General features: G+C 37.9%; 2 protein-coding genes and 1 pseudogene across 2 annotated transcripts; 1 reads left to right on the plus strand and 2 right to left on the minus strand.

Moving 5' to 3' along the window:
- Nucleotides 1-12,379: 12,379 nt before the first annotated feature.
- On the minus strand, nucleotides 12,380-27,503 carry LOC139719274 (2-Hydroxyacid oxidase 1-like). Its single transcript, XM_071630699.1, has 8 exons — nucleotides 27,336-27,503; nucleotides 26,736-26,887; nucleotides 23,497-23,758; nucleotides 20,859-21,031; nucleotides 18,097-18,188; nucleotides 15,843-16,004; nucleotides 14,529-14,598; nucleotides 12,380-12,772 (listed from the first exon to the last, which is right to left on the minus strand). The coding sequence occupies exons 1-8, from the start codon at nucleotides 27,473-27,475 to the stop codon at nucleotides 12,699-12,701; spliced, it is 1,125 nt and encodes a 374-aa protein (XP_071486800.1). The 5' UTR covers nucleotides 27,476-27,503; the 3' UTR covers nucleotides 12,380-12,698.
- A 6,429-nt stretch (nucleotides 27,504-33,932) lies between these two features.
- Nucleotides 33,933-45,558, minus strand: LOC139719276 (2-Hydroxyacid oxidase 1-like; annotated as a pseudogene).
- A 21,245-nt stretch (nucleotides 45,559-66,803) lies between these two features.
- LOC139719301 (uncharacterized) lies at nucleotides 66,804-70,461 on the plus strand. Its single transcript, XM_071630724.1, has 3 exons — nucleotides 66,804-66,842; nucleotides 66,990-67,205; nucleotides 68,187-70,461. Exons 1-3 carry the CDS (start codon nucleotides 66,804-66,806, stop codon nucleotides 68,313-68,315), a joined length of 384 nt encoding a protein of 127 aa, XP_071486825.1. The 3' UTR covers nucleotides 68,316-70,461.
- Nucleotides 70,462-72,089: the final 1,628 nt, after the last annotated feature.

The raw sequence follows: 72,089 nt of genomic DNA on the forward strand, positions 1-72,089 counted from the left end.
TGTTAAAACGTGGAACATATGAAACAATAAAAAAAAAAAACAGTATGCGCTGATATTGTCAACGACTTTATCATGCGTTTAACGCTGATCGCCGGATTTCCCTGCCAGATATCATTATGGTGATGAACCTAACGGGAACTTTAGATTCAGCGACCCCGAAGCAACTGTTATGATTTTGTGTAATTATTCATGGTTTAGTTTGGCATATTGATATAAATCATATATGATTGATTGCCACTCTGCGTCACGCAACGAAACATCATCGCATGCATGTACATTGTTATATGTACTTTGCGTTGTGCCGTAAGAGGAATCCTCGATTGGACACTGTGTTGTATAAATACTGAAATCTGATTGGTTGAAAGTATATAGTTACTAAAAGTTGCTGTGTTTTTCAGGTCGATTTTTAGCTATCTTACCTATAGCGCTGAGGAAGGGGTCTATGACTTATCAAGAACTGAATAAAGACGTGAATACGACTGATCATATAACAAGATTGTGAATACAGTGTATCTTATACATTTTATTTGAAAATAAGAGAAAGAAATTATTTCAGCACTCCGGGCATGCTCACAGATCTTCGGGGCCACAATTACATCAATGCAAGCTTCCAACTGTGCATATAGGCTATATGTACCTATGTGATTATAAAATGGCAGGAGCTTCTTCTTCAAGCCCCGACAAAACTTATTTCACCCATTGTTTTCTATAAGCGAAACTTTTTTATTATCAGAAACAATATTTGAGAACAAAATACAGATTAAAACAATAAATCTGCTGGTGTATCTACTGGACTACAGTCTATTTCTCAAGTAAAATCACGAAAGAACGTTCCGATCACTTGGTAGTAGTTTAGGACAGCTATAATATCTCATCTCACAGACACACGACAGATATAATATCTCACAACTTCGATGCAATTAGGACGACCAGCCTTCAACGAGTCTATCATCTCCGGCAAAGCGAGTTTCGTTCTGATCTCGTCACGCTTCACGCCACAGTCGGGGGACGGCTCACAAAAAGGAATATTAGTGGACTTTGCGCCAATGCTGGTGTCTGTCAATTCTGTAGCATATTATATGTTTTCTCAGCCGGTATGCAAAATCATAACGCATTTCAGTTACTTCTCTTGCCCTTATACGATAAAAATTTTCCTTCGGTGTGTCCTGGAATTTAGACAGCCACAGAAATTTCTCTAAGTTACAGCAGGGGATTGTCAATTGAAACTGAATTTCAACTTTGCCTATTACCGTACGTACCAAAAAAAAAAAAAAAAATGCAATGGGACTTTCTGCCGCGATACTTTTAATAAGTGAACCAATCAAAATGCAATTTCAAAGTATGAAAATATAGATAACCGACATCTTATAGAGAAAACTCCATCCGATTTGCTTCAGTTGTCACAGTGAAATATAGAGATCCTTTTCGAGCATGTCAGGAATCCCTTTCCTCCAAGTTTAGTCCATTGTGTATACGTGTACCAAGAGCATCCGAGTGCTAAACTAAGAGACGGATCCATGACATGCTTTACAACGATCTACATTTCTCTGTGACCACTTAACCAAATCGAGTGGGGTTTTCTGCAAGACGTACGCAAGAAATCATATTTTCATACCTTGAAATAACATAGATTGCTCAATCATTCTGAAAGTTATGAATGCGAAATCCGATTGTATTTTTTTTTTACTTATCTGAGGAACATACAAATGTACATGTATTTTGTTATTCTGTAAAATTCGATGCGTTGATTTCCTATACCCGACACTGAGTAATTTCTACCGTGTACGCAATAGCTACCCGTATGTCACGTAGGCCTGTACTCCCGTTCACTACTTATGTTCACCATTCTGAATGTTCATATCGCTTCATGAAAACATGACCTAAGACTGTGTCTTCACGAAATGTGTATTATGAATATGCAGAAAATGGACAGCAACAACGAATTGACCATTGTTCATCAGTTGCAGCAGCCTGGCCAACCATGGACCTAATACACATGGACATTCATCGTATCGTTAATTAATTCATGCACCCGTACATCTCAAAAGCGCCACAAAGACATTTTTAGCATGTTGGCTTCACTGCTTTGATCCCATGATCGTCACCGCCAGCAAGCCGGGAGAAGAACAAGACGGAGATTCGAGAAATCTAAAACTATATATGCGCAGAAGAAAATAACTCACAAAAATCAAGTAAAGTGAATGTGCAGTTGTGGTGTATGTTAGGAAATCATACCTCAAACAATTTCGCTTGGGAGAAGCAGGCAGTTTTTAAAAGAAAGCTAACATTTTGGCAGAATGATTGTCATTTGTGATCTCAATATTTCACTCTTCTCCAGCTTATTCCAGAGCAAAAAGGGACGGTAATGGTAGAGAACAGATAAATCTTGCCATTAGGCAAGGTCTTATGCGTGTGTGAAAATGTGCGAATCAGCAATTACCCATCTTTTGACACAAAATTTGTAATGATGTCAGGTTTGCTGCTCCTCATCATCGGTATTTATTCGAAGACATTCCGTCTGAAAAAAGGCACATCAGCGAAACGGGTGCTGTTCGTTATTCCGAAGGTTCGTTGTTCCGAAGGGTCGTTAATCCGAAACACGCAAATTCCCTATACCTAGAGGTTCGTTAATCCGAAAATGAAAAAAGGTTCGTTAATCCGAAAATTTGTGGCGTTATTCCGAAGGTTCGTTATTCCGAAGATCGGTTAATCCGAAAATGAAATTCGGAACAATGAACCTTCGGAATAACGAATCTTAGGAATAAAGAGCCTTCGGAATAACGAACCTTGGGAATAACGAACCTTCGAAATAACGAACTGTAACCCAGCGAAACAAGACTGAAATGAGGGAAACGATTCTTTTGTTAGTGACGATACATGATTACACAATCGTTATTGTCAAGACACCTGGGTCTCGTTGCATAAAACTTTTTTAGCAACCTTAAAAAATTCAGGTTGGTATTTGCCCAATCTGAATTTTTTAAGGTTGCTAACCTAAGAAGGTAAAATCCGTTGCATAAAAACTCTGGTTGGGAGCTTCCAACCGGAATTTTGTGATTTCAACCGGAAAAAAATCCGGTTGGAGTTTTATGCAACGGGCCCCAGAATGTACTCATTAAAGGACAAGTTCACCTTCATAGACATGTGGGTTGAGAGAATGCAGCAATATGAGTAGAACATAATATCAGTGAGAGTTTGAGGAAAATTGGACAATCCGTTCAAAAGTTATGAATTTTTGAAATTTCTGTCCAGTCACGACAGGATGAAAAGACTAAGTAAGCTTGTGATGTCACATGAGTACAACGATATAAAGAAAGAATGAAGAAAATTCAACATATTTCCATTTTTCTCGCATAACAAAAGAACACTCGACTTCTCTCTTTCAGCAGGCAGGGGGAATAATATTACCCTTAACATACGTCAGTAGCAAGTCGAAGATATGATGGTGGACTTGTCCTTTAAGATGTACATAATCAGGTGTCGGTGACGATCATTACATCAAAGAAAGACTGCCGTGAATAGTCCATGTTATATTAGGTCCATATGGGCCAACGAAACATGTTGACGAAACCTTCTTTATAGCACATGTAGGTCGAACTTGCAGGATGAGATACAAAATGTATTATAGACCAGCCATAAATTACAAAACTGAAATAATAAAACTTCCAGGGCCAGGTACCAAATACTGCCAGTTAAGTTACCTGGTAATCTCAAAAGAAAAGGTAAACTTTTAGTATCAAGACAAGCACAACTTGCCATTTATACATGTAATAATTGTGTGTATACAAATTTGAATTTCCCGTTTTCGTTTGTAGTTCTTTTTTTTTTTTGCATTTTTGTTAGTTTTGTTTTGGTTTTTGTTCAACCGCAATTATGACCAACTCTCAAATCCTGATATATCTAACTGATTATTATTTCAAGTTATCCGGCTGGGAACAACATAGGTCATTCAAGTTTTATAACAGAAAATGACCATGACCATTGAACAATGATGGTGAAGGTGAGGACATCAGCTAACTCACTGAACTAGAAAGGTTTTCTTTTTTGTGTGTGTGGCTGTTATGAGAATAGTTTGTTATTGTGTTTATAAAACTTTATTCTTTGTTTTGATATCAGACTATAACTTTTAATTGGTGTAGAATTTTCTAACCATGCCATGGCAAACAAAACAAAAACAAAAACAAAGGATATACAATAATGAAAGTATGTACTTTACCATCAGAAACCCAACTTGATGACACTAATTGCCTATATAGCACAACAATGGCATACCATGATTCTTAAAATATTTCTTCATATGCTTTATTTACAGAGCCCATACATGCATATGATGGTAAGTGGGGCCACTACAGTTTATATGGTACATGCTTATCATGGTTAGTATACATGCTCTTTATAAGACAATCATCCTTTGAGAATTTCTGTTGTGCAGTTTTATTCATCTTTATCAAGACCTATATGGTTTTGATAAAGATAAATGTAGAGCATTTGAGAAATGTTGAAGTTACAGATGTGTATTATGATGTTGGTACAGGTACAATACATACTAAAGTCATAAGCACATAGATATTCAAGTAAAAAATGAAGAATTTCTTTTGGTTGTTGTTTTTTTTTAATCAATCATGACATGCTCCTCAGGAGTCACAAAGTAAACATGTATTATCATGTGCATATAGTATGACACACTTTTAATACTGTATATCATATACGCATCCAATGCAGTAAATAATCCATCTCTCCATGTGTACGGTAACTACAGCATAAAAGATATATGTGATGCTTCTATGAAGTTTTCCTGGTTTCAAAAAATCCTTTTACCAAGCCATTTGATACATTTATTCCTCTACATGACATAAGCTCACTGGGCACTTTGCAAAATGTCCATCTTTGTACACGTAATACATAATTATCTTGATAATCTAACAATACACATTGATACACTGTATCATTATAGTTCTGAAGGCTTTCTCAATTCTTACAAAATGTAATCTCTGCAAGTTACCCGTGTGCCAAAACCTGTATCAAAACATACCCTTGCTCGTCCATGAAAAGACCAAAATGGACATTTCTGAAAGACGATTGTTGTTTGAATTTGAGGAAGCACAACCAGCTGTATGACCATGCCCGCTGGGGGCGCTATATTGATCATGTCATGATAGCAGAGACTTCAACTCTCCCGTTTTCGACGGGAGATCTCCCGCCGAAAACCAATTTTTGCAAAATCTCCTGTTCTCCCTCTTGAGATTTAATTTCTCCCGCCCTGGCTCTGTGTCTCCCGTTGGAAAGGATTTTTTACTTATTGCTATTGTATGTTGAAAAAAATAAGCCTTAGATAGCACCAGAGAGCATCCAGAACCCTAGGAACTTCGCGCTTCGCACACATCAACTTGGAGTCTCCCGTTTGCTAGGGGTTTCAGGCGGGAGAATCTCCAGATCAGAAGGTGCTTTGGGTTGGGGTCTCTGTGATAGTGACTCCAAACTCTCGGTCTCCCGATGTACAATGCATGCCCCCTCTCTGCACATGTAGTGTGAAGTTGAAAAAATGTAGTCATGCTTATGAGATGTGCCGTTATGACTGATGAAATACAAAAGACTGTACGTGCCATTTATTTGCAGCATTTTTATTTTCACAAATTTCTGAGGTAGACAGATATTCGTGAAAACTTGCAACTCATGAAAACATTGCCTCTCGTCGTAGAAATGTAGCCTATCAGTAATGCATTACATCTTCAAGGTGGAAAGGGGCAAAGTTTTCCCTTGAAAGGGGATAATACAGGTGAACCCCATTACAAGAGCACATGCAATGAGATTTTATAGTACTAGAGGATTTCACTCGTAAAACTGTCATTAATTACCAGAGTCACTTTGTCCATTTTTATGAAATTGTGTTCAAACAACAAAATTCTTGAGGGTCCTGACTATCTTGTCAAAGTGGGATTTGCCAGTACTTATTCCTCATTCTGTAACTATGGTTCTGGCTTGCCAATTCAAGCCATTTGCAAAACTGTGCTACAAGTCGAGATTAAAAAATCCTCATGAAATACATGCCATGTACACTAGATTCCATGGGAGAAACAGAAATGGACATACCCTTTCTATGCACAGGACTTCAGACATTGTGTTCAATGCATGGGGTTTTCTGTGCCAATCAGCATTCAAGGCACACAAATGATTTACTGAAGTTACCGACTTGTTTATTCGGGATCAATATACAAACTGTACTGTCATCCAGCAGTATAGTAGCATTAGCTTTTCTGGATGTCTGCTTAGGTGTCAAAGCAGAAGGAATGATAACATGTGATCTTCAGTAAATAAGCCAATCACAAGAAGGAATTTTTCAAGCGCCCCCTTGAGGTGACACGTGTGCACATGTTCATCCAGTTGTAACTGCCTCAAGTCAAAGCTAATTATGAAGCTTGGATCATTAGGCCTAAATATATCTGAGTGCATTGACCAAAATATAATTTGATCTGATAATCCTACTCTTTGATGCAACCATCTTTTTTTTTTTCTGTTTCTGGGAACCACCATGATTTTGCTCAAATCAGGATTACTGGCTTTTAATGTGACACACAGTATTGGAATGGCAAGCAAATATCTCTGTCAGTACATATATGCAAAAAGACCACAAATCACGGAGTCATCCACATAAATACAGACCTTCTTAAAAATCTGAACAAAAACCACAGATCAATCAACACTAATTAAACAAAATTTCACAATATCAACATGACAGATGAAACTTTATCCTTAAAGAGAAGGTAAAAACAACAAAACAAAAAAAAAACCAAAACAAACTAGAGATTGTAATTTGTCATCACTGACAAATTAAGGTGATCCGATCTTTTTTTTAATCAATGATTCAAGTCCTGATCGCAATAGGCATGACCATGCAGGTTTCATCTGTGGTCAGAGACATTGGCCGTGTGATGTTTGGATTCTCATTTAGAAAAGGGAGTCATATCTGCTATCTTTGGTACCAAATCTGTATACACTATAACGAAGATACAACAACAAGTACATATGACCTTTGACCCCACTTTGCACAACCTAGATGGCATCTGAGCAAAAAGTGGTTATTTTGTGAAATGATTCTTGTAACATGATCTTTGCGTGTGCAAAATATGGGAAAGATAAGACATGTATTCACCAAGATACAGGATGAAACATTTGTGACCTTTGACCCTAATTTACATACCCAAGATGTTGTCCGATCAAGTAGTTGTTATTTTATGAAATAATGTACGTGACATGAACTAAACATGTGCAAAATATGGGAGTGATAGGGGCTGTTTTTCTTGAGTTATTGCAAAGAAAGTTGCAGAAACATAGAAATATCTCAATACATCGAAGATAAGCTTTAATTTCAACCAAGTTTTTTAACATGATTCCGACATTGTATGAAGAAAGGAAGGCACACATTCGATAGCGCACAGTCTCAGCTACAACATATTAAAATCGAGGAGAAATTCACCGAAGGGTAAGTGAGCTAGTGCTCGATAAAGACAATCATGTCAATTTTCACATTTAAAAAAAAATTCCCTCCCATAGAGATACCACGTCATAACGAAGATAAAGAAAGAAGTACATATGACCTTTGACACAACTTTACATAGACAAGATGACATCTGAGCAAGAAGTAGTTAATTTGTGAAATGATCCTTGTAACATGGTCTTTACGTGTGCAAAATATGGGAAAGATAGGATATGTATTCACCAAGATACAGGATGAAACATTTATGACCTTTGACCCTAATTTACATACCCAAGATGGCGTCTGATCAAGTAGTTGTTATTTTATGAAATAATGTTCGTGACATGAACTAAACATGTGCAAAATATGGTGGTGATAGGGTATGTTTTTCTTGAGTTATTGCATATAAAGTTGCAAAAAGAAAGAAATATTTCAATACATCGAAGATAAACTTTAATTTCAACCAAGTTTTTTGACGTGATCCCGACATCGTATGAAAAAACGAAGGGCACACTTACGATAGCCCAAAGTCTCCGCTACAACATATCAAAATCTTGTAGAAATTCACCGAAGCATAAGTGAGCTAGTGCTCGATAAAGATAGTAAAGTCAATTTTCATTTCCAGAAAAACTGCACTGCCATAGAGATTACACGTAAACTGGTCAAATTTGACAAGGTTACTTTCAATCCATTTTTACGAGGTGATGCCGTCATTAAATCAAAATTGTGTTTTTACATTTATGAAAGAACATTTCATAAGCTTCAACATATTGAAATTTGGGTGAAAAATGGCAAAGGATAAGTGAGATATGCTCGAGTAAACTTGGAATTTGATGACGTCATTTTGAAAATTTACTTTTTTGACTTTATTAAGAGATTTGATATCTTTTAATCATTTTGTCAGCATAGCCAACCCATGAAATAACATGTACAACTCATCAGCTTTCAGAATATGTCAAGAAAATGGGGGGTCACCGTCCATCCTGACGAGTAAAATCCGATTTAAAATTGGCGGTTGTTTGGCATAGTTGCACTGTGTATCCCCATTGACGCACGCGCGGAATTTTGAGTTTGACGGGCCCGTATGACGTCATATTGAGTCGGATCGACTTGAAACTTGGTAGAAATATTCCTTGACATTTTGGACATCCCATCCGTGTAAAAAAACTGAAAATTTCTATTGCATACTAGCTGTGCGTGCGAATATGTGCGCGCGCGTACGCGTCCGTCCAATTTTTTCAATTTTTCAAAAAATGCTCCAAATGATCTGAAACGTGTGCAAAAAAATTTTGAGCTCGATTTGAGCATACAAATATTTCAACGCGCGCGTACGCGCGCGTTTTAAGATAAATATGAATTTTTGAGAAAATGAGTAGAACCCGCTTGACTTGAAATATATGTGACGTAATTTACATTAAAAAATTCCATTCCATTTATGAGATATGCATGAAAATGTGTTTTCATATAATGACGTCATAGTGACGTCACGGTCGACTGATCACTATGATTTTACTTGCGCTGTCGTCTTTGCGACATGATACATATATGGTATAAGTTTGACATTGATAGGCAATGCACTTTCTGAGCTAACTCTTGCACAACTTTTGCGGAGAAATAAAGAAATAAAGAAAGAAGAATAAAGAATCAGTACAGATACAGAAGGTGATCCGAGAGGATACTCGGATCACCTAACTAGAAATGTCGCTATGGCGACTGGTATGCCTCCGCCATAATGCATGATTCTCCTAATAGGTCTATAGTAGATGTGGACAATGTGTGATTACATTTTCACAAAATTGGCAAAATATTAAAATGACATGATTGTCACAAATGTATTGAATGTTTACCTTCCTTGACCTATGTTTAATTGGATGAATAGGAGAGCATGTATTTGGGGATTTAAGAACTTTAACTTGACATTGACCACTTCATAAGTTTATGCACTGAGTAATTTTCAAGGTATGGAGAAAAAGCGCAATTTCTGTATTGAACAGTAAATTGTTATCATTTTCATCTGGCCTTTGATTTATAAGAGAATCACTGTCAGGCAGAACATACATAAATTCAGCATGTACTAGGTTTCAAGATAACTTGAGCCACTTCCGAGATATGGAGAAAGACGTAAGTTCAGCACTTTCACTTGATCTTTGACCTTTTGACCTTTGACGTTCTTGGCAAAAAAAACAAGGAAAAGTAGAAATTACGCGGTGCGTAACATATGTCCCCGCCGGAAGTAGCATTTTGTAACAAAATGTGCAATATAGGTAAAAAATCAAGGTCAAAGGTCAAAGAAGTCAAAGGTCAAAATTCTGTGTAGAAGTTTTGAAGCCCTCACCTAGTGCCATCACATAAAGCAAATGGAATCGAAATTGGGTTAGAAATGGCGAAGGAGTAGCATTTTGTAGCCAATGTACAATATAGGTCAAAAATCAAGGTCAAAGGTCAAAGAAGACAAAGGTCAAAATTCTGTGTTGAAGTTTTGAAGCCCTCACCTAGTGCTATCACATAAAGCAAACGGAATCGAAATCAGGTTAGAAATGGCGAAGGAGTAGCATTCTGTAGCAAAATGCACAATATAGGTCAAAAATCAAGGTCAAAGGTCAAAGAAGTCAAAGGTCAAAATTCTGTGTAGAAGTTTTGAAGCCCTCAACTAGTGCCATCATATAAAGCAAACGGAATCGAAATCGGGTTAAAAATGGCGAAGGAGTAGCATTTCGTAGCAAAATGTACAATATAGGTCAAAAATCAAGGTCAAAGGTCAAAGAAGTCAAAGGTCAAAATTCTGTGTAGAAGTTTTGAAGCCCTCACCTAGTGCCATCACATAAAGCAAACGGAATCGAAATCGGGTTAGAAATGGCGAAGGAGTAGCATTTTGTAGCAAAATGTACAATATAGGTCAAAAAATCAAGGTCAAAGGTCAAAGAAGTCAAAGGTCAAAATTCTGTGTAGAAGTTTTGAAGCCCTCACCTAGTGCCATCACATAAAGCAAACGGAATCGAAATCGGGTTAGAAATGGCGAAGGAGTAGCATTTTGTAGCAAAATGTACAATACAGGTCAAAAATCAAGGTCAAAGGTCAAAGAAGTCAAAGGTCAAAATTCTGTGTAGAAGTTTTGAAGCCCTCACCTAGTGCCATCACATAAAGCAAACGGAATCGAAATCGGGTTAGAAATGGCGAAGGAGTAGCATTTTGTAGCAAAATGTACAATATAGGTCAAAGGTCAAGGTCAAAGGTCACGACTGAAATTCTGTGTAGAAGTTTCAAAGCTCCCATGTAGTGCTATCATATAAAGCAAACAGAATCAAAATTGGCTCATAAATGACAGAGAAGTAGCAAATTGAAGATTTTGATCACACACGGACGCACACACGGACACACAGACGGACGGACGGACGGACACACGGACGGACACACGGACACACACACGTACGGAGCCCGTTTCATAGTCCCCTGCTCGAACTCGTTCGGCGGGGACAAAAAATCCCAGAGAATCTCTATTGGGTTATACATGCATACATTGAGTTAAAAAAAAAAATCCTGCAGGCATTGCATAAATATAAGGAAAATAGTAAAATTTTGAAGTATTGCCCTTGACCTTTGACCCCATGAACCCTAAATTCCCTAGATAACCACTGCCAGTCAGTAGATGCATATATACTATGTTCCATGAAGATACCTTGAACAATTTCCAAGATACAGAGAAAAAAGTGAAATTTTAACATTTTGCTTGACCTTTTGACCTCTGACCTTTTGACCTCATGACCCCAAACTTTCACCAGAGAATCTTAATTGGGTAGTACATGTATACACTAAGTTTCAAGAAAATATCTTCAGGCATTGCATAGATATGGGGGAAATAGTAAAATTTTAAGCATTTGACCTTGACCTTTTGACCTTTGACCTTGAGCATGTGCACCCAAAAGTTGATAGGCACAACTTCACCCCCTAATACACATACATGCCAAGTTTCATTAGGATACCTCAAAAGGTTTTGGTAGTTACCCTGTCCACAAAATTCATTACGGATGGACGGAAGGAGGGACGGACGGACGGACAGAAGGACGGACGGACGGACGGACGGACGGAAAGACGGACGGACGGATGGACGGACGGACGGACAACTCGAAAACATAATGCCTCCGGCACCACTTCATGGCGGAGGCATAAAAACATGTACTGTAAAAGTGGAAATTTTCGCGGTGTTCAAATTTTCGCGCATTTCGCGCAACCAGAAACTAGCGCGAAAATAAAAGCACGCGAATATTTTTGCTTACCATATGTGCCGGTGCGTGATGTCTTGATTCCGTGGAATTGAAAACACGCGAAACTCTTCCGACCCGGCCAAGCGCGAAAATTAGTCACGCAAAAATATCCACTTTTACAGTAACACAGTAACATTTTGATGCCTGTGATATTCATAATTTTCATATTTCATTTTTCTGTATCCTCACATACAACATTAATATAAAATAGTAAATTTTACTTGCCCTGAGCATTTCAAGCATGCTACATGATCACTGCACAACATAATGTGGCATATTATGAAAGACCCAGATTTGCATGATAAAATGGATATGTAACAACTCCATGGAAAAAAGGAATGTAAACATTGATATTGTTGGAAATATTGTTAGACAAGGCAGCACATAAAGGACATACACACACAATTTTCCCATAACATATCATACATAAGAGTTCTATGACACCAAAATAAAAATGAAAAATAATACTGAATTTCACATATATAATCTTAAAATATATAAATTTCCATAATGCAAATACATGTACTGTATTATCAAATACAAACTTTCTTTATGATTAGAGGTAGCTTATCAAGTTCAGTACAAACTCAAACATAGCATGATCTTAAAAACTTGATTCTCAATCAAATATCACACACTCCTGTAACATCTTGGATTGTCAGAACATTGTCACACATAAAAATTCTTGTTTACCTATTGTTCAGAGCATATTCAGTTACCTCATTATCATAGTGATGAAAAGCAGTAACGAATGACATACACATATGTGCTTTTCAAGACAAAAACCATCTTTGTTCTGTTTTATCATTTGAAATTTGAACATGCATTTTACTCTGCACCCAGTATTTGGTTTGTTTGTTTGTTTGTTTTTTTATACTACGGGGTAGAAATTATAATTTCTTAAATCTTTCTCCACGTTGTCCCTGCTCCTTGGCTAACATGGGTGCGATTGCTTTGAATATTCAGAGTTTGGCGCTGTGATAGTAGGACTCGTGCACCACCATGGATGGCTGAATGTCACTGAGCTTGGCACAACCTGCAAGACAAACAAAGAGATGAATATGACAAAAGCCTGACAGAGACAGACATACAAGGATGGAAGATATGGCCAAAAAACGGAATTTCGGTACACGTATAGCATCTACCGGTATACAGTGCACTCCCATTATAACGAACAAGGTTATAACGAAATTTGGTTTACAAAAAAAGTAAAAAGTCAGGTTGCATCATTATCCACTCTATGTATCTTTTACTGTTCATTTGTTCGGTCATGACAAAATTTTGATATAACGAAAGAAAACTGCTGGTCCCAAGGACTTTGTTATGACGGGAGTCCACTGTACTTGTTTTCTCCAACTGCCATACAGAGCCTTTAAGCCCCAAATCGCAGAGAATCACTAAAATCTCAACTATACTCTTATCAACAAAATAAGACAGGATAATTTTCTCTTGTTTTCAATCATACACAAATATAATGCATCCTCTTATCAACATCTTTGGGTAAAAGGCTGCAAGTAGCATTGCACTTCAAATGGAAGTAGGTGTAACTGGTTCAAGTAAAGACTAATACTTTGTGAGTGCATGTTGAACAGTTTGTCACATTGCAAAAATGCCTCTCACGCATTAGATTTTGGGATTTCTTCATGGCATTCTGCATTTTCCACACAAAATATATCGTCGCTGGAGTAACAAGACCTTGTACTGTAGTATCTGCAATTTTGGTGAAAATGACTTTTTTGGTTTAACGGTCAGATATCAGTTATGTGATGTCCTGTCCAAATCCTAGATGTCTTACCCCAAAACTGAAGCCACCACGGCATGTCAAAAGGAATGTTCATCCCATTGGATACAGTGCTTTGGCTGCCATGTTTTTTTGCTCTCCTGAACATTTGACATTTTGTAGATACGAGGTCTTGTCGCCCCAGCGACGATATTTGATTACAGCTCTATTATTATTATTATTATTATTACTATTATTTATATTGCGCTTTTCCCACAAGGCCCAAAGCGCTTACAATCAATTCAAAACATGTACGACAGTATGTATAATTGGATAAATGTTACAGCTACGAACTAGTTGCTACTGAAAAGATGTGTTTTCAAAGCTTTTTGAACACACTAACTGATGGAGACTGTCTAACGGTAAGTGGTAAATTGTTCCAGTGCTTTGAAGCAGACACAGTAAATGTCCTATCACCGGCTAAGGTGCGAGTAACAGAGTATGTGAGACGAAGCGGATCACTAGATGACCTCAAATTTCTAGTAGGTGTATATAAAGTCAAACAGGCGTCTAGATATTTCGGAGCTTGATCGTTAAGGATTTTATAAACAAACAAAACTAATTTGAAAATTATCCGTTGCTTCAAAGGAAGCCAGTGCAACGACTTCAGAAGTGGCTGAGATGGGTAGTCCCTAGAAACCTGAAACACTAATCGGGCTGTCCAATTTTGAAGTCGCTGCACACGATCCAGTGAGTTGTGCAAAAGGTTTTGATAAAAGATTGATCATATTATGATATTCACCTTTATGTGCTCATGAAGGATTTGATTTTGTTGATAGTGTCATTAAAGATTCAGTCACACGGTGATTCATTCTTATCTTGCTGCATTATCCACATACAAATTTTAGTTTGCTAAAGGCAACTGAAAACTTAGCTTTTAACCCATTGAGGACGAGTCCCAAGTATACTCGGGCAGGTGTCTATGGAAATGCGTGTTGCAGCAAACTCAGTCCGTCCTCAAAGGGTTAAGAATGTGTGGTCATAAAGTAATAAGTACACAGAGATTTCTCACCACTTAAAGCCATTGCAAGACTGAACTCCTCTCTTAGTATTTCTAGCACTTGCTTGACTCCATCTTCTCCCTGCACATCACATACAAAAAGAAATGAAAATGAAAAGGTGTGATTTTTCAGTGCTGGAAAACTGTCCAGATCCAGGCAAAAATTTAGTACAGTGGTTAATATTCTTTTCATTATACATTGTATCATTCAATATCCTGTACCCTGTGTTTAATGCACAGAAAGTTTGAGAATAAAGACACAGCCCTCTTTATTTTCACAAGATAATTGAAAAAAAAAGAAAAAGAAGAGGAGGTGTCTTACTTGTTCATCTGCTCGGGTTAAAGGCATGTTTCTGTCTGGTATTACTTATATGCCAAAATATGGGCAAAGCAGCATGAGGATTTCAAGCAAATGTACCTGCAACAGCCAACTACATTATAACCAGCTAAACACTAACCAGTGGCGGATCCAAAGGGGAAGCACCGGGCCAGCGCCCCCTCTCTTTTTTTGTTTGTTTGTTAAAACAAAAGGGGAAAAAAAACGGGAGGGGGGGGGGGGGCTTTAATTTTGTAGAAGCGCCTCCCCTTTACAGAATTCCTGGATCCGCCCCTGCTAACCTAATCTCAAGATGTCAATTTCTTGATTTACAACTTTGTGAGATCTTGCCAGAGATGTTTTATCTGTTAATAACATTCTGTCATTTCAACTTATTCTAGGCTGTAACTAGTCAGAACTTTTTATTTTCATAGGTGAAAGGAGAGACATACAGCTATTTGAACTAAAAAGTGAATGAGAATGATGACATGTTACTGCACTACTGTACTCTTAAAGGGACTGTGCAGTACTGGCTGAGATGGGGATTCAAGTTTATAACATTCCTTGTGAGATAATGACAAACCTCATATGAATATGAAAAATCAACATTTATTTGATGAAGATTGTTTTTAAATAGCTGAGATATCCCAAAAAGTGATAATAATATAAGGTGACAGGCCACACCTTTCATTGGGATATCTCTTTGTTTGACCTTGTTTTTGGTTATCTCAGCCATATCAAAACCGATTTTCATCAAATAAACTTTTGATACCCCTTAGAAGCGCATGCTCTTTGACATCTCATAAGAGTGGTTTCTGAATATCTCACAAAACGTTAAAAGCTAAATCCTGACCTCAACCAGAACTGTGCACACCCTTAAATGTGCACTACTCTTAATTATAATAATAATACAATATTTGTTTTGTTTTTCCCCTCTCTCCAACTCTGCATCTTTTTGTCATAAAAAACAAAACAAAACAAAACAAAAAACATTGTTGAAACAAACTTACTTCACAAGCCAGGCCCCAAATTATAGGCCTCCCAATAAAGACCGCCCTCGCCCCACGAGCCAAGGCCTTGAAGACATCAGTCCCCGTCCTCACTCCACCGTCCATGTAAACTTCAACAGGAAAGCCACTGACTGCCTCCACCACCTCGGGTAAAGCATCCAGCTGAAAAAAGCATGGAACGATGCAATTGTACAGTCAGCGTAATACTTTGTAGTTTTCTCCTACTTTTGGGGTAATTTGTCATCTATGACGTAGAACCACCAATGAGCAACTTAGCTTGCAGAACAAGACATAATTCTTTGTTTTATGCTAAAAAGGTTTTGAGCACAGTGGAATCTCGTTCAAAAGAGGGCTTACGTAACAAGACCCCCTTGTAACAAGTAGATTCTAACTTTCTATCTATGAATATCTATATCTACATTGTATATAGGCCATAGATCTATATATGAAATACATATCTATCTATCTCTCTCTCTATCTATATACAGTCAAACCTGCCTTAGCGGCCACCTGTCTATAGCAGCCACTGAAAAATCCCCCCCCCCCCCCCCCCCCCCGGGAGGAAGCCCTGTTAAAGACCCTGTGTATAGCGGCCACCTGTCTAACGCGGCCAGCGGCCACAAATTTGGTTTCCCGCGGTAGATTTTAACCTGCAGCCAAAAACCCAATGGAACCGTAGCCAAGCCGATAATTCAGCGTGTTTTTCTGCTTTGTAGTCGTGCGGGCAACGTTCAGTGACAGCCATCACTGCATTCATCCCTCATTCAGTCATAATAATGCACTAGTGTTAAGCTTTCTTCACGACAATACACATACTACTGTGTAACAATTTCATATACACTGGCATGGTTAAATGCACGAAACACACGGTGTGTGCATACGTACACACACATATACATGAACATGTAATGATACACCGATGATACATGTATATGTAAGCAATGCACACAAAGTTGGATTACCTGTCTATAGCGGCCACCTGTCTATAACAGCCACTTTTTCCGTTTCCCTTGGGTGGCCGCTATAGACAGGTTTGACTGTATATGATATATATTTTTACCCTGATACAGTGAGAAACCTGTTTAAACAAGATAATTGTCATGTTTTTTATGTCCTTGTTACAATAAGGTTCCCCTGCACTAAGCTCACATAAAAGTACAGTTATTCAACAACACACAATGCAGTAAGGATTCATATCTTTTAGCTTTGATCTTTTTTTTTCTCTCATTCAGAGTCTATAGAAGTATCTACATTGAAAAAATATTCAAATGTGTTGAATGTTCACCTTCCTTGACCTAGGTTTTAATTGGATGAATAGGAGAGCATGTATTTGGGGATTTAAGGACTTGAACTTGACTTTATCCCATTCATAAGTTTATGCATTGAGTAATTTTCAAGGTATGGAGAAAAAATGCAATTTCTGCATTGAAAAGTACATTGTTACCATGTTCATCTGGCCTTTGACCCTAAAATTCATAGGATAATCACTGTCAGGCAGAACATGCATAATATGTAGAAAGAGTCAAGATAACTTGAGCCACTTCCGAGATATGGAGAAAAAGTTTGTTCAGCACTTTCCCTTGATCTTTGACCTTTGACCTTTGAGGAAAAAAAAAAAAAGTTTCCAGAGAATCTCTATTAGGTTATACATGCATACACCAAGTGTAAAAAAAAATAATCCTGCTGGCATTGCATAAAGATGAGGGAAATAGTAAAATTTTGAAGTGTTGCCCTTAACCTTTGAACCCTGACCTTTGACCCCATGAACCCTAAATTCTCTAGATAATCACTGCCAGTCAGTACATGTTCCATGAACAATTTCCAAGTTATGGAGAAAAAAGTGAAGTTTTAATATTTTTACTTGACCTTTTGACCTTTGACCTCACGACCCCAAACTTTCACCAGAAAATCTAAATTGGGTAATACATGTATACACCAAGTTTCAAGAAAATATCTTCAGGCATTACATAGATATGGTGGAAATGGTGAAATTTTACGTATTTGACCTCGACCTTTTGACCTTTGACCTTGAGCATGTGCACCCAAAAGTTGATAGGCACAACTTCACCCCCTAATAAACATACATGCCAAGTTTCATTAGGATACCTCAAAAGGTTTTTTAGTTACGCTGTCCACAAAATTCATTACGGACGGACGGAAGGACGGACGGACGGACAACCCGAAAACATAATGCCTCCTGCACCACTTCGTGGCGGAGGCATAAAAAAGGTACAAGAACAAACATCCAATTTACCGGAGCTGGGACGTAATCCAACTGCCGTCCCCCATGCGCTGATACAATGATTCCATCTACATCAGCTTCAGCCAGTTCTCGAGCAGTTTCACCTGACAAAGTTTGAATAAAAGAAAACAGACATTTTGATATATTCACAAATGTGATACAAATGATACTAAAAGCTCTTTTCACAGTGTGTGACTCTGTGTGTGTGTGCGTGTGTGTGTGTGTGTAACAAGTGCTTTTTCTATACGTCACGCCACCATTCTAGAATGTAAATACAGTTTTAACATAACACGCATAATTGCAGCATAGTACTAGTTAGCATCATTATTTGGTGTTACTGGTATAGTTTGAGACAAGACTTGATTTTATTACAGCTCTGTCAAATATATGACACATCTTGTACTGGCAGTTTGCTCTTATTCATGTACATGTACTAGGTGTTACAAAAAACACTTTCCACTTTTGATCCTAGCCCGACAAAAACTACATATCACATACCACTGACATTGGTGTGAGCAATGGCTGAATAGTGTACAATTTTGTTAGAGGTAACTTAAGAATGAGAGCATATCAGTTTTATGAAATTGAAGTTATAGGGTTCAGATTTTGCTCCATTTTCAACCCTCTGTAAAGAACTTTAACTTTGCACAGGGGTCAATTGGTGTGTATGGGAGTGTTTGGTTGACACCAAGACAATGGTCCTGAACAATGGCCATGGTTTTAATGCTCTATTCCATATTCATGAGAAATTTCACTCTCACAGCTACCCTTTATTCATCCTGAAATGTAGTGTATGTAAGCACATAAAAATATGTGCTTACTTTTTTCATGCACATGCATTTTACACTATACCATGGATTCAGACTAGCAGTGCCCAGGGCAATCCATCATGACTTATCAATCCATTAAGGATGGGCTGATTTTTCTACAACACGCATTTCCCATAGACACTTGCCCACGTATACTTGGGACTCATCCTCAACGGGTATAAATAAAGCATTCATGTGCCTTAGAGCGAGCCACCAGAAGCCCATTCAGCAGAGCTCTGAAAAGGTGGTATTCGTGGTATTCATACCTATATTGTTCAGGGTCATTGTAAGCACACACTCACATACTCATCATTGGTTCCTGTAGGCCCTACAGAATTCAATTTTGCACAGAGGGTTCAAATTTGACCAAAATCTGGAACTTAACTTTAACCCTAAAAGGGGGGGGGGGCGGAATCCACCCCCCTCGACGTTTCGCGCTATAAATCTGTAACGCGAGAAGGCCTCGTCGCGAGGCTTCTTGACTTTCTTTGTTCAAGTCTCGCGCATCTGTTGATACCAAATTTGCAACGTCCGCACATACTTTTGCGAAGCCACGCCCATTTTTGTAACGGAATGTCGCCCCAAAACGGGCACTATTTTGTGATTTTGTGTACATTTCCTATGGAAAACAGTGTTCTGTCATGAAAGTCATAAAAACCAGATTATTTTTACAATTAATCACTTTCATTGATTAATTTTGTGCTAATTATGGTAGAAAAGTGGTCAGTGACAATTTCCAATGAAAAAACAAAGAAAAAACAAAAGTTGAAAAACAAAGAAATACATAAGAAATTCTGAAAACAATAAAATACATAAGAATTGAAATGAGTTTTGGAAGTTTTTGTGATGTACAATTGTTGAATATGCTAAAACAGATTTACGGATCAAAAATTAGACTCTCGATGCTTTTAATTAGGCTAAAATATCATCTTGAGCTTAATTTGCATAATTAATTAATTAAAATTAGAAATTGATTGTTTCAAAAAATCTTATGACACAATCTTGTAGATTATGACGTGGGTCTCATGCATGCAAAATTTCATCGCGATCGCACCACCGATGGCCGAGATCTCAGGGGGGCGGAATCCATCCCCACCCCCCCGGTCTGAGCATAGCCAAAAAAGCCCGGACCCTTTAGGGTTAAAATTAATCATGGATTCAATGAAACTGATTCATGCTTTCATATTCAAATCACCCCCAACTAAATTGTACACCATTCAGCTATTACTCATATCAATGACAGTGTAACATCTGATAAATACATGTAGTTTTCAAACTATTAAGAATCAAAGTGGGAAATGTTTTTTGTTACACCTAGTACATGCCTTCATTCTGATAGTCAGAACTCAGTGAATCAAGTGCATGTAGATCACATCATGGAAACTAAGAGGATTGGCCAAAACATTCATATGAGTACGCTTGATTGATATTCAGTATTAGTGACTAGATGAAGCCTTGGTTTGACTACAAAGAGAAAATGAATTCATTGTGGCCACGTAAAACCATGAAAACTGAAACTTCACAAGTACACAGTGCCATACGTTCAACAAACATTGATTAATTGTGGCTGCATATGTGTAGCCTGAGCATGAGTTATGACAAATAGTTTGACAGGCATAGTCACACTATGCTACCATTTTTCTCAAATAAAACTAAAGCAGAATGATAGAATGGTGGAGTAATTCCTCAAAAAGGGTGCTTATTTGGCAGTGTAGTAGTTCTCTTCTTTTTTAATGGTCCATATGGTCATTTTTGAAGAACTGATAGCAGTCGTTGGTTTTTAAAGTGATGGACGACGCATTCTTCATCAATTTTCCAGGGTCCTTGCACTCTTTCATGGAAAAACTTGTGGTATATATAATGCGGATGTTTACTTCATGGTTGCAAGAATGACTGAGCAGCGTTCACTGATGAGATCACACAACGCCAAATTGTACAGGTTACATTTACAGGCCATTTCCTTACCTGTTAAGACTCCCTTGCAAATGATCGGTAGCTTTGTGATGCTCTTCAGCCATCGTATCTCCTTTGTCGTCACGGATGCCGAGATCCGGGGTGGGAAGAAACCAAGCATTGTGGGCTGGAGCTTCTTGTGTTCCTGAGTCTCTTGAATTTCAGGGATGTCAAAATTGGCTAACCTGAGAAAAAAGATCATGAGACACAGACAGATTAGACAGAAAAATATCAAAAACTGGAGCTGCCACTGAACATGATTAACATCCCCACCTAAATCTGAAGGATTTAGCTCAATCCCCAATATATTTGTATGCTTTTGATTAAATAAAAAAAAAATGCTTTTACCATTGCAAAACATTGTTTAAAATGAACGACAGAAGCACTTAGCTCTGTAACAAATTACACTGGTCACATATATGTATATGCCAAATCTTGAGAGTTATTCAAATAAAACCCCATACACACTATGTTTGGGTAGGGGTATAAAAAGGTCGTCCCTGTGCAACTAATTATGCTGTCTAACACTGGTAGCTCGTTAAAGAACTGTTGAGCTTTACTAACTGGGCAGTATGGTGCATGCTAAAATGCATGAAATAACACCGTGGCATTTTAAGTTGTCAGAACTACGATGCTGCTATGAAGAGATCTATGAACAACCATCACCATCAGGGACGGATCCAGGGAGGACCGCAACCGGCGCACGCCCCCCCCCCTTATTTTTTGTTGAAACAAAAGAAATAAAAAGAAAAAATGGGGGGAGGGGTGCATGCGCCCCCCCCCCCCCTTTAATTTTGTAAACGCGCCCCCTCTTTACGGAATTCCTGGATCCGCCCCTGACCATGATAACACTGGTGAAGCTTGCTACAGCGCGGACCTAAAAACCATGACAAGTAGCATGACATTTACCTTGTCATATCAGTTTTACTCACAATATGAGAGTACAAAAACAAAGAAATATGCAGAGTTGGGACTGCCAAATCACCTTGCTAAAAGAGGATGTTGTTAAATCCAGCCTCTTTCTGATGGGCTATGGTTCCACTGTATACCATTTACTCAGTAGTTCTTCTACCTCTACTGTCTATGGGAAATATTGAGTATGCTCACACCAGTCACTCAAAATGTCTTTTTTTGATAATAATAATTAATACTATGTAGAATTATTTCTTAACCCTGACTTTGGATAAAATCTTTATCACAAAAGAGACTCCGGAAGCAAGTAGGACCAAGCAGATTAGATTTTACAAACTTGAAACACTGCAAAATTAGTGCCTTTTAATTGTAAATTGTGTGAAGTCATAATAATCTGCAGAAAACCTCCATCACCGAAGCCTCATAACACAAATTCATTTTTTAAAACCATGAACACTGTTATTGTATGCACATAGACTGAAAAAAAAGGAAAAAATCCCAGTGAGGTGCACATCAGATAAGCATTGAGAACACCAAGTATTCAATATGTCACAAGTAATCACAGTAAAGTATCAAAAATATCTGCTAGCAGCTTAAAGGACAAGTTCACCTTCATAAACATAAGGATTGAGAGAATGTAGCAATATTAGTAGAACGCATCATTGAAAGTTTTAGGAAAATCAGACAATCCATTCAAAAGTTATGAATTTTTGAAGTTTTTGTGCAGTACCCGCTGGATGAGAAGACTACTGCAGTGTATGAACAACTTAGATGTCACATGCGTACAACAATATAAGGAAAATATAAAGAGAATTTCACAAAATTCCATCTTTTGAAAAAAGTACACATCCCCCTGAATCGTTACCGACAAATGTTATGGGTAATATTATTCCCCCTGCCTTTAGAAAGAGGCAAGTCAAGTGCTCTTTTATTATGCGAAAAAGTGAAAATATGTTGAATTTTCTTTTACATTTTCTTTATACTGTTGTACGCATATGACTCAAAAGCTGTAGTAGTCTCCTCATCCAGCCGTTCCAACACAAAAATTTAAAAAATTCATAACTTTTGCATTGATTGTCCAATTTTCCTCAAACTTTCACTGATGTGTTCTACTAATATTGTTGCATTTTCTCAATCCTTATGTTCATGAAGGTGAACTTGTCCTTTAAGGTGCTCACATTATGTGGAGCCATGAGATATTAATTATGGGTTCAGTATAGGCGCAGTCAGACTGGCAAAAGATCGCGGAGTTTAAGATCGCGATCTTTAAGATCTCGAAGTTTTGCCAGTGTGACCGCAAACTTCCCGCGAAACTTCTCGGGGAAACTTCTCAATCTGTTTGCGAGCGGTGTCTCCGAAGCGCGAGGCCATTGTCACGTACAGATGTGCATTGTTACATCACAATCACTAGCCATCGGATGGTACACTCTTTCTTGCACGCGTACAAATGGCCCAAACTTCTCGATCTTTTGCCAGTCTGACTGCGCCTTATGTCTTATGTATGAAGACAAGGGACAAATCTTTGTTTTGGAATTCAATGGTGAAGCCTATTCAGTAGTCTATTTACAAGCTACACTAAAAAGAGCATGGCTCGTACAGATTACTTATGAAAAAAAAAAATCCTATGATGCAAACTGTCTAACAAGAAGACAATACTGTAAAGCAAAATTTTGAACAATTGATGTAAATCATGAATATCACCACAAAGCAAGCCCAGCTGAGGTAGCAACAAACATACTTGATGGTCATGTCGTCGTATCTGTTGAGCCGGTTGTTTGCAGTTTTAATGTGGTTGCCCAGTCTTGCAGAGTCCAGGGTCAAAACTAAGCCCTGGTAGCCGCACCGCTCCGCTTCTCTCGCAAAGTAAGCCGTGATCTCACGATTCTTCATCATGTAGATGTTCATCCACAGGGGAGTGCCGGGGACTGCCGCGGCAACGTCGGCCATGGTGGTGTTGGAGATCATACTCTGGACCATCAGCGTGCCACAATCGCGAGCGGCTAGAGGAATTGATGCACAGAGTGCTGTTAATTTTCATTACACACTTTTTACTCTCTGAGAAAGAGATTCTTTTCCTATCACTTTTCTCTTCAGCATGTGATCAGCTAACTAGGAAAGTTGCTTCCGGTTAAAAAACACAAACTTAGTACAGTTTCGTATATAAAATGTTTCATGCATCACTGTTGAATAGAATTTATTTCCCTTGAATTCCCCACATAAACAGTATTTTCAAAGCTTTGCAATAAAGGGTGTTTTTTCTGTCAAAGCAATTCCCTTCCTCCCCCCCCCCCAACCCATTAAAAACAAGAGACCCAGGGGTCACGCACTCACCTGAGTATCGCAAGTTCACCGTCCATGCATTCTTGCAGACTCTTACCTGAGAACATTGTAAACTTATGGTGGGGTAGCTTTGAGAGTGGGGGCATGGTGTCCATTTACATATTCCCAGAGACTCCAACTCTCCCGTTTTCGACGGGAGATCTCCCGCCGAAACCCCATATTTGCACAATCTCCCGTTCTCCCGTTTGAGATTTGATTTCTCCCGCCCTGGCTCTGTGTCTCCCGGTGGAAAGGATTTTTTACTTATTTCTATCGTATGTTGAAAAATAAGCCTTAGATAGCACCAGAGAACATCTAGAATCCTAGGAACACACATCAACTTAGAGTCTCCCGTTTGCTAGGGGTTTCGGGCGGGAGAATCTCCAGATCAGAAGGTCCTTGGGGTTGGAGTCTCTGTATTCCATCACACTGGTAAAAATACCTGCCAAGTACACTGAACTTTATAGAATGTTGGATTATGCAGCTTGGGAAAAAAGACTTACAGCCCTATCACTTTTGATTAGAACTAGAGAAAAATATTATTGATTATTACCTATACGAGGTAGTTTTGCGAGGCAATTACAGTTGGTATTTTGCAGGGTCGTGGAGTTCAGCAGGCGACATTAGAGCATATCATGAGCATCTAGGTTTTTACATGTACAGTGGACTCCCGTTATAACGAAGTCCACGGGACCAGCAATTTTCTTTCGTTATATCGGAATTTTGTTTTAACCGAACAAATAAACAATAGAAATACATAGAGTGGATGACATTGCAGCCCAAATTTTTACTTCGTTATAACCGGAATTTCGTTATAACCGTGTTCGCTATAACGGGAGTGCACTGTAAACATTGCTTCTTCCGGGTTTCGCCATTCACTTTACACAGGGAGGTGGGAAGAGAAGGAGTGAAATCTCTCTTCCCACCTCCCTGCTTTACATGTAAACATTCCGATCAACCATGAAGAGAAAACATTCAAGGACGTCGCTGAGTGTCGGTTACACGCACCGCAGGAGAACGCCGATAAATCAACTCATACAAGGTCTACCACTTCCAGCAGCACTATGCATCAAATAATGACTAGCCCATAACTGCACAGTAACCATCAGTTGTTACAACTCTCCAAATTGAAACAGAAGCAACAATAAAGTGTAAAAGCGTTCAGATGTTTGAAGTTCGCCTGTTACAACCACATATCCTTGAAGTTGGAGTTGAATGATATACATTGATTTTTTCAATTATTAGACATGTTGGTGATGATCTACAGGTAGTCAAATGTGGCCTGATCTATATCATAGTGTATAGCCGTATTCACATATTTTCCTAATTTACCTTGGGGATAGGTAATAATTATGATATTGACTGGCCTTGAGGGAGATACCAGATAAATATTGCCTGCACTGAAAGAATATTGCCCTATTCACTTCATCTGTTACAACTACACATGTATTGTTTGGGCAATATTTTCTGGTATCTCCCTTGAGGCCAGTTAATATTATATATTATATAGATATTCATTAATTTAGGCGGTTTGGACCCCCTGGGGCCCCCAAGGAAAGCATGGTGCCCATTCAAACACTTTGAAATCTTATCCCCATGGGAATGCCACTTGCCAAGTTTGTTGAAAATCCATTATGTTGTTAATTTCAGCAAACAGATTAAAATTTAGGCTGGCATTTGGACCCCCCCCCCCCACTGTCCCATCCCGCTACCTTGGGTCCCAAGGGGGTGGGGGGGGGGGGGGAGGGCACCCCTGATTTTCCCACATCCCATGAACAAACTTGAAACAACAGTCATCAATATACTGACTCATTGTATCAACTTAGCTCAATCACTTTTGGTTCCAGAGAAAATCTGTACAGATTCCTCACGGGGGGGGGGGGGGGGGGGGGACCCCTGGGGCCCCCAGGTGGGGCATGGTGCCTATTTGATGGAATTGAGATTTTATCCCCCTAGGGATGCTACCTGCCAAGTTTGGTGAAAATTTGTGATAGGGTTTTCAAGAAAAAGATGAAAATTTACAACTTCGGTCCAAATTTAGGCCCCCTGGGGCCCCCCAGGTGGGGCATGGTGCCCATTTGATGGGAATGAGATTTTTTCTCCCTAGGGATGCTACCTGCCAACTTTAACGAAAATTCATAGTAGCATTTTCAAGAAAAAAGGATGAAAATGTACAATTTGGGCCCCATTAGAACCCCTCCCCACCCCCTTCCCCTGGGTCCCAAGGGGGCCATCCCTGATTCCACCATGAACAAACTTGAAAATACAGTCATCAATGGACTAATTCATAGTATCAACTTAGCTCATCACTTATGGTTCTAGAGAAGAAGATTTTTAAAGATTCCTTAAGTTTGGGGGGTTTGGGCGCCTCTGGGGGCCCCCAGGAGGGGTATGGTATCCACTTGAACAAATTGAGATCCTATCCCCCTAGGGATGCTACCTGCCAAGTTTGGTGAAAACTAGTTAAGGGGTTCTCAAGAAGAAGATGAAAATGTAAAAAGTTTATGCACGACGGACGATGGACGACGCACAACGGACGCCGGACGAAGAGCGATCGCAATAGCTCACTTGAGCCTTCGGCTCAGGTGAGCTAAAAACTGTCAAAAATCAACATTAATAGAATAAAATAAGAGGCAAGTAGTTTCCTTGAGATCACACCTCTTGCAGTCGCCTTTTCACCTTCCAGATCAGCAGCACAATGGAAGGCCGTCGGTGATATAGCAATGGGCATGGTGACACGAGTGCCTAGGATGGTGGTTGAAAGGTCCCTCTTGGATACGTCTCGTAAAATCCTGGGTCGCAGGCGATACCTTGATAGAAGCAACATGTAAAGGAGGAGATTGGAGATTGGAGATTGTTTCAAATTGAATCCACTGTAACCATCAACCATGGTCAGCATCTTTTTCTGTTTCTTTTTTTTCTCCATCTTCGTGTATTTTGACGATGCTGACACACAGAAAACCAGCTGAATACTGCATTTGAAATTCTTGTTGAATACCTTTTTAATCTCTGCATCTTCTCTATTAATGAAATAAGAGTACTGGTGAGTATTTCTACTACTAAAAGCTCCAGTGATCTTCACTTGCTTGCAATTTTGGAAATAAAAGTATTTTTGCTCAATGATATGTATGCCTACTTTAATAATTTCAATTAATCTACTTTGTACATTTGTTCAGTAGAGCCTGACATTCATCAAAATTTTCACACTTTAAAGTGCTCCAGTTATTCTAAAGTATTTTATTTTCTGGAAGACTGTACCTCTTGAATGCGAGCCTGCTATCTCTCAGTGTACTCTCTTCATCACACCCTGTCTGGTAGTAGAGCTTAAACCATCCCGACACCACTCCAAGTCCTTCCTCCTCAAAATCTTCTACACAGGCATACTTGTGGGTCGCCATGACAATTGGTTGGTTCAGGACACCTTTCCAGAATCTGTTACAACAGATAAAAGAGATCTGGCATCAGGATAAAACTTGATCCAAGAAAGCTCTTTGAAGCACAACACCATTAAGAATGTAGGGCCTATTAACATGCAAGAGCCTACAATTTTGCCTTTCAATATTGTGCAGAAATTTGCCACAGCAGTTGAGGAATGTCACATTTAACAGTTTTCTGATATGCAACTGAAACACAATTGCCATTATCATTACATGTTTTCTAAAGTGGGGGGGGGGGGGACCACTTCAGACTTCTGATGCTACTTCCGAGTTTCATCAGCAAAGAAAAAAGAGAAGAAGAATGTTTTAAAAAGGCTTCACCATTTAGTGCAAAAACAAAGCCTTAGCACGCTCACACTTCAAGGTTTCTATCTATTTCTTTCCAGTGCCACTTACGCACTGGCATCTCCGGGGGTTAAAAAAAGTGAGGGCTAAAGTGGTGACACATATTTATTCCTTTGTATGGTGCAAAAAAAGTAGGGGCAATCAAATTTATTGATCTGGAAACAGTTACAGGTCCAAGCTCTATCACAAAAAAAAAGGAAAAAGAAACATCTGATAGACAAATGCAGCATGCAGTAATCCTCATTTTCAGTGAAGTGCAGCTACGTAATTTTCATAGCTCTACATGTATCTTGACCAACAAGTATGTCTAATTCCGCGAAAAACTTCTCATTTACAGTAATGGCATTTGCTGGGTCAGTTTTTAAACTGACCCATCAAATGTCATTACTATAAATGAGAAGTTTTTCGCGGAATTAGACATAAATAGTTTTTTGCGGAATTAGACATACTTGTCGGTCAAAGCACTATCATGTTTTCTTAACTTTTTTAAATACAAATCTAATACAAATAATCTTTTTTTTTTAATCAAAAGGGGGAGGGGGAGGATAACCATTTATAAATCAGGGTCAATGGTACCCACTTCCCCCTTTTAGTTGGAGGGATTTTAGTTTTTATGCCTGAATCGTAACAGTGAATTTAAGCCTTGACTTTAAGGATAATTGTGATTTTTCTTTTTTTCTGAATCTTTTGCTTTTTTCAGGAGTCAAAAATGGATTATTTAAAAAAGTCCTCTAATACCATATCTTACAGGACACAATTAAAAGTTGGATTAAAAAGAATAAACTATAGTGTCTAGGCCTATTAAACTAGGTTAGACTTTATTTTAAGGTTCTATCACAGCATAAAATCATGCAATCATACAGTGACAGTGTCTGTGGCCTGGCTGGGGTTGAGCTGAACACTGACAATGAGTTACATGCATCATGTTTCGAAATAATATATAACACAGTTATGACAATTTCTATCTGAATTCCTAGATCATATACCTCACCTGTCTAATATATGAACCTGTAGAACCTATATGTGCCTGTTTATCTCAGAGTTGAGACTGTCAGTGATGCAATGATGCTGATGAGATGAAGCAAGCAAGTTGGCTTTGTTCGGTCGATAACGATTACACACTTCAGTGAGTCTCCATACACGCCCGTTCCGTCACGTCAGTGGTCAGCTGTGCCAAATTAACCTTGTAAGTTACAGTTTTCGTAGACCAGAGATTGATCACAATCGTATTAAATACAATCAAGCATCTCCTGTCGATATGCACCACTGAATAAACTCACCAATATGAGGCATTGCGTGCGTTTTTCATTCTTGATTTTGACTTTGAGTCCCCAGTATTGTCCTCTCCTCACCTCCACGACCGCTCCGCTCCCGGCGCAAACTTAAGGCTCTTCCGGATCCGACTGGGCCGCTTGGGCCTGTTCGCCTGCGCCTCCCGAGCTAGCTGGGTATGGTACGGTGTTTACGGCTCGACTACATCCACCACCTGTTGACCTGCAAAGTCGTTGTGTTACCGAGTATCTGCTCCTGCGCCATCAACGACGAACTGCCGACACGGCAACTGAAAGTTTGACAAGACTAAAAAGTTCATGACGTCATGTATGGACATTAATCATTAAATGAAAATGATTTGAACAAATCAGTCAATTTAATACATGTACATATTCTCACTTTTCTGGCACGATGAAAGACCACTTGACTTACCTCCTTCAGTAAGTAGGGGAATAATATTTCCCTTAACGATCGCCGCCAATAACAAATCGTTCGGATGTGCATATTTTTTTCCTGACAAAAAAAAAATTATTTTGAGGGATCCTCCTTTAATTATTAGACCTTGGTTTCTCTTTGTTGCTCATAGGGCCTCCACGACGCTATGAAATGTAGCCGTCTTGTTGCCCTGTAATGATGGATGAAAGTTCATGATTGACAGGATAAGTTAACTTGAGTTACCATGGCAAAAGAATAATAAAAGCAATGGAGTATGCGTGGCCTGCACCACGTTTTCAAAAGTGGATGGGGGGGGGGGGGGGCAGTTTTTTTGCTGTCACTTCCGGATATCATCAGCTGACAAGCAAACAAAAACACAAACAACAAATCTAAACAAAACAAAACAAAACCACAAACAAAACAAACAAACAAAAAACTACTAAGATTTTACATTTAAACTGTTAACTCTTAGTTAATATGTTTATATAAATTTAGTCACCATTTTTGCAGTTTATACTGCAAAATGAGAAGTATTTTCAATGTATTTTACTTCCAAAAAAATAATTCCTTACCATGGCCACATATGTTCCAGAATAACTAGGACTTTAATTGCAATTGAGTAATTCTGAATCTTTACAGTAATTTTTATTACAAACAATTTATTCTAAGCGTATAACTCGTTATAACAATAGAAAAAGACTTTAAAGAATAGCGACGTTATTTATGAATAATTCCACATCTATAAATTTGACAATTTTGCTATATTTTGGTATGTTGTTAACTGTAAATATTTCCCCTTCAAAAAAAAAAAAAAATCCTTACATTGCAATGGAAGAAGATGTCTTAGAATATGTTAGTCTACAGGTGTGCCAAATTCAGTGATTTTAGACAAATTTGAAAAAAAAAAACAACCACTATGCTACTGGACTAACAGACTACAGCTATTACCCGATTTGACCCTTCAATAGCTGCGGTTTGATTTTCTTTTTTTCGATCCTTTTTAAGTACTAAGATAATTGTTGCTTATAAAGTGAACACTCGAGCAGTCATGTTGCACTGTAGACTTTACTTCCCGGGAAGACAATGTTGGATAAATCAAGAAAAGAAGTTAAATGTGAAATCTTGTAAACTCCTTCAAGCTTTCAAAAAATAGTGGCAGATATAGAATGAAGAGTTTGGTCGCAAAAACCGAGAAGTCCATATTTGCCAAATGGAGATATTTGTGATTAAAAGTCAAGAAAAATAAAGAGAATAATAAGAAATTTTTTACTTCTTTTGACCATAACTTCAAAAATGTACCTTTATATGTAGTGACCAATATATCATTTAAAAGGTATTATTTTGTACTTTATGACAGAGACCGTACTTCAAAATCTTCAAAAATTGACTTATCAGTTTTTGCGAACAAACTCTTCATATATATATATATATATATATATATATATATATATATATATATAATACTCATCTAATAGCAGATGATGCACTGATGTTGGCAGTGATGCATTGCTTACAACTTTGTAGGTTTTCCCGGCAAATTTCGTTCAAGTGGTATTTACGATTGTGTTTTCATTTACGTGCATTCAAATTCATATGTTTGAAGCGGTACAGTGACTTTGGTCAAACAATTTAACATTTAATGCTTTTAAATGTGTTTTAGGCACCCAAAGTGATTGTCACAAGTTCAAATTCGGATGTGATCATTCAATTTCATGTTTGGGCATGGATTTCCAAGTTTGTGCATTCCAATGATAAAATTCATAACCAGAATGTGCCACAGAAATGCAGAAATTGTTATATTGTATTTCAAGCTGGGTGACAAAAAGATGAACATATCGCACCGTAACTAACACTCAGAATGATAGGCCCTACACATATGAAAATGCACGTTTAGGAGCACTTGGGAAAGTGAAAGGGAAAGAGGACTGCTCAAAGTGGGAATACAGGCTGAACATTTTTCCTACTTTCAAATAAGTAAAAGCTAAAATATATATATATAATTCAACAAAACATTAAAAAAAATATAAATGACAGCTCAGCAAGTTATACATTGTATATCAGGTTTTTTTTTTAATGTCTCATACAGAAGTGAAACAATACAAAGGGTTATCATGCAAACACACACACAGAGGCAGTCAAATTACTAACAAAGAGCATATAAACACTAGTTTATACCAGGTACTATCTTTAATTACGAATCATAAATATATCATATCACATGTGACCAATCTGCAATCATCACATAAGAAAATGCAAAAAAAAAAACACCTACAAAAACATGAACACAATTCAGTTTAGCAGACATAATACAGTAGCTGTTTACAATCCAAATATTCATACACAAAAAGCTGTATATATAACACACTGATATTAAGTCCTTTTTTTCTTCCAGTAAACATGGCAATGCTTGCATACCCATCACCATTGCTTGGCATTTCATTTTGTTCAAGAGCATGCCACATAAGGCCACATTTATATTGCATATTTCCAGTAAAGACAAGAGATGACAGAAAATCAGGGGGATAAATGAGTGAAATGGGAACATTTGTTATCCATTTGAGGAAGACTGTGACATTAAATTGCCACTGAAAACTTCTCAATTATTTCTTTCATTAAAAAAAATGAAATCTTCTACACCTTTGTGTTATTTAATTTTTCTGTTTGCAATTATTCTGAGAAGACTATAAAGTGCTATACACATGTAGTAACAACTCCCAAAATGTCTGATCAACTGCTGTACACAAAAATATCTTCACATAAAAAACAGTCAATTCCAGCCAATGCCATATACAACCGTGTATACATCACATACTACGGGAAAGAGAGAAGTGAACCCTGAGATTTGTTTGAATTAGGATTACACTGTACTGGCGTTCAATGAGACACATAAGTATTGGATAGCCCAGCAAATATCTTGTAAGTTAGTACACTAATTATGCATAAAGAGTACAAATTGATAAGTACATAAAAAAAAGACCATCTTACAAACCCGAGCATGAAAAATACAAACATAATTCAAGTAAAATTACATGAATAAAATTTGGCAATATCAAAGCCATAAACGATTTTCTTATAGAGAAGATGAATTAAACAAACAACCTTCACACATTTACATTCTGATGCTATCATATACTCATTATTTTCATATGTAATGCATTTTTTTTTATTTTGGCATTCTCTGCAAAATACAATATTGATAGAAAATAGATAATGAATATCACTTGCCCTGAAGAATTCAAGCATGCAATGATAACATGATCATCACATGGACATATGATAGCATATTATGAAAGACCCAGACTTTCTTCAATCAATGGATGTAAAATGACTCTATGAAAAATAAAAATGGAATGGGACAATTCTGGAAATATTGCTATAAATTACAAGACAACACATTGAAAAGGGACACACACACACAATTTCCCTGAAACATATCATACCTAATGATTGCGCGTATTTGTGTATAAGCATACATAAGAACTATACATAACAGTAAAGTTCACAAAAAGTATAATTTTGAAACATTTGGATTTCAGTGATGATATATGTACAAATAAACTCCCTTGACAATAAGAAAAATTCGATTTTCTCTTAAAATTGAAGTCATTGTGTTGTGAGAAAGTAAGTTATTTGAAAGTCTGTTCATGACAGATCTTGTGGGGGTATCAAGTAGAAGCCCAATTTTCACTTTCCATCTTCTCCTTGAAGAGACAAGTCAACTTTGTCATCAAAATTTGCATGCATTATCGCTATGATAATAGGATATACAATGCACTCCTGGTATATCAAACATGAGTCCAATGAAATTCCGGTTACAGCGTAGTAGATATTCAGGCTGCAGTATCATCAGCTCTATGTATTTTTATTGTTTATTTGTTTGTTTGTTATGAAATTTGGATATAACGAAAGAAAACTGCCGATCCCGAGGACTTCATTATAATGGGAGTCCACTGTATATCTGCACAAATGAGCAACATGTGCCCGAACTTATAATAGAGACCCCAAATTTGACAATCTGGAAAAAAAAAGGAGGAAAAAAAAATCAAATAAATACCCTCAGTTGATACATGAGTGAATGTACTTCAAGTTTGTACATAGCAGATCTACGGGTGGCATGTGTGATAAATTTTACACAAATGGACAAATTGGACAAACTTCAGAGACCCCCCTCCCCAGTTTACAATGTTCTTAGGTATCAAAAAAGAATGTGAGATTGCGTGGAAGGTGAACTTGCAACACTCAGATGAGCACTAGTTCCCTGGGTCTGTTGAAATTCTTGAAGGTAAAAGGGAACAATTTCTTTGCTCTACACTGTTGCTGCTCCCTGGCTAAGATGGTGCAATATATCTAAATCTGTTTTGAATATTCAGAGTTTGGCGCTGTGATAGTAAGACTCGTGTACCACCATGGATGGCTGAATGTCACTGAGCTTGGCACAACCTGCAAGACAAATAAAGAGATCAATATGACAAAAGCCTGACAGAGGCAGACATAAAGGGGAGAAGGTATGGTATGAGAAGCAGAAAAAAAACAATAACAAAAGAAAGAAAGACAAACACATCCAGCCCCCCCCCCCCTCCCAACCAAAAAAAAAAAAAAAAAAAAAAAAAAGACAGTAAAACAGGAGAAGCATAAAGAGCAAAAGGGTGTACGGTATGTGAAATCAGTGGGAAGAAGACAGCAAAGCATGCATGGTGATGGGTGGCCTATCCACATAAACTTCATATATGCCATGACAAAGATGTCAAAATAGGGTCAACAGGTTTGCTGTACGTGTACATCATCCAACTGTAATACAGGAACTTGTATTCTGTAACAGTCACACAGAGATTTCAAGCCCTAAATTACATATAATCACTGAAAACTCAGCAATATTCTGTCAATAAAAGAGGAGAAAGATAATTTTCTCTTGTTTTCAATCATAAATGAGTAATAATAGGCTTTCTCCTTCATCTTAGGGGATGAGTCTGCAAGTAGTATCGCACTTCAAAATGCAGTAATTAGTTTGATATTAAAGACTGATGTTTTGATGCTTTTGGGAGTGTATGCTCAACAGCTTGTCTCATGGCATAAATACCTCTCACGCATTACAATCTGATGTTTTTTTCATCCATGGCATTCTGCATTTTCCACACAAAATATTTTTGATTTGATATTTCTGTCACACAGAAGGTTCTGATACATGATTGTGCGTATATAACAATGATAATCTATTACTGGTACGCTAAAAGCTCATGGAGGATTTGATTTTGCTGACAGTGTCATTATTTGACGATTCATTCACATATATCTCACCACAAACATCCACATACTGTAAAACAAGGAATGTTCACGTGCATTTTCAGCCAAGATACGCGAAATTCAAATGCACACAAAAGTTTTTACCTACACTACACTACAGTGGCAACTCGCGGAAATTTCATGCCGCGAATATATCATGTTTTACAGTACATGATTTAGTTTGCTGTTATAAGTGACTAAAAACTACGCTTCTACAATAATGTGTGGTCAACCAGAGCATACTCACCACTTAAAGCCATTGCAAGACTGAACTCTTCTCTTAGTATTTCTAACACTTGCTTGACGCCTTCTTCTCCCTGCACAACACAAACAAAAAGAAAATGAAAATGAAGAGGTGCAATTCTTAAGCATTGGAAAAATGAACATATCAAGGCCAAAATTCACTATAGTGGTTAATATTTTTTTGCTGTTATCATGTAATTCACCTGTCCCCTGTGTGCAATGAACAGAAAGTGTACGAATGAAGATACAGTGCTCAATCTTTGTTTTTACAAGATAATTCCAAATTTGAGATAGCTAATGACTGTTTCTCTGCTATAGTTAGAGGCATGTTTCAGGGTGATATTAAGCCTATTGAAAGGTCAAAATACCAGCATAAACATTTCAAGCAAAAGTATCTGCAATTCCCATTACATTACAACCAGTTAAACATTCACCTCGTAATGAGGTCAATATTTTTCATTTACTTATTACATTGTGCGATCTTGTCAGATATGTTCACATTTTTCTCCCAAGTGAAAGAAGGCACTATTGAATTCAAAAGTAAATGGGATTCACAACACATGTTTGCACAACTCCTAATTCTGGATGAACAATATTATGTTTTTGTATATTTTCCTCTTTGTATTTACCGCTTTTTGTTAAAAAAAAAACAACAACAAACAACTAGAAATGTCGCTATGGCGACTCGTATGCCTCCGCCATAATGCATGATTCTCCTAATAGGTCTATAGTACATGAGGACAATGTGTGAATACATTTTCACAAAATTGGCAAAATATTTAGAAATGACACGTTTGCCACAAATGTGTTGAATGTTCACCTTCCTTGACCTAGGTTTAATTAGATGAATGAGAGAGCATGTATTATTGGGGATTTTAGATCTTTTACTTGACTTGACCCCTTCATAAGTTTATGCATTGAGTAATTTTCAAGGTACGGATAAAACGTGCAATTTCTGTATTGAATAATAAATTGTTACCGTTTTCATCTGGCCTTTGACCCTTGACGTTTGACCCTAAGATTCATGAGAGAATCATTGTCAGGCAGAACATGCATAAATATATACTAAGTTTCAAGATAACTTGAGCCACTTCCGAGATATGGAGGGAGTAAAGTTCAGTACTTTCACTTGATCTTTGACCTTTGACCTTTGACCTTTTTGACAAAAAACAACAACAACAACACGAACTTCCCAGAGAATCTCTATTAGGTTAAATATGCATACACCAAGTTCAAAAAGAAAATAATCCTGCAGGCATTGCATAAATATGAGGGATATACACGTAGTAAAATTTGGAAGTGTTACCCTTGACCTTTAACCCTGACCTTTGACCCCATGAACCCCAAATTCCCTAGATAATAATTGCCAGTCAGTAAATGCATATGCTATGTTTCATGTAGACCAGTACCTCGAACCATTTCCAAGTTATGAAGATAAAAGTGAAATTTTGATATTTTTACTTGACCTTTTGACATTTAACCTTTGACCCCAAACTTTCACCAGAGAATCTTAATTGGGTAATACATGTATACACTAAGTTTCAAGAAAATATCTTTAGGCATTGCATAGATATGGAGGAAATAGTTAAATTTGGAACATTTGACCTTGACCTTTTTCAGTTTCAGCAAGCTTTATTTCTCCACTTGTACATAACAGAAGATATAAGTGTGACAATATCAAACATATTATTCAGAAGTCATGAAAATATAAACAAAATGTCGCATCACAAATATAGTTATAATCATGTGAAATTATACATTAATATCATTTCAGATCTTTAAGACTACTGGTGGAGGAGACCGTTATCAATCAGCAAAACGCTTGACTTGGACAACGGCCTCTGAACATAACACGCCTTGTAACATTTTTTTTATATATAAAGGAAGGAACGGAACAATTATACACACGTAGAACAAATAATGTAAATTTTTAAAGTATTTTAAAAGTCATTTTACGAAAAAAGGACAACAGAAGGTGGAATGTATAAAGACGAAAGAAGGACAAAACAAAACAAAACAAGGCTGAGAATAAGGTACCCGAATACGAAGAGTAGAGGAAAGAAAGAAGAAAAGAAAAACGATGAGATACAGTGTTCAGGAGTTGGGAATAATGAAACAAAAGCGTAATTTCTAATTCGAGTGGTACATTGCGAGAAGAACATTTTTATAAGATGATTTAAAACATTGTAAAGAAGAACTGCGTTTGAGGTCATCGTTCAATGAGTTCCCTACAAACATCTGGACCATGATATCTTATGGAATTTTGAGCTACAATGACTTTAGGGTTTTCCAAATGATAATCTGTTGCATGACGTGTAGGATATGAATGAATACTATAATTTGAAATATACATACATGTGATTGTTAGTATATCTATACATAAATATTGTTGTTTGCCTTTGACCTTTGACCTTGAGCATGTGCACCCAAAAGTTCACCCCCTATAATACACATACATGCCAAGTTTCACGAGGATATCCCAAAAGATTTTTTAGTTACGCTGTCCACAAAATTCATTACAGACGGACGGAAGGATGGACGGAAGGAAGGACTGACGGACGGACAGACGGAAGGACGGACAACCCAAAAACATAATGCCTCCGGCACCACTTCGTGGCGGAGGCATAAGAACAAAAATAAACAAAAATCTCTTGAGTTGAAACAAAGTTACCTCACAAGCCAGGCTCCAAATTATAGGCCTCCCAATAAACACTGCCCTCGCCCCACGAGCCAAGGCCTTGAAGACATCAGTCCCCGTCCTCACTCCACCGTCCATGTAAACCTCAACAGGAAAGCCTCTGACTGCCTCCACCACCTCAGGTAAAGCATCCAGCTGAAAGAAGCACAGAACAATCCAACTGTACAGTCAGCATATAGTACTTTGTAGTTTTCACCCACTTTCGCGGTAATTTGTAATTTACGATGTAGTACTCCCAATGAGCAACTTGGCATACAGAAAAAGACAGAATTCTCTGATTTATGCCAAAAAGGTTTTGAGTATGGCCCGGTGGCCCGGCGCCACCAAAAAAGTCGGATCTTTGCCTTTACTTTTGGAAATGAATAACTGTAATTTTTGACTCCGATGATACTAAAATAAATGTCGGATGTTTGCTTATACTTTTGAAAATGAATAACGATAAGATTCAGCTCTGTATGGTGCTAAAATTAATGTAAGATATTTGATTTTGCTTTGAAAATGAATAAGGATAACACTTGGCTCTGGAAGATGCTAAAAATAATGGTTGAATGTTTGCTTTGACGTTCGTAAATGAATAATAATAATATTCAACTCCGTACGATGATACAAAAAAAAAATGTCGGATGTTTGCTTTTACATTCGAAAGTAAATAGTAATAACATTCAGCTCCGGAAAATGCTAAAGTAAATGTCGAATTATCCCTTTGACGGGCGGAAATGAATAACAATAATATTCAACTCTGTACGATGATTGAATAAATGTCGGAGGTTTGTTTTTACTTTCGAAAGTAAATAGCAATAACATTTGGCTCCAGAAGATGGTAAAATAAATTTACAGATGATTGCTTTTACATTCGGAAGTGAGTAGCAGTAATAGTCTGCTCCATAATGATGCTGAAATAACTGTTGGATGCTTGCTTTTAAATTTCAAATGAATAACAGTAATACTCAGCTGCGTTCGATGCTAAAATTGATGTCTGATGTTAGCTTTGATGTTCGGAAATGAGGACAATAATATTAATCTCTGTACGATGATAAATAAATACCTGATGTTTGTTTTTATGTTCGAAAGTAAATAGCGATAACATTCAGCTCCGGAAGATGCTAAAATCAATGTCAAATGTTTGCTTTGGCGTTCGGAAATGAATGTCAATGATATTGATCTCCGTAGGACGATAAAATAAATGACGGGTGTTTGCTTTTACATTTGAAAATGATTAATGGTCACATTTGACTCCGTATAAAGGTGCTGAAATACTGGTAAAACCAATGTTGGACGATTGCTTTTACAATCAGAAATCGGTAACTTTCGGCTCTTTACAAAGCTAAAACAAACGACAGATGTTTATAAATGTCTGCGAATGCTTCCACTTTCTCATTTCAAACGTAAGTTTTTACCACCTAAATAGGCATCAACTTTTATAATAATCTATAGCCTATTTGCTGAATCTTAGAACTTAGAATACTGGTAAGATGATTGAATTTTCTATTTATTCATTTTAGACATTGGTACCTGCATCACTTCAGTAATGCTTAATATTTAGTTTTCTATGTTTAGTAGGACCGATTTGTTTTTTTCTTATGCTTTTCTTGATTTTTTTTTTTTTTTTTTACTTTCGGGCCACCAAAAATAAAAGTTAGTGTGGAGCCCTGCATATCAGGTATTCAACAATTACACACAATGCAGTAAGCATTCATATCTTTCAGCTTTAATATTTTTTTCTTCTTATTCAGAGTCTATAGAAGCATCTATACATTGAAAAATGTCTAAGAAATGTCGTAACAGTATTATAGTGACATTTTGGGTAATGGAGTCAGATACTACCCTGATACAGAGACTCCAACTCTCCCGCTTTCGACGGGAGATCTCCCGCCGAAAGCCCATTTTTTCAGAATCTCCCGTTCTCCCGCTTGAGATTTAATTCCTCCCGCTTGAATGATGTCACTCTTGTAACTTACAACTATACCTATACACTATAAAATGCAGATCATATCTTTCATGAAACAGTCCAGTCTATAATTATACGTCTGGTCTTCATGCATAAGACTAGTGATGAAGCACATCGTGTATGATCAAAAAGGTATTATACAAACAAACAACCAATTTACCGGAGCTGGGACATAATCCAGCTGCCGTCCACCATGCGCTGATACAATGATTCCCTCTACACCAGCTTCAGCCAGTTCCCGAGCAGTTTCACCTGACAAAATTTGAATAAAAGAAAAGAGACATTTGATATATTATCATACAAATGATACTGTAAAGCTCTTTTCACGTGCAGCCTCTGCATGAATTATGATGAATAGTTTGACAGGCAAAGTTACACTATGCTAACCTTCTTCTCCGAACATAAAACTGAAGCAGAATGACAACATGGTGGAGTAATTCCTCAAACAAGAGACCCGCAGGTCTAGCGCTCACCTGAGTATTGCAGGTTCACCTTTCACGCAGTCACTAATCTAAATTACACACGGCTCTACCAAATTTGACCAGGCATTCTCAAGTAGAAGATGAAAATGTACAATAAGGGCCCAAATTCCACCCCATATAGTATCAATTTAGCTCTGTTGTTTCTGGTTTTAGAGAAGAGCATTTTTTAAAGATTCCTTAATTCGGGGTGATTAGGGGCCCCTGGGCTACCCTGGGTGGAGCATGGTGCCCATTTTAACAAATTGAGATTGTAACCCCCTAGGGATGCTACCTGCCAAGTTTGGTGAACATCCATCATAATGTTTTCACGACGAAGATGAAAATGTACAATTTAGGCCCACTCTTTGGACCTCCCCACCCCTGGATCTGCTATGAACAAACTTGAAACTTGAAACTACGAAACTACAATCATTAATGTACTAACTCATAGTATTAATTTAATTAGCTCTATCACTTCTGATTCTATAGAAGATTTTTGAAGATTCCTTAATTTTGGGAGGTTTGTCTCCCTTTGGACCCTCCAAGTGGGACACAGTGCCCATTTGAACAAATTGAGATCCTATGCCCCTAGGGAGGCTACCTGCCTAAGTTTGGTGAAAATGAGTCAAGGGGTTCTCAAGAAGAAGATGAAAACGTACAATTTAGGCCCCAATTTGGACCCCATAACCCCTATTCCTGGTCCCAAGGGGGGGGGGGGCACCCCTGATTCCACATGAACAAATTTGAAACTACAGACATCAATGCACTAACTCATAGTATTAACTTAGGTCTATCATTTCCGGTTCTAGACATGCTAGAGAAGAAGATTTTTAAAGATTTTTTTTTTGGGGGGGTGGGGGTTGGGCCCCCTGGGGGACCCACTGGGTTGGGCGTGGTGCCCATTTTAGAAAATGAGATCGTAACCGCCCAGGGATGCTACCTGCCAAGTTTGGTGAAAATCCATGACGGGGTTTTCAAGAAGAAGATGAAAATGTACAATTTAAGCTCCATTTGGACATAGGATCCCCGCCCCTCCCCAAGGGGGCACCCCTTGATCTGCCATGAACAAACTTGAAACTAAAGTCATTAAAGGGATCATATAGTTTTGGTTGAGACCTAATTTAAGGTTTCTAACATTTTTGGGTGAGATGATAAGAAACCTCTTATGAAATATGAAAGAGCATGTTATTCCATGAGGAATTAAACAATTATTTGACGAAATTGGTTTTGAAATGGCCGAGATATCCAAAACAGAGCGATTCTAGAAAGTGTGTGACCCACACTTTTTTTACAATCGCTTTGATTTACTTTGTTTTTTGATGTTTCAGGCATTTCAACCCAATTTTCATCAAATAAACTTTGAATTCCTCTTAGAATGGTATGCTCTGTATGAGTGTTCTCTTGGTATCTTGCAAAAAGTTAAAAGCCCAATTCTCGTCTCCACCAATACTGTATCGTCCCTTTAATGTACTAACCCATAGTACTTAGCTCTATCACTTCTGGTTCTAGAGAAGAATTTTTTATGCCTCCGCCAACGAAGTGGCCGGAGGCATTATGTTTTCGGGTCGTCCGTCCGTCCGTCCGTCCCGTTTTGTCTTTGTCGATATCTCAAGAACCGTGTGGTGGTTTTACATCAAACTTGGTATGAGGGTATATCCTTGGGGGATAATACTTTGTTTGGATTGTAGGGTCACGGGGTCAAAGGTCAAAGATCAAAGGTCACAGGTTATTTTGTGAAAAAAGGTTGAAATTTCATGTTTTTCTCCATATCTCGCAAATGGTTCAAGGTATCTTCATGGAACTTAGTATGCTTGTTCCAATGGGCAGTGATTATCTAGGGAAGTTGGGGGTCATGGTTCAAAGGTCAAGGTCAACTTTCCTTATATTTATGCAATGCCTGAAGGTTTTTTTTTTAACTTGATGTATACATGATTGTATTACCCAATATAAATTCTGTGGGAAGTTTCCTGCCAAAAGGTCAAAGGTCAAAAGGTTAAAGGTCAAGTGAAAGTGCTGAATTGCACTTTTTCCTCCATATTCTCAAAAGTTACTCAAGGTATCATCATGAAACTTACATATTCATGCATGTTCAACCTAACAGTGATTCTCTTTGGAACTGTGAGGTCAAAGGTCAAAGATCAGGTTTAGATAATGCTATTTCCCATTTGGTACTGAAATTATACTTTTTCTCAATACCTTGAAAATTACTCAATGCATAAACTTATAAAAGGGTCAAAAGCCAAGTAAAAATCATCAGTTCCCCAAATACCTGCACTCTGACATTTAATCATTCATCCAATTGAACCTAGTTCTAGAAAGTGAACATTCAGCACATTTGTGTCAAACCTGTCATTTTAATATTTTGCCAATTGTGTGAAACTGTCATCACACATTGTCAAGACATTGTACTATAGACCTATTTGGAGAACCATGCATTATGGCGGAGGCATATCAGGCGCCGTAGCAATATACCTAGTTTAAAGATTCTTTAATTTTGGATAGTTTGTGCCCCCCCCCCCGGACCCCTGGGTGGGGTATGGTGCCCATTTTAACGAAATTGAGATCCTAACCCCCTAGGGATGCTACCTGTTGAGTTTGGTGAAAATCGGTCTTGGTGTTTTCAAGAAGAAGATGAAAATGTAAAAAGTTTACGCACAACGTAAGACGCACGATGGACGCCGGACGAAGAACGATCGCAATAGGTCACTTGAGCATTTGGCTCAGGTGAGCTAAAAAGGGTGCTTGTTTGGCAGTGAAGTATAGTTCTCTTCTTTTCATTGCTCCATATGGTAAGTTTTTTAAAACACTGTTAGCAATAAGGTTTGTTTTTAAAGTGATGGATGACACATTTTTCATAAATTTTCCTGGGTCCGTGCAATCTTTCATGGAAAAACTTGTGGTACATGTGGATGTTTACTTCAAGATGACAAGAATGACTGAGCAGTGTTCACTGATGAGATCACACAACACCAAACTGTACAGGTTACATTTACAGGCCATTTCCTTACCTGTTAAGACTCCCTTGCAAATGATCGGTAGCTTTGTGATGCTCTTTAGCCATCGTATATCCTTTGTAGTCACGGACGCCGAGACCCGGGGTGTGAAGAAACAAAGCATTGGTGGGATGGAGCTTCTTGTGTTCCTGAGTCTCTTGAATTTCAGGGATGTCAAAATTGGCTAACCTGAGAAAAAAAGATCATGAGACACAGATAGACAGAAAAATATCAAAAAATGGAGCTGCCACTGAACATGATTAACACCCCCACCTAAATCTGGAGGAGTGAACAGATAAATTTTAGGATTTGATCTTGACCTTTGACCTGTGGCCGATTTCACTCAAAAACCAATCAAGTGTCAAAAACCAAATCAAGTATTCCCATCATGTCCAGTCTTGAGTAATTGCATAAACAAATACAATTTTATGATTTGACTTTGACCTTTGATCTCTGGCCTATTTTACCCAAAATCTGGACCAAGTTTGGTAAAATTTCAATCAATATTACTCAAGTTATCGTGTAAACAAATGGGGACAGACGTACGGACGGACGGACGGACAACCCGAAAAAATAATGCCTTCGGCACCCTTCGGGCGGAGGCAAAAACAAGGGGGGAAAGATCTTTGTTTTGGAATTCAATCGTGAAGCTTATTCGGTTGTCCATTTACCAGCTACACTAAAATAGAGCAAGGCTTGTACAGATTGTACTTTATATGACAAAATTCCCATTACGTAAACTGTTTCACGAGAGGACAATCCTGTATTAAAGCAAAATCTAAACAATATTTATATCGATGTAAATCATATCGCCACTAGTAAGGAAGCTAAGCTGAGCTAGGTATAGCAACAAATATACTTGATAGTCATGTCATCATATCTGTTGAGTCGTTTGCGTGCAGTTTTAATGTGGTTGCCGATTTTTTGCAGAGTCCACAGTCAAAACTATGCCTTGGTAGCCGCACCGCTCCGCTTCTCTCACAAAGTAAGCCGTGATCTCACGATTCTTCATCATGTAGACGTTCATCCACAGGGGAGTGCCAGGGACTGCCGCGGCAACGTCGGCCATGTGGTGTTGGAGTTCATACTCTGGACCATCAGAGTGCCACAATCGCGAGCGGCTAGAGGAATTAATGCACAGAGTGCTGGTTATTTTCATTACTCATTTCATACTCTTTGAGAAAGAGATTCTTCTATATCACTTTTCTCTTCAGCAAGAAATCAGCCAAATAGGAAAGTTACAAACTAAGCACATAGAATGTTTTATTCATCCTTGTTGAATAGAATTTATTTCCCTTAAATTCCCCGCATAAACAGTACTTTTAAAGCTTTGCGATAAAAGGTATTTTTCTGTCAAAGCAATTCCCTTCCTCCCCCAACCCATAAAAAAAATGTCAAAAATCAACATAAATAGAATGAAATAAGAGGCAAGTTGTTTCCTTGAGATCACACCTCTTGCAGTCGCCTTTTCACCTTCCAGATCAGCAGCACGATGGAAGGCTGTTGGTGATATAGCAATGGGCATGGTGACACGAGTGCCTAGGATGGTGGTTGAAAGGTCCCTCTTGGATACGTCTCGTAAATCCTGGGTCGCAGGCGATACCTTGAGAGAATCAACATGTAAAGGAGGAGATTGGAGGTTGGCATTCAAATTCGCACCAAATACCAGTTTCAATTTCATTTATGAGCACACAATTTCGACCTTTTGAACGTTCAAATTCAATTAGCATAACCAAGTCCTGTAATTCTGTGCAATTCTTACGAATATTATTACACATGTACGTTGATTAATGGCAAATTCATCAACATTCAGTGTTATCATTTCAATTTCAACATCTTTTTTTTTTTCACATTTTTTTCTATTCGGCCAGTTTCACTTTATTTCCCCGAAAGTGGATATCACATTATTTTATAAAAATCGTATAATGGTTAAACTCCGACTTTGCTAACATAATGAGAGATCACATAAGAACATCGACACGTTAAGTGTGATTTTATAGTTGTATAACTATATATACAGATTTTGTTTTAAAAGCTCCAGTGATCTTCACTTGCTTGCAATTTTGAAAATAGTATTTTTTGTACATATGTATATAAAATGTACTACAAGTACTTTGATAATTTCGATAATATCTTCTTTGTACATTTGTTCAGGAAAACCTGAAATTCAACAAAATTTTCACACTTTGAAGTGTTCCAGTGTTAACAGTATTTTCTGGGAAATTGTACCTCTTGAATGCGAGCCTACTATCTCTTAGTGTACTCTCTTCATCACACCCTGTCTGGTAGTAGAGCTTAAACCATCCCGACACCAATCCAAGCCCTTCCTCCTCGAAGTCTTCTACACAGGCATATTTGTGGGTCGCCATAATGATTGACTGGTTCAGGACACCTTTCCAGAATCTTTTCCAACAGATAAAAGAGATCTGGCATCAGGACAGAACTTGAGCCAAACAAGTTGTTTGAAGCACAACACTGTTAATAAGGATGGAAGGCCTATTAACAGGCAAGAGCCTATCAACAATTTTGCCTTCAAATATCGTGCAGAAATTTGTTATGGCAGTCAGGAAATTTCACATTTAACAGTTTTCTGAAACGCAACTGAAACACAATTGCCATTATCATCCCACATCTTCAAAAGTTGAGGGGTGGGGGGGGGGCGGAGGGGGCCACTTCACACTTCTGATGCCACTTCCGGGTTTCATCAGGGAAGAAGAAGAAGAAGAAGAAGAAGAAGAAGAAAGGTCTTCACCGTTCAGCGCAAAAACAAAGCCTTACCGTTCTCACACTTCGAGGTTTGTATCTATTTCTTTCTAGTGCCACTTACGCACTTCCGGGGTAAAAAAAAAAAGTTTGTGCCAAAGTGGTGACACCTTATCTATTCCTTTGTATGGGCCAACAACAAAAAAAGTAGGGGCCTGATCCCCACCCGGTTCCTCTGGTCCTGAATATGAATAAGAGATTGTACATTTCAGGTTAATGCTTTTTATCTAAAATATGCATCAGTTAAAAATAGCTTAAGTCGCCAGGCATAGATATTTATTGAAGGGCAGATTCTGAAAGAGCAGCTTTAAATGATGTATAACTCAATTCCAATGGATGCTCCTAACCTGTATTAAATGCTGGAAAGAAAGCCCACACTCTTGGAACAGTTTGAACTGAGAAAAGAGGCTCTGAAGTACAGCGTCTATTCAAACACTGTCTTAATCTTTAGTAAGCCGTGCTACCTGTGCCATGAACAGTACAAAAAACATGATATAAACCAATGTAAAAACAACAGTGAAGGTATCAGATTAAGCTGAAATTGAGCATGCTCTATTAACATATTCTACCTCAGATAATTTATCCTTTTAAAAGTTATTAGATTTCAATGTAAAGAGAGTGTAAAGGATTTTCAAGAAATGAAAAGGGGCCTCTAGGTAAAATCTGATCACACTATACTCTTACAAAAAAGGGGGTTGTAGAAAAACTGCTGAAAACCCACTTTTCCATTCTATGATCCCAAACTCGAGAATAATGTAGAAGAATTGCTCCTTCAGAAAATATGGAAAACACAAAATTGACTTGAAGTTTGAAGTTTGATGTTTTGAAATTTTATTAGCAACAACATTTTGAACATGTACATATAAGAATCATAACACAATTGTATCTACATATACATATTTGAAAAAATATATACTTATCTGTTACTCCTTTACAATAACATGAGGATGATATTTGATATATAGTTAAATATAATACATGTAGCATAATTCTACTTGGTTGACCCATTTCACCTTTCTTGAGCCCTCACATAAAATCAAGGGGTGCAACTTTTTGTTTGTTTTGTGATGCACGGTCACACACACACACACACACACACACACATATATATATATAAATAAATAAATAAATATATATATATATATATATATATATATATATATATATATATTTGGGCAAGTCCAAGCTATTTTGCACCAGTAACGCGTGGGACATCACAAGAAGATTTAGCCCTATATTGCACTGTTAAGATTGAAACTTCATAACCTGTTGGGCTGCTTTTGATAGCGAGTAGGTATCTTTGTTCAAAACAATAGAAATAATGAGAATCACACGTTTAGTATTTATGCAAATTTATTCTCCAGTAACGCGTGGGACCACAAAGATTGTCCTTTTTTCTTCTTTTATTTTTATCTCAATTATTGGGAAAATACTTGGTATACTATAAAATCATTTTTCATCTTTTTCTACAGCAGTAACTTTACCTGAAACAAAATATTTCAGAAAAAAATCATGAAACTGTTTTCTCTCAAGGTCAATTATAGAAAGATAGGTATAATAACGTGTGGGACAAGTAGGCCTAACGCGTGGGACATTTTTGTCACTACGAATATTGTGATGTGAATTGCACATTATTTGCTCAGAGAAACTTTAATATGAGGTACTAATTATCTAACTAGATGTATTTCTAATAAATTCTTTCAGATTTCAATGATTTAGATCCACCAGAACAATAGATATAATAAAAAGTATGAAATGCCTGTGTTTTCCTTTATTTTTTGACATTTGACTTTGAATGTGTCCTTGAAAATAACATGTAATGATCTTTTGTGAATTATTTATCCAAAGTGGAACTTTTACCAAATTTCAAGTCAGAATTCAGAAAATTACAACAACAAAAAAATCCCTCGATAATGTACACATTTCCCATAGAAGACTAAGATTTAGTACACTTCCATTGACTTGTACACAAATCGTCCCACGCGTTACTGAATCTAATTAAAAATTGCAAGTACGAGATTTATCAGTCTAACTTTTTATCTCTTGGATATGATTAGGTCCATTGTGAATTTGGTCTTTTGAAAGTTTCAAGTCAATTACATTATCAACTTTTATACAAATGAGAAATAATGACCTAAAAAAGTAACGCGTGGGACATGCCAATTTTGGCCCATCCCTCATTTGCATATTTAATCAGTTGAGAAGCTGAAAATCACAGTCATGATACTAGTAACTTCTTACTCAGACTTAAGGTCACCATACTTATTTTCATAAAAACTTGTAAAAATTAAAAGATATATTTTAAAATGCAGAATTTTTTAATGTCCCACGCGTTACTCTAAATATTAATTTATGCAGATTAATTAATTTATTGCTGGTTATGCGGAAGGATTTTTACTTTTTCTTTTTGAAATTCATGTATTTTAACTTCTTAGCTTTAAAATGATACCAAGTTTATGTAGATTGACCCATTTTGAACTTTCAGTCTTGAGTGATCAAATAGCTTGGACTTGCCCATATATATATGAACTGAAAGTACCGAGCTTGTAATAAATGACATCTTGGCAATTTATTGACGAACCAAGGCCAAAGCTCTATCACAAAAAAAAATAGGAGAAAAAGAAACATAAGATTAAATGCAGTAATTCTCATTTTCAGTATAGTGCTACTTTTCATAGCTCTATCATGTTTTCTTAACTTTCTTTGCACATCATTTTCGAGGGGGAGGGGAACCATCAATGGTACCCCCACCTCCCCCCCCCCCCCCTCCCTTTAGCTAGAGGGATTTTAGGCCTGAATCGTAATGTGAAATCAAAGATGTTAACTGCGATTTTTCTTTTTTCTGAATCTTTTTTCTCTTTTTTTTTCAGGAGTAGAAAATGGGTGTTTAGGACAGAATTGAAGTAAGAATAAACTACAGATCTAGACTTTTTAGGGCTCTATCACAACATAAATCAGTGGCCTAGCTGAGCTAGGCTGAGCTGAACACATAAATTACATCATGTCTCGAAACAAACAACACAATTACACTTTTTATCTGAATTACTAAATCATATACCTAACCTATCTAATACTAACGAACCTGTGAGGCTGTAAGATACAGTATGTTCATCTTTTTTTTCTCTGAATCTTATTTTCTCTTCTTTTTTTTTCAGGGGTCAAAAATGGGTGTATAGGACAGAATTGAAGTATAAAGAATAAAGTACAGATCTAACGTTAGACTTTTTAGGGTTTCATCACAGCATAAATCAGTGGCCTAGCTGAGCTAGGCTGAGCTGAATACATAAATTACATCATGTCTCGAAATAAACAACACAATGACAATTTTTATCTGAATTACTGTGAAATCATATCGAATACCTCATCCTGTCTAATACTAATGAATCCGTGAGGCTGTAAGATATAATTATCTTTTTTTCCCCTCTGAATCTTTTTTCTCTTTTTTTTTCAGTGGTAAAAAATAGGTGTATTACTATTAATACAGAATTGAAGTATAAAGAATAAGCTATAAATCTATCACAGCATAAATCAGTGATCTGAGCTAGGCTAAGCTGAACACACAGTAGCACACACATAAATTACATCATGTCTCGAAATAAACAACACAATGACAATTCTTATCTGAATTAGTCCCAATTATTAGATCATATACCTCACCTCTCTAATATATATGAACCTGTATACGTTTATCTCAAAGTAGAGACTGTCACTGATGCAATATCATGATGCTGATGAGATGAAACAACCCGGCTTGGTTCAAACGATCAACGATCACACACCCCATAGCCCAGTGAGTCTCCACACGCCCGTCCCGTCGTTAACTGTACCAAATTTACCCAACGAACCAGTGAATAAGTTTTCGCAGACCACACTGTCCACAGATTGACCACAATCGAACTAGTCTAAATGCAATCAAGCTTCTCCTGTCGATATGCACCACTAAATGAACTCAATGATGTGAGGCATTGCGTGCTCTTTTCATTCTTGATCGTGACTTTCTCGTTACCTACCTCTTGTTACCTACCTAGCCATGACGGATAAAAAAGTCATAATTGATAGGACAGTTCAACTTGAGTTTCCATGATAACAGAATAATGAAGCGATGGAGTATCCATGGCCGGCTGCGTCACGTTTTGAAAAAGGGGGGGGGGCAGTTTTATTTCTGGTGCCACTTCCAGCTGTCGTCGGCTGACAAGAAGCAAGAAACGACAATAACAATAACAACAACAACAAAACTGAAAAATAAAACGACTAAGATTTTGATGATGCATGTATTTGAATTGAACTCAAAATTTAAAAAAAAATCGTTACCTTTGTAGCAGTTTATATACTGCAAAATGAGAAGTATTATTTATACGTACTTTATTTTCCAAAAAAAATTATTCATTACCATGGCAACATAATATGTCCCAGAATTACTAGGACTTTAATAGCAATTGCAGTGGCTGATCCAGAAGGGGGTACGCTGGGCGCACCCCTCTTTATTTTTGTTATTTATTTTGTTATATATTGTTACAACAAAAGAAATAAAAGGGAAAAAATTGTAAAAGCGCCTCCCCTTTACGTAATTCCTGGATCCGCCCCTGTATTGAGTTATTCTAAATCTTAAAAAGTCATTTTTCTTACAATTTAATATTGATTAATTGAAAACAAGTGTTTTTTCATAATCCATTACCAACAGATAAGACTTAAAAGAATGACTAGGACTTTATGGCAATTGTATGAGTATTTCCACATAAATAAATTCAATAATTGTTCTTATATTAATTTTTTGCATGGTTAACTGTCCATATCCCCCTAAAAAAATAACATATAATTCCTCACATGGCAATGGAAGATGTCACATTTATTTTGTAAGAGTACAGTATCTAAAACTGCTTAGAATATGTCCGTCTACATGCATGTGTGCCGAATTCAGTGCTTTCAGACATATTTGAAAAAACAAACAAACAAACAAACAAACAAACAAACAAACACTACACTGCTGGACTATGAGACTACTACCCGATTTGATCCTTTAGTAGCTGTGGTTTGATTTTCTTTTTTCCTTTGAGCTATCAAAATAATCATCATTTATAAAATTAACACTTGAGTAGTCATGTTACACTGTAGACCCTACTTCCTGGGGAAGTTATGACAATGTCGGATAAATCAAGAACAGAAGTTATGAAATCCTGTAGGGGCCTACTCCTTCAAGTTTTCACAAAGCAGTGTCAGTGCTATATCATCTACACACTGAATAAAACTATAAAAACAAAAGTTATAGGACCTCAATTGCTACTGAGTATTGCCCATAACAATCTTGGCTCAGCCTTTTGTTGTTGTTTTTTTTTTTTGTGTACACTTTATACACGTAGGGTCCTACATGAACATGGAAGTGTTTTATCACAATGGGTTACATGCTGTCTTTAAACAGTCTTACGTATGCTGAGTCTAGCATCCAACAAATCACAATAAAACATTTCCAGTAGTATCTCACTTGTTATACACAATATATGAAGAGTTTGTTCGCAAAAACCGATAAGTCCATTTTTGAAGATTTTGAAGTACGGTCTCTGTCATAAAGTACAAAATAATACCTTTTAAATGATATATTGGTCACTACATATAAAGGTACATTTTTAAATTATGGTCAAAAGAAGCAAACATTTTCTTATTATTCTCTTTATTTTTCTTGACCTTTAATCGTAAATATCTCCATTTGGCAAATATGGACTTATCGGTTTTTGCGAACAAACTCTTCATAATTATATTCTTTTAAGTCATGATTGAAAATATATATTTGTCATTTCCTTTGTTGTTTAGTAGTTCTAGTCACAAATATCTCAAATTGACAAGAATTGTTCTGCAATGAAACTTTCCATATTTTGTTCAAAAAATTGTAGTAATTGATTTCAAATGCTATTTTGTAAAAACTTGGTGTAGAAAAATCTCATCATGAAGCCAGACTGTTTTTCCTGTTTGAGTAACAAGAAAGACCAAGAAGCAAATTATTTGGGCAAGCCAACATAAGATATGTAAACATGTGTAACCATTACTTTGTAACAGTAAAATGTCACAATATTGAGTTTCTCATATCACCTTGTTGCATTTTAGTGGTAAAGATTTTCACTTACTTGTACTCGTATGATGGATTTTCACTTCTTACATTTCAAACTGGGTGGCAAACATGTACAAAATGTACATATTGTGACAAAGAAATTTTGATAGTGGATTGCATGTTGAGAATCACTTGTGAAAAAGGACTGCTAAAATTGGTAAATGAGCTGAGCTTTTTCTCTTCTTTTCATGAAAGTAAAAATTGAAAATTGATCATTTAACAAATAGACGTCAAAAACATCAGTGACAGCTCAGTAAGTTACAAATAATTTTTTTTTGGTTCTAATTTTGATACAGAAAGCAAAACAAAGGGTTATCCTGAAACACACACAAACACATACTGTACATGCACACACACACACACACACACACACACACACACACACACACTCACATGCACAAGCAGAGGCACAGTCAATTTCTATCATATGAGGACACATAATTGACTACCTTGTACTAGTGTATACAAGGAAATTTCCTCAAATACCAACCAGAAATGAATACCACAGCCACAAGTTGTGCATACTGTATTACATGACAAATCTACAATTGATAGTTATCACATATATAAAATGCAAAGAATATAAAACATCCACAAAAAGTATAAGAAGGCAATGCATTTTTAGCAGCTATAAATAACTGTCTACAAAGAATGCAAATGCAAATTTATTCATAGACAAAAATCTGTATATATACATATAAGATAGTACTAGTTTTCTTCCAGTTTACCATGTTCACAATGAAAATCCTTGCATACTATAAATCTCAGTTGATCAGTATTTCATTTTGTTTGCGAGACTGTAGCATGAAGGCAAAATTCATATTGCATGAGTGCAGAGAACACTGAAGATATGCCGAGAACAGAAAGTCTAAGAAATCTTGAGTGAAATCCATAACTTATGATAACAAGAGATCCAGCATTATGTTCAGACTGTGACAGTACTTCTTGATCACTTCTTGGATCAAACATTTCTTGGAAATCTTACTCTCTCTCTGTAGGGCTTTTTACACTTGTAAATTTTTGCTTATAGTCCATGGGCCAGGCCAGATATTGGTACCATCTGAGGTGGCAAAACCTTTTTGATGTCACTTTGTTTGTCGGGCATAGATATGCTTATCAAGCTATGATAGCATTTCCAAATGAGTAGCTTAGTCATAGTAAATGAATTTTTAACCAATTTGGTCTCGTTGTTATATCCCTATACTTCTGAATCGAAACTAACCGCTATACAAAGAAGGCACTGTCTTCTGTATGTTCCATAGAGCTGTAAAATGCAGCTCTATGGTATGTTCACAGGTGTTCTGTTGTAAACGCGGTGCGCTTAGTCTTTATTCAAGGCAGCGAAGGGAATATCCAAAGGTTATGATGTCCACAGCGCTTAGTCTTTATTCTAGACGGCGAAGGGAATATCCAAAGCGTATGATACAGTGTATATCCTTTTATCTAAAAACAACAACAACAAAAGCAATTCCTCGTGAATTTTACCGTATCTTTCAATCATTTACAATTTTCCGGCGAAAACGCTACGGTGAAAACGCTGATACCACGCCAATGTCGCTTTATTTCCCTCCAACTATATAAGATAATGCAAAAACAATGTACCGGTACACTACGATACATTATAATGAATGATATTGTAAATGAGCAGAGTGATTTTTGTTTAAAACTGATGTATTTGGGCAATTCCGCAGTTAGGTGGACATGACATGGATAAAAGAAATGTGCCTCTTTATCTTACTCTTTAATCTAGGTATCAACTAATGCCATGGATGTTCACCAATCATTAAGGTCTTTCAAATTCAGTAGATTTTATCTTTCGTATTGATTGATTTCGCAAGATCTAAAACCATCATTTAAAATGTACATGTGGGACTAGGGATGCTGAAATTCACTTAAATGCAAATTACAGTGGGTTCCTTCGAAATTTTTTCCTCAAAGTTTTGCTAAAGGGTAAAAGATAAATACATTTAAATACTCCGGAAGTCATGTGACATTTTGTCAATTACAAAAGGGTGAAATGACCTGCGGAATTACTCCGGACAAATGTAACGTTACTAACCGTAACGTTACTAACCATGCTTTTGGGGGTCTAGCTAAGAAATTATTGGTCGAACTGCTAAAAAACATTGTGTGAACATTTGTCATGATGCAATAATTGAAATTAATGCAACACTTTGTTTGAAGTAACTTGAATTTTTGCACACTTTTTGTTACAAGACATTGATTTTTTTGTCATGTCCTTTTTTCGTAACATTACTTACCAGCCCTTTAAGTTGCCATAGCAATGCTATTATTTCTTGGATTGTATTCATTCTTTTCTTAAAACACATTGCACTATACCAATTTGTAATTGCCTAGCTTAATTCGTCCATGGATGTTGATCACAACAAAGTGCAGGTCTGGATTTGAGTCATTCTGGTCAATGAAATATGATAAAAATGAACATAACCAACTACCGTAATGCTGACGAGCTGTCCTTGGCAGAATTGACTGAACAAAGTGTGTTTATATAAATATAAATTAGCACACACATAAATTTAAATGAGCGTGAGAATTTATCTGCATTATTTAAAATACTTTTAGGGACAGGTTCATTATAGTATTCTACTGCGTATTCTAAAGTCTTCCTGTGACATAATTATAATAGATAACAAATGACTAGCACTTGGTCAAACCTATCCAATTGCTTGTATTATAATATACTTAAGAGGAAACATGAACTAAATGCTAGAGTTTTCTGTAACATTTTTTTTAAGGAATGGATGACATTAACCAGGCCACTGAGCCCATGCAACTTTCTGAAGACTCAATTGAGAAATCAGTGGGAACAGCCAATGACAAGGATGGTGGAGATAAGTCACCTCTACCAAATTGACCCCAAAAGGTACTCAATTAAGATTAAGAAATGTTAACCAACATATAACTTGCGAATAGCCTGAATGAGAGATTAAGAGTGGATATACGATGTTCAGAAATTATTATTGACAGAAGCACAACCGTTTCACAAGCATATGCCAGAGTTCCGGGAATTAGATAAATGTAAATGGCTTGAATTCAACTTGTCATGCTGCTTGAATAGAAATTATATATCTATTTCATTTACAAATAGGCCTGTATGACAGTATATGTCTTGACAAGAAAATATAATTGACACAAGTTCGGGTAATTCATCTACAATTTTGTTAGATTCCATTTATGATGATCCATTCGATGTCAAATCTGCAAACCCTAGTGATATAAATGTGATTATTGTATGGAGTCTGGAAACTGAATTAAGGAGCAAGATAGCCAAGCAGACACGATAAAGAATTCATGTATACGTTCTTACAGTTGGAATAAATATCACATGGTTATGATATCACCAACAAAATATTGTTCACATTTTGAAAGACAATGAAAGGAAATAAGTGGCACATGTAATTTTTCGATGGCTACCCCTTTTGTCTGGGGAAAGGGGCTTTCACAATTGGTTGTGCGATCGCTATTGCCATTATTTCTTGATAGTATACTTTGTACAGGATCGCAAGCAATCGCAAGCGATCACATGACCGATTGTGAAAGCCCCTTAATTAGCAGCAGTGCGTATGATAACAAATTGCTAGCACTTCGTGAAACCTATCCAATTGCTTTTATCATAATTTGTTGAAAAGGAAACATGAACTAAATGCTAGAGTTTTCTGTAACATTTTTTTAAAGGAATGGACCACATTTACCAGGCCACTGAGCCCATGCAATTTTCTGGAGACTCTATTGAGGAAGCGGTGGGAACAGATACTAATGACGAGGATGGTGGAGATGAGTCATCTCTACCAGAATTGACCCCAAAAGGTACTCAATTAAGATTAAGAATTGTCAACCAACATATACTTTGCGAATAGCCTGAATGAAAGATCAATAGTGGATATATATGATAAGAAATTATTATTGGCAGAACGCACAGCCGTTTTATGGGCATGTGCCAGAGTTTATGGGAATTAGAGAAATGTAAATGGCTTGAATTTAACTGGTCAGGTTGCTTGAATAGAAATTATATATTATTGCATTTACAAATGGGACTGTATGACAGTATGTGTCTTAAAAGAAAACAAAATCGACACAAGTTCGGGTAATTCATCTACAATTTTGTTAAATTCCATTTATGACCATCCATTCGATGTCAAGTCTGCAAACCCTAGTGAAATAAAATTATTATTGTATGCAGTCCGGAAACTGAATTAAGGAGCAGGATAGCAAAGCAGACACGATACAGAATTCATGTATACGTTCTTACAGTTAAATAAATATCACATGGTTATAATATCAACAACAAAATCTTATTAAAATTTTGGAAGTGAATTAATATGAATAAGTGGCATATGTCATTTTCCAGTGCTACCCCATTTTTCTTGGTAACGACGGTGGGGTATTATTTGTGTGAAATATAATTTTATGTATTACTTAAGCCATGAGTTGGTAACAGTTAGTTAAAACAATGTTGGCTGTCACATTCTACGTAATTACCTAATTCATGGTCATAAGGGAATATTGATTTGAAAGTGTAAGATAAAACAACATACAAGTCCTCTCTAACATATCGGGCGAAGAGGTTATAATTTCATTAGTGTGAAAACATGAAAATGAATCTGTTGTCGAAGACTTGAAGTAAGCCATCTCCAAAATGGAAATGAGCCACGCCCCCTTAAAACACAAGTGAGCAATAAGGCAACTGACATTTGATAATGTGTTTGGAATCATTCAAAGTAATTAGTTGTTTTACTAAAAAGAGGCATTTGATCAATTGAATGGAAATATAAATGAAAAGTTAAAGTGATTGGAATTCGGCAACGAGTGTTAACTTGTTTTCCATTTTAGGTACTTTCTTGGATATAAGTCAAGCATTTCCTGAGTCGTTGTATGAACTGCAACAGGGCCTACCTATGTTCTGTTGTAATAGAGGATGTACTCGTGAAGTTTACCAGGAATGTATGACATGTTGGAAGCTGATCTGCTATGAACATTTTGTCGCAAAGGATCCTTGCAGTTGTCACGATGGCAAAGCTTGGGAGGTAAGAGTTAGCACGTTAAGTCTAAGCTTTAATTTAAAAATATCAAAAAGAAACTAAATACTAACAGTTCACCAATAATTCCGCGTGAGGTTTCACATACTTGACATAGTAGACAGACCTTGACATACTATTGTTATTTTCAAGAACTTCTCATAAAAAATATTGTCATGGTGACTTACAGTAAGCTTGGAGCTCGTTATTCAATATACACATGCATACATGAACTTGAATGTGATAAACATTGCCAGTCAATATTTATTCTAATTCTTCAGAGACTGTACCACAACATATGATTATTTCTAATGTTTCTATGTTGTAATCAAAATCAAACAAAAACTTAAGTCAATGGAAATGAACTAATATTTCTAATATTGATTTCTTCTTGCGAACAAACTAATGCAGATAGCATAAGAACTAAACAAGAAATCTTCAACACTTCGTTCACATGTAAACGGAAATAGTGTCGGAATTGAAACCAGATATGTTTTGATGCATTGTGTGTGACTCGTACTAATTATAGATAATTAAAATTGCGTTTAGTTCTTTATGAGAATTAAATTTCTGTTTGATTCTGATATATATTGTTGTATCCTTCGGATATTGAGACAGGAATCATAGTCACTTAGACATTTCATTGCTTCAGATGCGGAAACGACATTTATTCAGGTGTTCACTTCAAGACAGTAAAACTCGGACTCTCCCCTCTCAGTCACTCGCCTCCAATATCCTCCTCTCTTGCCCGCAATATTCGCCGACTCCCCATTTCTCACTAATTTTGGGCTGGTCAGCAACATTCATGCATACTGACCATAAAGCAATAAGTCTATCAACATGCCCATTCCCAAGATCCAGCAATGGGCTGGCCAGACAGTGAATAATCCACTTGGCCTCCCCTGTCTGGTCCGCTCAATCCATCGCTAGACCCGGGGAAATGTGCATGTTGAATGATGATACATTTTTGCCTAACTCTGGGCATAACACTATTCCCCCCTTAAAAAAAGGTATTGTCCGCAATACAGAATAAAAAGAGGACCGCAATATTGGAAGAGAGATCGTGAGTTGGAAACTGTACATCAATCAAATACATATAAACCATAAAACAAAGTTAAAAAGAAAAAAAATAATAGAGAACAATTACTCAACCGACAACTCGCTAATCACATTACAAGAAGTATGCACACCTGGATGTGAAGGCAGTTAAGAGCTAGTGTAAATGGAGTGAACAAAACATGAGTTATAGCATTCATTCAAAATGCTCGTTTGTACAGCTACATGAAGCTGGTAGACGGACCACTAGACCGAAAAGACAAAGAGAGTTGATGAGTGAGAAAAGGAGGGACAAGCGATTAGAGGGAGGGGGAGAGAGGGGGAAAAAAGAAAAAGAGGGGATCGAGGGAAGTGAGAGACAGCGAGAAATAGCTGAGAGGAAACTGGAATGGTCCTGGGCAAATCAGCAGCTAGACTATGAAACTACGCACTAAAATCCTCTAAGCGAAATGTAAGCCTAAGTATCTAAACATGTGTCCCAGAGGGATCAAAATTTAATCGAACATCAAAACATAACAAATTCCATGACACATGTTGTGGGTAGATTCACGTGACCATGTGAGTGTAGTTGCAAACAGTTAACATTACTTATAACTTCGTCGGAGCTCGCATGCATGGATACACTCGATACTTTCAGTCAAAATACTAGTATCCTTTTCAAACCCACACACCCAACAGAAAAATGTCATAAGAAATCATACAGAAAAGATATCATTATGGTCAACACAAAGCATGTTCAAAAACAAATTAACTCAGAATCATGAGTAAGCAGGTACTGACTCAAACGTTCTTAGAAATGAAAGCAAATCAACACAACTACTGAAATATCTATCAAGCATACAGTGTAACTGAACATAACTATACCGCATAACACGTCACAGTAAAAAAATAAAAAACAAAGCATAACATTATCATGAAGTAGTGACCAATGTAGACGCGCATTTATCAAAGGCTGACAACTTTAGAGAGATTATAGTAAGAAAGACAGGAGAGAAAAAAAAATGTACAGCCAAGGAAGAAAAACCATTGGTATATATATATATATTTTTTTTTGAGATGAAGTGCGAAATGCAACTGTCAGGACAAATCTCATAGTGCATTCTTTACAGCACCACCGCACCCTCAAAGAGAACTCATGAGTTTGCATTGAGTAACTTTTAAGATAGGCATGTCCCAAAAATCATCCTGGAATAAAACTATGTCAGAGTTATCCCAGACACTGTTCCCAGTAAAAGAACGAGTGGGATACAAGTGAGCTTGAAGAGATGAATAGAAGGGCCAGAGTTAGGAAGAATAGGATCAGACATATACACATGGAGCTGCAGTTCCATGGTGGGGGCGAAAATTTATGTCCCCTTCCCCCAGAGCCAGACTATAGACCCATAGTCCAACAGCATAACAAAATTGCAAGGCATTCATTTTCTTTTCGCCCTGAATGGTTGGAGACCTAGCCAATCAGAAAGTGGAGTTCAGTACTCCAAAATATTGGTCACGCCCACAATTCCCAGGTAAGCTCATAGTGGCAGGGGAAGAAATGACCCAAGCGAGTCAACAATCATGAATCTCAAAATCTTTAAGTAATGCCAAATGAAGGAAACAGTGCCTATTAAACAAAATGAACACAATCATGTCAAGCTTTAGAATATATACACATGTTGTACAAAATAATATCGATATCAATGCATTAAAAATGATAAGTGTAAGTAAAGTAACAGAAGAAGGAAAAGATCGCCACGTGAGACGCCAAGAAAGAGAACTGAGGAGAATGATCACAGAGGAGATATAGAGGTCTGAAAGATAAAGCAGCAGAACAGATGTAGGCATAGATGTGGAGAGAAAGGTAGATGAATAGATATAGAGACAGATAGATGGATAGATAGATTGCTCGATAGAAAGAGATAAAAAGAACATTTACAAATTAGTGCTTGCATTTGAATTCCTAGATATTTGCTCCTATGCACAATCAAAAGAGCTACAATCAAATATGTACTATTTTCGATAACTTGTTTACCGGTGACAGAATTAACCGTGAATCAAACCGAAAGAAAAAAAATATTTGAGTTTCAATGCCATTCTCTCTCTTTTGTCAAGCCATCATCCAGCAAATTTTGATGTCCTAGGAATATAAATGCGGCCTGGAATTACATCCAGCTAGGCGTCTGTTTCTATAAGGCGCAGGGCAATTACATCCTTTTCCATAATATTTGCTGAAAGATGGGATACTTTTTTTTTTCATTATGCATGTTTAAAATTTTGCAACACTTCAATCAAATAACTCTTAATTCCCAACGTATTATACACTCGCAGTATCCAAGTTTCATGCCCTGCTCATGTTATGTCTTTGATATACTGTATAGCTTCACTCCCATATGTACGCCGTTATAATTTGAAGCATTGCTGCCTGAAAATTTCAGCTATGGCGACTTTATGCAGCCGCAGGGCAATTCCTCAATAACGCCATTCATATTAGGACAACAATGTGCATCATAATTTCATCATCACTACAATTTCACAATTCTTGACACTTTTCCGAATTTCTCGAATTGACAACCTGGCCAGGGTTTTCAATTTCATTTAGGCCTATCTTCCTCGTGTCAATATTTATTCCGTATCATCATGTTTCTCTCTTTTTTTTTTTTCTAATACTTCTGCGCACATTTTCCTCTTAGTTTCTACAGTATATCAAAACATAACACTATGCCGGTGATATTAAACTTAGAGATTTGAATCAAATTTCAAAATGTGAAAAGTCCCCTACCAATGGAGATGACCACTGTCATCTTTATTATTGTTATTATTATTGTTTTATTTTTTTTTGGCACGCATACAAAAAACATCTAAAAAAATAATAAATGCTTGACTGTCGATTAAAGACAGCCCCCTCAATGAGATGAACATTGTGTCAAATACTTTCTCTATACTCCAAGAACTCATGTGAAAGCATGCGCATTAATACTGGTTCATAATAGTACGAACATTTGGCATGTCATTCATATATACAGCGATAACTCAAAAGGACACACATTCTTATTTTTTTTTCTTTTGGATGTACCTTCATCCACAACCTTATTTACAAGTCTCTGCACACCTAGTGCAATTATAGATCAGTTTGAACCGCACGCGACCGGGACGATGTGTGTCTGCCTGACAGAACTTTGTCTTGTAATTTTGAAACCCAATCAGGCAAATCTGTACTTAAACAAGGTTTAATCCTGTCATGATGGATAACCTTCGATCTTGATCTATTTTGCTGAATTTCAAACAATAGATCATTCAATTTTCGTACCACTACAAACGGTCCTTGCCACTTCTCAGGGTTTAATTTTGGGCTGATACCCTTCTTTCTTGTTGTATCAAGACAATACACCAAATCCCCTACTTGAAATGTATTGTGGGACATTCGAACATCATGGTCCCTCTTTTGTCTTTCTGCTGTCTTTCCAATGTGATCCCTGGCAAGCTGATATGCCTCATCAAGCTGTTTTTGCATTTCTACAGCATATTCACCACTGCTATGATAGGTAGGGTTAGCTCGCAGACCTAATTTAACTTCGAGTGGAGTTTTCACTTCCCTACCTAGCATAAGGTAGTTGGGCGAGAACCCAGTGGTATCGTGCACAGTGCTGCGATATGCAGCGGTCAACAAATTCAAATTGACATCCCAGTCACGTTGGTGCTTACTGACATATGCAGAAATCATGTTTACTAATGTTTGATTGAATCTTTCAATGAAGCCATTTGACTGGGGATGGTAACTTGAAGTTCTTGTTTTGTGGACCTCAAGAGTCTTACACACCTCTTGAAATAATGACGATTCAAATGATCTACCCTGGTCCGTATGGATTTCAAATGGCGCTCCATATCGGGATACAAATTCATGAACCAATTTGTTTGCAACTGTATTGGAACATTGGTCAGGGATTGCGTAAGCTTCCAGCCACTTTGTAAATGTATCCCCAATTACCAGTATGTATTTGTTGCCTTGGTCAGACTCAGGAAAGGGACCAAGAATATCCAAAGCTATCCTATCAAGTGGGGCACCTTGTTGGTAATTTTTGAGGGGGGCACGAGGGGATCTGTGTGGTCTCTTGCGAGCCCCGCAAACACTGCAAGCCCTTACATAATTCCTGACCGTGTCTTTCATTTGATACCAGTAGTAATTTTGGCGTATGCGGCTCAGAGATTTCTTAAAGCCCAGGTGACCAGACAGTACAGCATCATGGTTTGCCTCCAGGATGGTTTTTATCAGTACTTTTGGCACGACTAATGTCAGGTGGGAGCATGAAGAATTCTCTTCCCACTTCTTATACAAAACGCCATCAATTAGGACAAGCTGTTCCCACAGCAGCCAGTAATGCCGTACTGTCGGGCTTTTATCATGTACTCTTTCCCTATCTGGCCTAGTGCTCGACTCTGATAACCATGCAACAATGGTACATAGGTCCCTATCTTGTCTCTGCAGAGAAGAAATATTATTCGAGGTTGAGCCTAGTGTATTCAAAATATGCTGTTCTGTATTTTCACCAGATTTGCCAGATCTACCACTATGACTATCATTCACATTATCTTCTCTTCTCCGGGATTGCCGTCGTGTAGTAACCTGCCTGACTTGTGTAGTGTATCCAATACTCCTTAATGACTGGCCTATTGTTTTACAAACACCATTAAATACTCCAACAATGGTAGCAAATAGTATTTGAAAGGGAATAAGCACATACCAAATCACGAGTCCAATGTCTGGCATATATTGCTTGCGTGTATCAGTCCGGGCATTAGACTTTTCGTCACAGTCATTGCGTGATACCGATGATGTGGCCACGTTGTCATCGTGATGTGTACTGGGGCATTCCGACGACTCATCTGGGCTATTCGAACTCAGAATTCTCCTTGCTGGCAGTGGTGCTACATCTTCCAATTCGATGAACTTCGACCATGCGGCGTGTTGTTTCGTGCAGCGCAAGCATCCCTTACATGGCAGCGAGCTCAGGATGGCATCCCCGTCATAGTAGTCGCACTGCTCCGGGCTGCATGGCACGCGTGACAGTGCGTCGGCATTTGAATGGCGTCTTCCCGCCCTATGCTCCAACTTGAAATTGAATTGTGATAATATTTCCAGCCACCTTGCCATTTGTTGTGTTGGCTCACGAAACGACATAATCCATCGTAATGCGCTGTGGTCACTTCTTATCACAAATTCACGACCGAGCAGGTAGTGACGAAACTGGTTGACGAATGTTACAACGGCGAGCAATTCTCGCCGGGTGACGCAATAACGCCGCTGCGTTTTTGTGAGCGATTTGCTAGCAAATGAAATAGGTCGTTCTTCAAAGCATTTTGTTGTTTCATTCCACTGCATTTGGGACAGTGTTGCCCCAATACCGTAGTTGGACGCGTCAGTGTCGAGAATGAAAAGCCCAGTGTCGAGGGGATAGGCCATGATATTGTCGCTAATGAGGGCACATTTAAGCTCATTAAAGGCATGTTCGCACTCGTCGGTCCATTCAAATTTCACGCCCGATTCTAGGAGACGGTTAAGGGGACGTGCGATTCGGGAAAACCCCTTAATGAATCGTCTGTAATATGAACATAGCCCCATGAATGATCTTACATCCTTCACGTTGGTTGGGGTTGCCCATTCATTTACCGCTGCGAGCTTTTCTGGGTTGGCTTTCACACCGTCCGCTGTAATGACATGTCCAAGATAAAGCACCTCGTGCTGAAGTAAGTCACATTTACTGGGTTTCAGTTTGAGTCCGGCCTTACTCAAACGAAAGAAAACTTCGTCCAGTCTCGAGATGTGCTCCTCGAATGTTCGGCTAAAAATTATGACATCGTCCAAGTAAATTAGTACAGTTTTCCATTGGAGCCCTTTGAATACTAATTCCATGCAGCGTTCAAATGTACTTGGGGCGTTTGACAGGCCAAATGGCATCACGTTATATTCATAAAGCCCACTTCGTGTGCGGAATGCCGTCTTCTCGCGATCACTCTCTTTGACCTCCACCTGCCAATAGCCCGACTGCAAGTCCAAGGTCGAAAAATAACTGCAATCACCCAAACAGTCTAAGCAGTCGTCGATTCGGGGGAGGGGAAAACTATCGAAATGGGTAACAGCATTCAATTTGCGATAATCGACACATGGGCGTATCGTTCCATCCTTCTTTTTCACATATACAAGGGGGGAAGCCCATGGAGATGAAGATGGTCGGATAATCCCAGCTCTTAACTGTTCCTCCAGAATCTTCTCCTCCTCTCCCTCGAATGAGCGGGGTGGACGTCGGGCGGGTTGTCGGATCGGTTTTGCCTGTTCCGTTCTTATTTCATGCTGCAGCACAGATGTACGGCCTAACTCGGACGATGAGTATGCAAAATTAGCTTGATGTTTAACGAGTAGGTTGCATAGTTGTTTGCTTTGATCCTCGTTAAGTCCTTTGCTGCTCCTTTCATATAGTTCATGTAACATAGGGTGCATTTCCTCTGCAGTGACATTTTGCTCATCAGTGGAAGGAGTACTTGAATTTCCATGAACATGTGTATTACATACCCTTCTACATGTTGAGGCACGACATGCTCCAGGGTTACAGTTATTCTCCTTTTCGTCAACCAGTGTGATTTCCATTATCTCCTGCGCGGTTCCAACAACTGTGTTTGCACGTAATGTTATTTCCTCAGATGATGTGTTCAATATTCGTACAGGTAGGCCAGCAGGGGCTTGAGCGCTTTGTACTGCTACAGCACCGACCAAAAGCGATTCATTTCTCATTCCGTTTGGGAGGGGCTCCACTATAAAGTCATCTCCGATGTAATGACAACCCTCAATTTGACCCTTTGCAATTATTTCGGAGCGAGCTGGGACAGTTGTGTCATGCATCAATTTCACCCGAGAAATGGGTGGAATTTCTCCCACAAATTCGCACTCAACAAAGCGTCCATCGATCGTCAGGCCCCTCCTTGCTTCCAAAACGCAATTGAAATGGTACAAAAAGTCATATCCGATCAATACATCATCTGTGATTGGTGCCACAAATGCGTTCCACGTATAGATTGATCCGTTTATTTCAAATTCGAATGAAATCAGGCCGTCAGTATTAAGTTCCCCATTATCGGCAGTTTTGAGGACAATGTTATCGCACTGATTTCGTGTTAAATTATTTCTGTGAGGTATTTTATTTAGCATTTTGGATGACACTAGGGTAACCGCAGCCCCTGAGTCTACCAGCAACTTAGCCTCAACTCCTTCCACTTTTCCAGGAATGAACACTGATATTCCATTGTCACCATTGTTGTGACGCACATGAATATGGACCGGCGTCTGGCCGGATGACCCGGTCCCAGTTAGTTTTCCTGCTGGGAAGCTGTTTGCTGATGAGAATTGGGCTGCTCATTTGGACATTCGCGCCAGAAATGTCCCGCCTCACCGCAGTTGTAGCATCTACGTGGGCCATCGCCTCGTCCGTAGCCACGACCACGACCACGACCACGGGCACGGCCACGCCCACGACCTCGTCCGTATCCTCCATACCCCCACCAGGCTGGCTGAGGAGCGAGTTGCAAACTATGTTGTAATCGATTTGCCATTACGTCGAGCTGCTGGCTTAATGACGATGTCATCTTATCTTCAAATTCCTTGAGCCGTGATTCTGTCACGACATCATCTACGGTCGTTGACGACACCTGTCTCACCCGAGGAGAGCCGTTTTCCTCCTTCAAACTGAGGTATGTTTCCACCAAGTCCCGGGCTTCCTCCAGCGTTGCCGGTTCTTTCATACCAACGGTCATTGCTAACTGTTGGTCGCCGAGACCCCTGACAAAATGGCGGATGGCGATGACCTCCCTCGTCGTCGCATCGGCCGTTGGGTACCCCTTAGTTGTTAAAGTTCTTATGTCCGCCACATAGTCCGCGATGTCCTCTGTTCGTGCAAGTTTCCTGGACTCGAGCTGGGCGAGGTAAGTGTTTGCTTTTCTGCGATCCCCAAACCGCCGTTCGAGGTTTCCGAGTAGCTGACCGAATGACAAATCGGCGAAGTCCGGTAGCTGGAAAATATAGGCAGCTGCCTCCCCTTGCAGAGCGGCCAGCAACCGCAATCTCCTCTCCTCCTCGCTCCATCCACTGCATGTAGCCAATCCTTCAAATTGATTTTTAAATGCACAGAAGGGTGCTGTCCCATCGTATGGTGCTTGATGAGGGAGGGGGACATTCCCAGTAATTGGAGGGACCCTCTTCTGACTCTCTTTCAATTGCCTGATTTCCTCCTTCAGAGCTTCAACCTCGCCCTCGCTGACATAGGATGCGTCCATGTGGGCACCTGCCTGATGTTTCCCTTTACGAGAATTTGGCATTTTGAAATCAAAATTGCAGAAAAGCGAACCAAAATCAAAATCTGGAGTGGTTCGTCACCGCTGCCACCAGTGTTGTATCCTTCGGATATTGAGACAGGAATCATAGTCACTTAGACATTTCATTGCTTCAGATGCGGAAACGACATTTATTCAGGTGTTCACTTCAAGACAGTAAAACTCGGACTCTCCCCTCTCAGTCACTCGCCTCCAATATCCTCCTCTCTTGCCCGCAATATTCGCCGACTCCCCATTTCTCACTAATTTTGGGCTGGTCAGCAACATTCATGCATACTGACCATAAAGCAATAAGTCTATCAACATGCCCATTCCCAAGATCCAGCAATGGGCTGGCCAGACAGTGAATAATCCACTTGGCCTCCCCTGTCTGGTCCGCTCAATCCATCGCTAGACCCGGGGAAATGTGCATGTTGAATGATGATACATTTTTGCCTAACTCTGGGCATAACAATATATATATTATATATATATAATTATATATATGTAGGATGTTACAGACTTCGAGCGAGAGCGAAGCGACCGTGAGCAGCAAGATCCAGAGGTCTCACTTAACCATGCAGACTTCGAGCGAGAGCGAAGAGACCGTGAGCAGCAAGATCCGGAGGTCTCACTTAACCATGCAGACTTCGAGCGAGAGCGAAGCGACCGTGAGCAGCCAGACCCGGAGGTCTCACTTAACCTTGATGATGCTGAACAGCAGAAGGTAATACAGATTTTTTTCTTCTCTTTCAAATATAAATCAGTGTGACAACAAGCAATCACACAATTAAAGACATATCGTCCTTTTTGCAGATCAGCAGAAAACCATCCAAACATCTGTAAACCCTAGAGCATGGTGGGCAGGTTGTATATTCAAAATGTGAAATAGTTAAATCATGTAAAATTCAAATAATGCACGTAAACAGTGCATGAGAGATAGTCTTGCTCAGACACTTGGAAGTTTTGTTTCTTGAAATAATAGTTATCTGTGTGTAATTTAAATTACAAAACACATTATGAACATAATGTACATTATAGAAGACATTATTCAATATTTTGTAAAAAGTAATTAAAAAGGACTGTGTCAGAGACTAATATATTTTTTCGAGGTTCGAAAAAATAAATTCAAATTATAACGGTAGTTTGTACTTCACAAATGAAGACCCTACAGGTCTAAAAACTACACAAAGGTTTTTGTAACAGTGTCTTCTTCATTATATACCTTATTGTTTTACACCAATTGTATACACAAATTCAATGCAAAAGGGACATAATGTCTTTAAGGCTCTCCTTATCAATAAGTCCTCTAAATCACAAACTTATTAAAACAATCATATCAATTGTGCTTGTACTAGCATTTTGCTTATTTCTCCTGATGGCATAACGGCAATTGACTAAGCTCCTTCAAATTTAGCCAGGCAGAACGATAGCAGCCTCTTCCCGTGTTTTGAATAAAAGCGATATTTTTTATTCTTAATTCATAGATTTGTGAATTTATAACATAGTTCCCTGAAGACAGCATGGGCTTTCAGTTAAAACTATTAACATCACAGGCACCTTCAAAGCTTTTGAAAGGCTAATGAAAACTTTGCTAAAAATTTAACCCCCTTTTTGTATTCTCTGTTTCTTTTTGTTTTACTGAGTCCAGTTAGATATTCAGATAATGCTCTTACATTGGCTTCTTGTCTCCATATATCACTCGAAGGATGAAATAAATGAGACGGAGCAAGATCAAGGTGACCGTGACTCCCTCGAGCATCAAGAGGGTCAGCATACCCAACATGAAGATAACATGCACGAGGTTCAAGACAGTCAGTCTGAGGTGATTATATGATATAAAAGGTGTCATGAATTATGATAATATGAGCAGTATTTCAACAACAAAAATCTCTGTCAAATCATTATCTACACTTAGTAACTGCTTATTTCGGAAAGTGTGATTGGCTCTTCATACACGGGTTATGTACTGTAGTTCAATTACAGACTTGCAATAGCTTACAATCAAGTCCATTGCAAACGCGCCAGAAATTTAGTTTCTAAATTCTAAATTCCAAAATTCGCTACAACTTGGGGCACACAAGGATCAGACTGGTTCCACTGTATGGAATAATCTCCTTTTAGTTAGATAAACTTTGCTCTTCATCAGAGTCCTTTAAAAGTAGTTTAAAACTCACTTCTTTAATGCTACCTTTTGATTACCCATGCCTTGTATTAATAATTTACTTTCTATCTTACTCTTCTATTTTCGCGTGGAGCATTCTACAGAGTGGATTTGCCGCATTACAAATCTCATCAATCATTATTATCATTATTACTTACTGTTGCAGAATTTTAGGGAAACTAATATGAGAACTGCCTCGTGCCGTTTTTTCGACCTCTAATTTACGTCTGTAAACTCGCTGAAAAACGCATACGTTTTTAGACGCTAAACGGTTCAGTGTAGGACAGTACCTTTGTATTCACGAAACATGGCCCATATCTAATATTGACTTTTCACTTGCATATTGACATGTTTCTGTGGATTATTTTTGAACCTTCAGTATATTCCCACTTTTTTACAATAAACTTATGAAACAAATTTCCTTTTTACATTCTGTGTGCTACTTGTAGCAAGGAGAAAGAAAGAGTTAATCATGTGTTATTTTCTATTTCAGAAACGTGGGAGGAAGAGAAAACGGAATCCAGAAGAATGGAAGAAAAGACAGCAGTCAAGAAAACGTAATCGGGGAGAGGAATATGTTGTACGTAATAAAACAATCCCTGCCAGAAAGATAGGAAAGAAGTGTAACACAAAATGTCCCCATAAGTGCTTCTCTAAGTTCTCTGATGAAGACAGGAAAACATTGTTCGAGGATTACTGGAAAACGGGCTCCTACACCCGTCAGCGAGATTTTATTCATCACCATATTTCTCGGTCCAAAGCAATACCTAGAAAAAAGAGAAAAAGTCAGAAGCGAGTGCGTCACATGTACAAATACCATCTCCCGCTCACATCACAAAGGGAACGAGTGTGCAAACATTTCTTTCTCAGTACTTTGGGAATTGGTTCCAAGCTTATTGAGTATACATTGAAGAAGTATGAAGGCCCGTTTGCACGAGAAGACAGGAGGGGAAAGTTACCGTCAGTGAACAAAACTTCAGAAGAAGATGTTAAAAAAGTATGTGAACACATTGATTCATTTCCTGTTGTTGAATCACATTACTGTCGTGCGTCTTCAAAAAGGAAATATCTGGACCCTTCTTTAAGCGTTTCCAAGATGTACGCAATGTACGAATCGTCTGTATCGAAACCAGTTTCCTTCGCAGTGTATAGAAACATTTTCAATTCCCAATATAATTTGGGATTTCATCATCCGAAGAAAGATGAATGTAACACATGTGCTTCATTCAATAATTCAACTCCGGAAGAAAGGGAAGTTAAAGAGCAGAACTACAAGAAACACATTGCTGAAAAGGAAAGTGCAAGAGAAGAGAAACAAAGAGACAAGGAACGAGCAAAGATCGATCCAATCTTTAGCTCCTTTACTTTTGATCTTCAGCAGGTCTTGACTACACCCTATGGCCAGACATCTTCGTTCTATTACAAGCGGAAAATGTCTACGTATAATTTCACTGTATACAACCAGGCTACTGCATGTGGAAATTGCTTTGTCTGGCATGAGACTACAGCGAAGCGGGGAGCATGTGAGATTGGCTCATGCCTCTTAAAGTTCATGCAGTCACTTGATCCTGATACCACACACATAAGTTTCTTTTCTGACTGCTGTGGAGGCCAAAATCGGAACAGAATTATAGCTTGCACTTTGCTATATGCAGTTCTGCACACTAATGTTGCCATCATTGACCATAAATTCTTGATCAGCGGACATACTCAAATGGAATGTGACGCGATGCATTCCTGCATCGAAAGGAACAAAAGGGGAGTGACAATCCATCACCCCGACCAGTGGATACCAGTTATTCAAACAGCAAGGAACAGGAATCGGTATGGAGTTACCCACATGACGAAAGAGGACTTCCTTGATCTGCGTCAGTTGACAACACCCTGTGTGAAGTACATGAAGAAGGACAGGGCTGGCAATCCCGTCAACTGGTTGAAAATTCGTCAGATCCGCGTACAGAGGACAGACCCCTCTGTCATCAAAATAAAGTATGATTTCAACGAAGACTTCGTAGAAGTTCGCGTCTCGGGCTCAAGTCGAAGAAATGACATGCGTCTGCCTCTGTTGTACAAGCAACATCTCGCCCTCTCAAGGGAAAAGAAGCAAGATTTGCTTAGTTTGTGCAAGGACAACATTATCCCATCGATGTATCACAGCTACTATGAAAACCTCACGACAGAGGTACAACAGTCTCAGAGTGATGAATCCGAGGAGGAGGAAAATGATGGACACATGCATCAAACATCCGAACAGTGAATCATATTGTAGGCCTACTGTTGTGGCTTGAACACAGACGACAGTACAAATACATATACAGCTGTAGTACTCTTGTGCATCGTTTGAATTCTACACATCTTGCGACTTTGACATTTCACAGACATGATCCAAATACTAGTATCATTAGTTGTATACAGTGTTTGGTGTATTTAGGGAAGTCTGCAAAAGGACTTTCTAACTTTAAGGCGGAGATACACATACAGTATATAACATGAGCCAACCTGATGTCTGCATTAGAGCCTATTAGCATATGGAATGGAACTTTAGATTTCATACTGCCTTACTTTGGTAAAAGGAATCAAGAGACATACCATCCAAATTTGAGTAATTGACGTTTTTATATTACACCTAATGTGCTCTTCTTCCAAGTCAAATTTAATGCACAAACACTCACCTTGCTCAGAGATATAATAGGTTATACATTGTGATATTCCATTGATGCCCTTGCAAATTTGAGACACATTTTGGTCATTACAAGGAGTATCACTTTTGTCGCTTACTTCGTTTTGCCCAACTAGGGCACCACATTGAAGGGAGAATGCAATGACTTGGACTTGGACATTACTTAGATTGAACACGTAGGCCTGTACTTAGAAAATACAGTAAGTATGTACACATTTTTGGATAAATTAAAATGTATTCTAGGAATTCTGTTTTTCCATTGGTAATTCGAAATATTCAAAATTAAGTGCAAATAAGGACACTAACAATAATTACAGAAATACCTGGTATAATGTGTGCTTGTGTGACAATTGCATCATAATAAATTACAAAACGAATTGAATCGAATCTGCAAATCCTCAAACCTTGGGAAATTTGAATACATGTCTTCTTGTATTTCAAAATATTCCGATGAACTTGATGAGATTTGGGGTTTTTCGCCCAAAGTGAAGAAAATTTATGCTTAATTTACACCATTATCTTTATTTTTTGAAATGTAAGTATTGGAAGAATGTGACATGCCCTGCAAAATTACAAATGTGTTGTTTGAAAATTGATTTCTAAGTTGCAATTTGAAATGCCACGATTTCACTTTCTTAGACTACTTTCACAACATAACTAATAATTGTGATTAGCATTTGGATATTCTGCGATGCAATGACAGCAAGGAGAGCATGAATTCATATTAATGTAAATAAAGGCAAGAACAGTAAAAAAATGTCAACAAG

Source organism: Diadema antillarum, unplaced genomic scaffold (genome assembly GCF_040938485.1).
Source record: "Diadema antillarum isolate AM-2024a unplaced genomic scaffold, OU_Dant_1.0 scf00000108, whole genome shotgun sequence".
NCBI classification, from domain to species: Eukaryota; Metazoa; Echinodermata; class Echinoidea; order Diadematoida; family Diadematidae; genus Diadema; species Diadema antillarum.

Excerpts from the sequence above, each read along its gene's own strand:
- LOC139719274 (XM_071630699.1), bottom strand. The coding sequence starts at position 27,475 with ATGGCGACCCACAAGTATGCCTGTGTAGAAGATTTTGAGGAGGAAGGA. Across the intron at positions 21,032-23,496 it reads TACGACGACATGACCATCAA|GTTAGCCAATTTTGACATCC; the intron begins GTATGTTTGTTG and ends CTTTTTTCTCAG. Across the intron at positions 16,005-18,096 it reads TGGATTACGTCCCAGCTCCG|CTGGATGCTTTACCCGAGGT; the intron begins GTAAATTGGATG and ends TGCTTTTTTCAG.
- LOC139719301 (XM_071630724.1), top strand. The coding sequence starts at position 66,804 with ATGCCCATTCCCAAGATCCAGCAATGGGCTGGCCAGACA. Across the intron at positions 66,843-66,989 it reads AGCAATGGGCTGGCCAGACA|GATGTTACAGACTTCGAGCG; the intron begins GTGAATAATCCA and ends ATATATATGTAG. Across the intron at positions 67,206-68,186 it reads ATGATGCTGAACAGCAGAAG|GATGAAATAAATGAGACGGA; the intron begins GTAATACAGATT and ends TATCACTCGAAG.